Source organism: Malus domestica, chromosome 02 (assembly GCF_042453785.1).
Source record: "Malus domestica chromosome 02, GDT2T_hap1".
NCBI classification, from domain to species: Eukaryota; Viridiplantae; Streptophyta; class Magnoliopsida; order Rosales; family Rosaceae; genus Malus; species Malus domestica.
In genome coordinates this window covers 33,813,797-33,885,885 of record NC_091662.1, presented here as the reverse complement: position 1 = coordinate 33,885,885, position 72,089 = coordinate 33,813,797, and the positions used below count along the sequence as shown (strand labels likewise).

General features: G+C 39.1%; 5 protein-coding genes, 1 long non-coding RNA gene and 1 pseudogene across 6 annotated transcripts in view; 6 read left to right on the top strand and 1 right to left on the bottom strand.

Annotated features, from left to right (window-relative positions):
* LOC103434683 (uncharacterized) overlaps nt 1-1,938 on the top strand; it is a 5,216-nt gene extending 3,278 nt beyond the window's left edge. Inside the window, exon 2 of the mRNA XM_029099155.1 lies at nt 1,264-1,938. Within this exon, the coding sequence (XP_028954988.1) occupies nt 1,264-1,938 (675 nt within the window). The remainder of the gene's footprint in view (nt 1-1,263) is intronic.
* Nucleotides 1,939-2,820: 882 nt separating this feature from the next.
* LOC103435974 (transcription termination factor MTEF1, chloroplastic-like) lies at nt 2,821-4,032 on the bottom strand. The gene has a single exon (XM_008374405.2). It carries the CDS (start codon nt 4,030-4,032, stop codon nt 2,821-2,823), a length of 1,212 nt encoding a protein of 403 aa, XP_008372627.2.
* A 26,271-nt stretch (nt 4,033-30,303) lies between these two features.
* On the top strand, nt 30,304-35,147 carry LOC103435985 (uncharacterized; annotated as a pseudogene).
* A 238-nt stretch (nt 35,148-35,385) lies between these two features.
* On the top strand, nt 35,386-41,022 carry LOC103434762 (uncharacterized). Its single transcript, XM_070817873.1, has 9 exons — nt 35,386-35,835; nt 36,131-37,768; nt 37,950-38,176; nt 38,262-38,594; nt 39,192-39,438; nt 39,554-39,682; nt 39,821-40,036; nt 40,298-40,421; nt 40,580-41,022. The coding sequence occupies exons 2-9, from the start codon at nt 36,224-36,226 to the stop codon at nt 40,816-40,818; spliced, it is 3,060 nt and encodes a 1,019-aa protein (XP_070673974.1). The 5' UTR covers nt 35,386-35,835; nt 36,131-36,223; the 3' UTR covers nt 40,819-41,022.
* A 544-nt stretch (nt 41,023-41,566) lies between these two features.
* On the top strand, nt 41,567-42,628 carry LOC139193951 (uncharacterized). The gene is made up of 3 exons (XR_011578535.1): nt 41,567-41,689; nt 41,914-42,026; nt 42,134-42,628. It is a non-coding gene; the product is annotated as an uncharacterized lncRNA (long non-coding RNA).
* Nucleotides 42,629-48,087: 5,459 nt separating this feature from the next.
* LOC103434750 (WAT1-related protein At2g39510-like) lies at nt 48,088-50,512 on the top strand. Its single transcript, XM_008373110.4, has 7 exons — nt 48,088-48,515; nt 48,623-48,685; nt 48,834-48,950; nt 49,057-49,294; nt 49,539-49,700; nt 49,811-49,962; nt 50,242-50,512. The coding sequence occupies exons 1-7, from the start codon at nt 48,313-48,315 to the stop codon at nt 50,360-50,362; spliced, it is 1,056 nt and encodes a 351-aa protein (XP_008371332.2). The 5' UTR covers nt 48,088-48,312; the 3' UTR covers nt 50,363-50,512.
* An 18,787-nt stretch (nt 50,513-69,299) lies between these two features.
* LOC139187473 (transcription termination factor MTERF8, chloroplastic-like) lies at nt 69,300-71,432 on the top strand. The gene is made up of 2 exons (XM_008349812.4): nt 69,300-70,645; nt 70,997-71,432. The coding sequence occupies exon 1, from the start codon at nt 69,431-69,433 to the stop codon at nt 70,580-70,582; it is 1,152 nt and encodes a 383-aa protein (XP_008348034.2). The 5' UTR covers nt 69,300-69,430; the 3' UTR covers nt 70,583-70,645; nt 70,997-71,432.
* The last annotated feature ends 657 nt before the right edge of the window (nt 71,433-72,089 follow it).

The window sequence follows — 72,089 nt, the reverse complement described above, 5'->3', positions numbered from 1 at the left end:
AAGTTTTAATGACACTCGCCCCGATAAACAGGACTAAGTAGTTCGCTAGGGGGTCTTAGCGAGACCCTCCGAAATCGGCAGGATTGCTAAGCCCAACTCCTCCTGCTTCGTTCCTCCTCTCTTCGCCCTCCCATCAACTTGTTACTCGCAAGATGTGAAACCCAGGTCCCATATACAAACTCTGCCCTACTTCGCCCTTATCATCTACCATTTTCAAACCCAGATCCCACAAAATTGGAAACAAAAGGCAAAAATTTATGCAATATTTCCATTTTCAAAACTAGATCCAAATCCAAAATTCAGAACAAAAAAGAAAAAAAAAAAAAACAAAAGCAAAATCGATGTGCGTCTGAAACGCTTAGCAACTTTGCTCACACTCCACCTAGTCCAGACTCCCTGATCGCAGACCTTTGCTATTGATGCTAGAGAAGCAGACCCATGAATACCCAAATGACCCAGACTCTGAATGGGTTCTAATTTGCCAATTGGGTCCCAAAAAAAATAGGAAGAAAAGAGGGAGATGAGCAGAGAGAAATAGGAAGAAAAAGATGGAGATGAAGAGAGAGGGGTGAAGAAGAAAGAGGAAGAAACAGAGGGAAAGGGACGAAGCAAACTTGGAAAGAAATTGGGAGATTAGCAGAAAAGAATAAGGAATGGGGATGGGTGGTTTCTGAAGAAGAAAAAAAAGATAGTGGTAGTAATAAAATATTATTAAATATGAATTAAATAATATAAAATATTAATAAAATATGAATTAAAAATATATTTGTTATTGTCCAACTTTTTAGTCCGTCCGACACTACACCTAACTTAGTCTAATGTAAGCCTGTGCAATAAAGCTAATCCAGTGCGAGATCCGTGCAACAAACGCATCCTAAAACCCTTTGCACGGAAGAGCCAGCGAGGTTTTGGATTTTCCACCTGAAATTGATCGGTGCCGGCGGCGTCTAACATGGCAGCCCTCTTCAACCTGAAGGCGGGCAGATTGGGTTATTCACTTTTTTCCAAAACTAAAAGATTTGTTGTTAGGGTTGGGGATCTAAAAGCCTCGCATTTTCCTCTTCAAAATCTGCTACGGTGCAGACATTTCACCTCAAAACTCTCAGAAACCCACCACGATTCCACAGTCAATTACCTCATAAATTCATGTGGGTTGTCCCCAGAAGGTGCGATTTTAGCGTCTAAGTGGGTCAAGTTGCGATCCTCCAAAGAGCAGACGCCGTTGTGTCCTTTCTCAGAAACCATGGATTCTCTGAGACCCAGATCTCCAAGCTGGTGAGGACGTACCCACAATTTCTTAACTCCAATCCGGAGAAAACCCTTTTGCCGAAGCTTGAGTTTTCCACTTCGCTTGGAGTTTCAGAGGAGGACCTTGCAACAACTCTGGGTAATGAACCGATTCTTTTGGCAAGAAGCTTGGAGAAACAGATTCTACCCACTTACAATTTCCTCAGGAGTATGATTTCGGGGGGAAAAATTGCTTCAGTTTTCAGGCACTGCACGCGGATTTTCTTGGAAGGCCACTCTAAGAATGTTGAGCCAAATATTGGGATCTTAAGAGAATCAGGTATGCCCCAATCATGTATTTCTCTGATGGTAGCTCATTTTACCCTTGCTTTGATGCAAAACCGTAAAAAGTTTGCTCAAGTTGTGGGTGAGGTTAAGCAAATGGGTTTTGATATGGAAAAATCAATGTCTGTGATGGCTATAAAAGCTTTGAGTAGTGCCAATAGTAAGTCCATATGGACTCGAAATTGCGAAGTTTATAAGAGGTGGGGTTGGTCTGAGGATGATGTTCTCTCTGCTTTCAAGCGGCACCCAGTTTGTATGACCAGGTCGGAGAAGAAGATAATGCAAGTCATGGAATTTGTAGTGAACAAGATGGGATTGTCTTCGCAAATGATTGTCAAAGCCCCGGTGATCATGGGTTACAGTTAGGAGAAGAGGATTATCCCAAGGTTTTCGGTTCTGAAAGTTTTGATGTTGAAAGGATTAATGGATGAAAACAGGAATCTAGGTTGGGTGTTGTGTTTTACGGAGAAGCAATTTTTGGAGAGATTTGTGACCAGATATCGAACTGAAGTCCCTCAACTGTCGAGTGTGTACCAAGGGAAAGCTGGAATTCAAGATGTATGAGTACAGATGAAAATTGGTGAGATTGCAAATTCCAGCCACTTGATGCAGCACTACAACTGGTAGCAGCTTTGGCATTGTATTTTCAAGGGTATGTCTTGTATACTAAAAACTATTCCCTTAAATAATGTTCTAATTACATATGAGTGTGACATGCAATTCATCTTCTCTTATTTCACAACCATCGTTGATTGTGGCGTGGTTCAATTCAATCTATTACCAAGTGCAGTGGATAAAACTAAATTGGTGAGATTCCAAATTACAAATTAAAGAACGAACAGGCGCGCCCACACATATGTTGCACGGAGTTGCAAGTTTTTTCATTCCTTCATCGCCACAATAGATTAGATCGAATGCCAATAGAAGCAACATATGCATACAATCTATCGAAGACAATTCCCAGACGAACAAAGTCAGGAACAATCAATCTTAAGTTGAAAGCACCAAAATCACAGGGAGAGGAGCAGGTCAAATCTCAGATAAGAAAGTAGATATATAACTAAAGTAGCTAGACAATGAAATGCTAAGACAAACAAACAATTAACAACTGAATTCATTTCTAGAGAAAAATAAAACACTAGTTAAAAGTTAGCTGCTACCCATGGAAATGAACAGCACTGCATCTCCGATACTGCATCAAGGATTCTCAAATTAGAACAATATCTAACCTCGTTTGACCTACGTACATCATACATCCTGGACTGCAACTCTTCCTTGATACACACTCAATAACTGAGGTACTTCATCTATGTATCTGGCCACAAACCTCTCCAAGAAGCACTTCTCCACAGGCTTCAACAAAGAACGCAAACCCACGTTTTCAATCCCGTTTATCAGTCCTTTCAGCAACAAAACTTTAACAACTGAACATCTTGGAACCAATCTCTTCTCGAAACTGAAATTGAGGACCAGTGGGGTTTTCACAATCGTTTTTGAAGACCACCCCATCTCTTTCACTAAAAACTCCAGTGTTCGCATTAATTTCTTCTCTGAGATAATCATACACAGCGGCTGCCTCTTGAAAGCAGAGAGAACATCATCCTCAGACCAACCCCACCTCTTATAAACTTCGCGACATCGATTCCATACAGACCTATTGCTACCACCCAATGCGTATATTGCCTTCACCGAAGTGGTGTTTTGCAGATCAAAACCCATTTGCTTAACCTCGTCCACAAGTTCACTAAGCTCTTTAGGTTTCAATGTAAATGTGTTGGGATGATAAAGAAGCAACAGAGAAATGCTGGATTGGGGCATACCTAATTGTTTCAGAACCTCAATATTTGGCGCAACATTCTTGGAGTGGCCTTCTGCGAAAATCCAGGAGCCGCGCCTTAAAACGGAAACGACATTTTTCTGAGAAAGCAGACTCCTAAGGAAATCATAAGTGGGTGCAATCCGGTTCTCCAGGCTCAAAGACAAAAGAATCGGTTCAAATGTCAGAGTTTTTGCAAGGTGCTCCTTTGAAACTCCAATAGAAGCAAAAAACTCGAGCTTTGGCAAAAGGGTTTTCTCCGGACTGGACTTAAGAAGTTTTGGGCGTGACCTGACCATCTTGGAGATCTGGGTCTCAGAGAATCCATGGTTTCTGAGAAAGGACAAAACGGAGTCTGCTGTTTTGGGGGATCGCAACTTGACCCACTTAGATGATAAAATCGCACCTTCTGGGGACAGCCCACATGAGTTTATGAGGTAATTGACTGTGAAATCGTGGTGGGTTTCTGAGATTTCTGAGGTGAAATGTCTGCAGAGTAGCAGATTTTGAAGAGGAAAATGTGAGGGTTTTACATCTCCAACAACAAATCGTTTAAATGTGGAAGCAGCGACGCTGGAAGAAGAAGATTGCGGGTAACCCAATCTGAGGAGGGTGACTGCCTTCAATTTGTAGAGCCCCACCATGTCAATAGCCGACCGATTTCAAATTTGCAATTGGGATGATGGTTTGTGGTTTGATCGGGGAAGATGGGCTTTTGGCTCCGTATTTTACATTTTGCTTCAATACTGCGTCTCGAATTGGATGCTACGCAATTAAAGAGGCTTGAGAGCCGTTGGATTGTCATTCAATCCAATCCACGGCTGTTCTATTTTTCCCTAAGACTTCTCGTAGCAGACGGAACAAATTGGTCACTTCCTCGCTCTCCCTCCTATTATCTCAGCTCCGCTCGTCTTTTAGTCTCATTTATTTTCTGAAGTTGGTTTTGTCTAACTTTGCTATTTTTGTGCCACTTGATACTTCGTCATTTGTAAGTGAAAAGTTTTAATTTCGATTCTCGCCAAAAGCACAACTTTTTACCCACAATCTAAAACAATCCCAATTCTATTTTTGACAACGGTAGTTCAAATCCCCGTCCGTCTTTGTCAAAAATGTAATGCACTTGCTACTTAATTTAACCTCTATTTGACGGAATGGACGAAAATAGTGTGAATCGAGACTGAATAAGACCAAAATGACAGTTTCAAAGAATAAAATAAGACCGAATGACAGTTTCAAGGGAAAATCATGAAACTGGACAAATTACGTCAAAATATGCGTACATTCTATACACTTGGAGTTACTGGACAACTTCAGCTGCACAGCCACTGCTAGTTCCTTACCCCCTTACACACACACACATATTGCACAGAGTTGCAAGTTTTTTCATTCCTTCATCGCCACAACAGATTAAGATTGAACGCCAATAGAAGCAACATATGTGTACATTCTATCGAAGGCAATTCCCATAAGAGCAAAGTAAAAAAAAACAATCAATCTTAAAGTTGAAAGCACCACAATCACAGAGAGGAGCAGGTCAAATCTCAATGAATTCATTTCTAGAGAAATATAGAACACTAGTTAAGAACACAAACTTACAATGCTGAGCCAAAAGTTAGCTGCTACCAATGGAATTGAACAGAACTACATCTACGATACTACATCAAGGCGTCTCAAGTTACAACGAATATCCAACCTCTTTTGACCTTCGAACATCATACATCCTGGACTTCAACTCTTCCTTGATACACACTCAATAACTGAGGAACTTCATCTATATATCTGGCCACAAACCTCTCCAAGAAGCACTTCTCCGGAGGCACCAACACAGAACCCAAACTCACATTTTCAATCCCGTTTATCATCCTTTCAGCAACAAAACTTTAACAACTGAACACTGGGGTATAAATCTCTTCTCCAAACTGTAACACGTGACCACTGGTGATTTCGCAATCATTACCGACGGCCATCCCATCTTTTTCACTAAAAACTCCATTGTGAGAATTAGTTTCTTCTTGGACACCATCATACAATGGGGGTATCGCTTGAAAGCAGAGAGAACATCATCCTCAGACCAACCCCACCTCTTATAAACTTCGTGACTTCGATTCCATGTAGACCTAGTGGCAGCACACTATGCTTTTATTGCCATCACAGAAGTTGATTTTTGCAGGTTAAAACCCATTTGCTTAACCTCATCCACAAGTTGACCAAGATCTTTAGGCTTTAGTATTTGCGGAATGAACGAAAATTGGATGAACTTAAACAAAATAAGACGAAAGCTCGCCAAGAAGCACTGAAGTCTGCACTGGAGCAGTAAGGTACAAAGTTTAAAATACGACCGACGTGTGTTTGTACTAGTAGGACAATGAAAAGGTGGCTTCCAGTGTGATAAAGATCTGCGGATGCTAATCATCTTATAATTTGAAAGATAGTGAGCCAAAAGCGGTGCTGCATCTACATCAAGGGGGACAAAATTGTTATACTACCAACATTTTACATCCTCAACTTCAACTTTTCCTTTATATATACACTATATATTTGGGGTACATCACCTACATATCCCGATACAAACCTCGCCAAGACGTGCTCTACATTTTCAATCTCATTCATCAATCCTTTCAATAACAAAACCAAAACAACAGAACACTTTGGAACCAAACTCTTCTCAAAACTGAAACCGAGGACCTTTGGGTACTTGGCAATAGTTGTTGACGGACATCCAATCTGGTTCACTTAAAACTCCATTGCTAGCATTTGTTTCCTCTCGGACACAAGCATACTGTGTGGTACCGCTTGAAAGCAGAGAGAACATCATCGTCAGACCAACCCCACGTCTTTAAACTTGGCGGCTTCAATCTCATATGGACCAATTAGTTCAACACAATGCATACAATGGATTAAATAAAACCCCAACAGAAGAAGCATAAGTGTAGAGTCTACCGAAGGCAGTTCCCACACGAACAAAGTCAAGAATAATCAACCTTAAGTTGAAAGCACGACGATCACAGAGAGGAGCAGGTCAAATCTCAAGTTAATTTCAAATAAGAAAGTAGATATATAACTAAAGTAGCTAGATAGTGGAACATTAAGACAAGCAAATAATTAACATTTGAATTCATTTCCAAGTGAAATATAAAACACTAGTTAAGGACAGAAACTTACATTGTTGAGCCAAAAGTTAGCTGCTACCAATGAAATGAACAGCACTGCATCTACGATACAACACCAAGGCGGCTCAAATTATAACGAATATCTAACCTCTTTTGACCAACGAACATCATACATCCTGGATTCCAACTTTTCCTTGATACACACTCAATAACTGAGGTACTTCATTTATATATCTGGCTACAAACCTCACCAAGAAACACTTTTCCACGGGCTCCAACAAGGAACTCAAACTCACATTTTCAATCCCCTTTATCAATCCTTTCAACAACAAAACTTTAGCAACCGAACACCTTGGAACCAACCTCTTCTCCAAACTGTAACGGAGGACCAGTGGCCGTTTTGCAATCATTTTTTAAGACCACCCCATCTCGTTCACTAAAAAATCCATTGCTAGTATTAGTTTCTTCTCCGACATAGTCATACAGCGCGGGTGCCGCCTGAAAGCAGAGAGAACATCATCCTTAGACCAACCCCACCTCTTATAAAGTTGGCGACTTCGATTCCATATAGACCTATTGTTACCACACAATGCCTATATTGCGAGTACCGAATTTGATTTTTGCAGATTAAAACCCATTTGCTTAACCTCATCCACAAGTCCACCAAGCTCTTTAGGCTTTCGCATAAAAACCTTGGGGTGATAAGCAAGCAAATGAGAAATGCAGGATTGGGGTATACCTGATTCTTTCAAAACCTCAATATTTGGTGCCACCTTCTTGGAGTGTCCTTCAGCGAAAATCCAGGAGCCGCGCCTTAAAACGGAAACAGCATTTTTCTGAGAAAGCAGACTCCTAAGGAAATCATAAGTGGGTGCAATCCGTTTCTCCAAGCTCGTAGCCAAAAGCTTCAGTTTTTGCAAGATCCCCCTTTGAAACTCCAAAAGAAGTGAAAAACTCAAGCTTTGGCAAAAGGTTTTTCTACGGATGCATTTCGAGCAAGTTTGGGAACGACCTGTTGGGATGCTAGATGTGGTCACCGTTAGAGTTGAGTATTAGTATAAAAATAGTACATTGTAAGAGGAAAACGTGGGACAAAGATTGTCCGCCCTCCACTTCCGATGCCCTTCTCGTACCCTTCTGTTTTGGTTTATGTGATCATATTTAAGTCACGTTAATATTTTATATTATTTTTTTAATAGATATAATAAGACAAAAATGAATAGTAATATAAAATGTTGACGTGGTTTAATCGTGACCACACAAACAGGAGGACACAGAGAGTGCACCGGAAGTGGAGGGCTGACAATCCTTATCGGAAAATGTGAGGGTTTTACATCTCCAACAACAAATCGTATAATATTGGAAGCAACTATATTGGAAAGGAGTGCGTATAACCCAATCTGAGGAGCCGCAATGCCTTCAATTTGTAGAGTGCTACCATGTTATTAGATGACCAGTTTCAAATTTTGCAATTGGGAATTTGGGATTGGTTGTTTGATCGAGGAAGATGGGTTCTTGGCTCCTTATTTTCCGTTTTGCTTCAATATTCAATACAACTTCGTATAGGAAGCCACGCAATGGCCAATGGGTTCTAGGCGAGATTTAGGTTGTAGTCTAGATGGATTTAAATAAATTTCTTTTATCGTAAAATAAGCATTAAACAATATTTACATTATTTTTTAACAATATTTATAGATAATGTGATAGTTTAAGATAAATACGCTGGGGTCAAATTAATGTATAAATTATGCATTAAACAATATTTTCATATCAGTTAATGAAACGAAAGTGTGTCTACATATAAACTAACCAACACATGATCAAATTAATATCAAAACAACTTCAATTACAATCTATGATTATTATAATATATTAGGGATCTAAAATTTTCATAGCATTCTATATTATTAATCTGGATTACGACTAAAAAATTTATTTAAATTTAGAAATTAGGACATTATAAAAAAATAAAAAATAAAAAGAGAAATTAAGAAATTATGTGGTGGTGGAGAGGAGAGAAGCGGAGCAGGTGATGGTGGCTTGTTCAGCGGAATGAAAATGGGTATTGGAATAGGAGATAAAAGCGTATTGGGCTTATTGGGCTTATTGGGCATTGGGCATTAGGGGGTTTGTAAAGAAAATGGGAGTGAATTCTAATTAAAAGAGAGAATCATGTGCTTTTTTAATTGCATTGGATCCAAACGAGTCATTTTGGCCCATTCGCTTAAAAACGAAACAGTTTTTTCTTCATTATCCATCTGATGCAGCTTACACAGCCAGCAGCTGTTGCTAATACCTCTCCTCCACGGATCTACCATTTTCGGGTGGTCCTCAAAGGTCCTTACGACTACTTCTTCGGACCATCGGAGGGTCTTGAGACCACCCAGGTCCCTGAATGGATCCGCCTCTGTCAGCACATCTCGACCAAACCAACACCTAACCCTCAATTTTGACGAGAGCGGAGGGGCTCAACTAGCACTCCTAGGCATGTTGTCCAACAAAGGGAGGGGTGGCCGCCACTTCTCGCCCTCACGTAGTTTGCCACAGCATCCCAGTCTGCATAGTAAGATATTGTCCAGTTTGGGCCATGCCCTCACTGATTTATTCTTAGGCTTACACCCAAAACGCATCTCTTTATAGGGAGGTGGGCATGTACATATAAGGCATATCACCTCCTCTCCCCAGGTGATGTGGGATTTTACAATCCACCCCATTAGGGCCCGACATCCTCGTCGGCACACTTCTGGTCGGGGAGTGACTATGATACCAAATTGTCACATCCTAGTCCGCATAGTAAGATATTATCCGCTTTGGGCCACGCCTTCACGGATTTGTTATTGGGCTTCCACCCAAAACGTGTTTCACTATAGGGAGGTGGGCATGTACATATAAGGCACATCACATCCTCTCCCCCGGACGATGTAGGATCTTACAATCCACCCTCCTTAGGGGCCCGACGTCCTTGTCGGCACACTTTCGGCGGGGGAGTGGCTTTGATACCAAATTGTCACATCCCAATCCGCATAGTAAGATATTGTCCGTTTTAGGCCATGCCCTCATGGATTTGTTCTTGGGTTTCTACCCAAAATGAGTATCTCTATAGGGAATTGGGCATGTACATATAAGGCATATCACTTCCTCTCCCCCCGAGTGATATGGGATCTTACAATCCACCCCCTTAGGGGCCCAACGTCTTAGTCGGCACACTTCCGAGCGGGGAGTGGCTCTGATACCAAATTGTCACATCTCAGTCCGTATAGTAAGATATTGTCTGCTTTAGGCCATGCCCTCACAAATTTGTTATTGGGCTTCCACCTAAAACGCGTCTCTCTACAAAGAGATGGGCATGTACATATAATGCACATCACCTCCTTTCTCTTGGGTGATGTGGGATCTTACAATCCACCCCCTTAGAGGCCCGACGTCCTCATTAGCACACTTCCGCCTGGAGAGTGGCTCTGATACCAAATTGTCACATCTCAGTCCGCATAGTAAGATATTGTATACTTTGGGCCATGCCCTCACGGATTTGTTCTTGGGTTTCCATCCAAAATGCGTCTTTCTATAGGGAGGTGAGCATGTACATATAAGACACATCATTTTCTCTCTCGATGTGGGATCTTACAATCCACCCATTTAGGGGCTCGACGTCCTCGTCCAGCACACTTCTAGTAGGGGATTGACTTTGATACCGAATTGTCACATCCCAGTCCGCATAGTAAGATACTGTCTGCTTTAGGCCACACCTTTACGGATTTGTTCTTAGGCGTTCACCCAAAACGCGTCTCTCTATAAGGAGGTGGACATGTACATATAAGGCACATCACATCCTCTCCCCCGGGTGATGTGGGATCTTACAATATTTGTACATATAAGGCACATCACCTCATCTCCCTCGGGCGATGTGGGATCTTACAATCCACCCCCTTAGGGGCTCGACGTCCTCGTCGGCACACTTCCGGTCGGGGAGTGGCTCTGATACCAAATTGTCACATCCCAGTCCACATAGTAAGATATTGTCCAGTTTGGACCACGCCCTCATAGATTTGTTCATGGACTTCCACCTAAAACGCGTCTCTCTATAGGGAGGTAGGCATGTATATATAAAGTATATCACCTCATTTCCTCCAGGCGATGTGGGATCTTACAGAAAAAATCCTATTTCTTATTGATTTTGGAAAAAAAAATATTGGGATTTTGAGCGATTTTAATTCTTTTACATTGTATTTGAATGAAGAAATTTAAGATTACTAAGGAATTTTAAAATGACAAAAATTGAAATGACAGGATTTTATAAGGAAATGATCCGGAGATGATCCATTTCCCATTCAAACATAGTGTGAATCTAGAGGTATTTAATCAAGATTTTAAGTGATTTTCTAAAATTCAAAGTGTATTTAATCGGGACTTTAAGACAGTTTATTAAAAACTTTAGAAATCTCGGTGTATTTAATCAGGATTTTAAATAAGTTTATAACATTTAATGTGTATTCAATTAGAAATTGATTCTAAATAATTAGAAGAAGTTGAGGAATTCGAGGGAATTAGAGATATTTCGTAGTGTATTTTAAGCATCTACAAATCTCACATCTCCTATGAGATTTTAAGTGAATTAAATCAAAATTTTGTATTCAATTAAGAATTTGAATACAAAACCCTAAAAAGTTTGCTTAAGTTGTGGGTGAGGTTAAGCAAAAGGGTTTTGATATGGAAAAATCAATGTCTGTGATGGCTATAAAAGCTTCGAGTAATGCCAATAATAAGTCCATATGGACTCGAAATTGTGATGTTTATAAGAGGTGGGGTTGGTCTGAGGATGATGTTCTCTCTGCTTTCAAGCGGTACCCACATTGTATGACCAAGTTGGAGAAGAAAATAATGCAAGTCATGGAATTTGTAGTGAACAAGATAGGATTTGTCATCGCAAATGATTGTTAAAGCCCCGGTGATCATGGGTTACAGTTTGGAGAAGAGAATTATCCCAAGGTTTTCGGTTGTGAAAGTTTTGAAGTTGAAAGGATTAATGGATGAAAACAAGAATCTAGGTTCGGTGTTGTGCCTTACGAAAAAGCAATTTTTGGAGAGATTTGTGACCGGATATCGAACTGAAGTCCCTCAACTGTCGCGTGTGTACCAAGGGAAAGCTGCAATTCAAGATGTATGAGTACATATGAGAATTGGTAAGATTGCAAATTCCAGCCACTTGATGCAGCATTACAACTGGTAGCAGCTTTGGCATTATATTTTAAGGGTATGTCTTGTATACTAAAAACTATTCCCTTAAATAATGTTCTAATTACATATAAGTGTGACATGCAATTCATCTTCTCTTATTTGACAACCATCATTGCTTGTGGCGTGGTTCAATTTAACTATTACCGAGTGCAGTGAATAAAACTAAAAATTTCATATAGTTTTTGATCGGTTAATGCCAACGGCAAACAATATCCTTAGGGTAATTAGCATTTTCCAAGACTGATTGGAAGAAAGGCATTGATGTTGTCACGCCTCGATCTTGACATACGTCCAGGATCGACACGTGATGTCACCAATTACATATATATATATATATATATATATATATATATATATATATATCTAACATACCCCGTCTCTGGGATATGTACCCAGTAGAACTCATGCCTCAAATTGCGTAAAGATTTTTCGTATACTTTATGGCTACATCTAACATCCTCGTTAGACTGCTTACGTACCCTAAACAAGGAGCAAGCCATTCGTAGTTCGTCATTCATTATACTCGAACATTCATCACATAAATCACCATTTCTCAACATTACCAAAATGCATATCATGCAATATTTCAAAGAACAAAAGACGAAGTACAATCATATTCTCTAGCCATATTGAACAACAACTCCAATCATAATAATAACAACCATATCCATTGTCATTCCACATTCCCGTCAATTAATCAATTCATGAATCAAAGATGCATGATCTTAGCACTTAACTACGTTAATCAATCAATGTGATAACATATCATTTTACAAATTTAATTAAAGAACGCTATATAATTCCCTACTTGGAAGTAATAACCATAATCACTCCTAAGCATACATGGCCATAAGGATGGCCCAACGCGGATTAACCAAGAGCGATCCATATATAATATGGTCCCCCAATGCGGATTAATCAAACGAGACCACTAATGAACCCCCAACGCGGATTAACCAAGCAGAGTCACCCCTACAGAACTGTTAGGCAGTGATCACCCAACGCAGATTAATCAACCATGATCACCCCTAAGTATAAATGGACATAAGGATCGCCTAACACGGATTAACCAAGCGCGATCCATAAATAGTATGGTCCCCCAACGCAGATTAACCAAGCATGACCATCTATGTACCACTGGCACTGCTACATGGTGCAGACTCGGTGTCACCTAACCCCGTGACACTAGGGTAGCGATCCCCTACTAGCCCTCAGTTTAACAAACATTTCAATATGCACTTCAAATCCCTTTTCACAAATATTTCCGATCCGTGAATCAAATCACATTTAATATAAATAGATCGATGACCAATTATAAAAATTACATTTTAACCGAAAACACATTTATAAAACCAAGTCACATCCACAAAGGATACTAAATACGAAAATAGGGTACTAACCATATCACATATATTAAAGTCACTCGCCAAGACAAGTACGCAAAGCCCCATTGAGTCTTTAGTAATACTAATTTTTGTAAATCAAATGGTTCCAGACATGTTGACCAAAAGTCAACTCTCAATCAACTATGGGGTTCACACCCTAGCAATTTAATCTGGAAGATCCACACACCATAACTTCCTAAGGTCCACATTATACATCTAGAACAACCTACTAAAATCTCATGGCGATCCGATGGTCGGATTTCTGCCAATTGCCATAATTAGGTGGCGATTAACAATTAATTTTACTAATTTAAAAAGCCAGTTCAGGAAGATCCGTACATTGGATTCCCGATTTGTCAGTTCAAGATATCCTCAAATATTACATTCTATAACGCATTAGAGTTTGGTGACAATCCAACAGTCGGATCATCGATTCAAATTTTGATCAAGTGATGTATCGTAATGAAACTAAGTTCAAACAACCAAACCACATCATACGGATATCAATTATGAAATTAGGGCATCTAATTAAATTTAGAAAGACATCGTTAGCCCACTGACCACATGCCGCCATGGGTGGCGGTTGACCGTCTCGACTTGCCGAAAAATTCAACTATTTCCAAAAATTACCAAATTTTACAGACAAGTAGATCTCAGTGAGTGGAGCAAGTTTCATACATGTGGCTAAGTCCAATTTGGCCAGGAAAGACCTCAAATTTCCCACGAACCGACGGAAACCCTTGATTTTGGGTGTTCTTGATTCGATTCCAAAACAGCTCCGACGCCTCAACCAATGCATGAGCTTTGTTCCTGAGGTTTAGGGGAGTATAATGGTTATGGAGATCGAAGGAAATTGTTTCAAAATTTGGAGGATCGATGACAAGAACACCCACACCCACATGTGCGGTTTTTCCAAGTTCAAAGCTAAATTTCTACAATTTTGGGTTGTAATAGGTAGAGGGAAGGTCGTGGAACATTTTTCATGGGGTTAGGTAAAGTGGTTCGCCCGAAAAACCAAAGAAAAACGGCGGGAGAAGATGAAGTGGACTAGGTTAGGTCGGAGAAGGAAACGGGCCGAAGGGATCCCATGCTCCTCTTCCCCCTCATTTTTCCTCCTTTCTTCTTTTTCCCATTGGCTCCCTTTCTCTCCTCCTCCTCCTCCTGATTCGTCAACCCCTCTCATTTTTTCTCCTTTCCCTTCCATCACAGCCACACACATGACACATCCATTGCTCCAGAAAATCTAGAGCCTTCTAGATGAGGCCAAAATTACAACAATGTCCATAACTTTAAACGTTAATAAATATTTCGTTATAACTCCGTTTCACGAACGGTTTGCGCCTACTCGTTCGTGAGATCGTGCTCTATTCGAAAATATAAATTATGACCTCGAAAGGTCTTTGGATTTTAAATAATTAATTTCCAAACTTCAAACTTTCGTAACTAGTTTAATTAAAATCTAAATTCAAATAAATTGATATAAATTCTTGAAAATAATACAAAATCTCAATAATACAAATACGTAGATCATAACAGTGAAATCCAGGAACGAGATTTCACAGATGTCATGAGCCTATAAAGAGAGGACTCATATGGAATTGGTTCACTATCTCCGTAACATACTGATTCTGACACGCCCTGACCCTGATATTCCCCGAATACCAGGATAAACACGTGCTGGCCGACACCCAAGGGTGACGAAAGCCATTAATTGATACAAAAGCTAAGAATAAGAAATAAATAAAGGTTAGAAATTTAAAATACTATGAATTAATAATTTAGGAACGTGCTCAGAGCATACAACTAAACATAATCACTAAAAAGAATTAAGATAAAATTGAATGAATAAAAGAGTGGGTCCTACATCGAGAAGATTCGAAGATGCTGCTGTGAAAGTGTCTTGACGCCGGGATTAGGTGTCTTGATCCTAAGTCCTGAATGGGGGCACAAAACAAAGGTGAGTTGACCAAGTTTATATATATAATAATAAAAAAACAGTTATCAAGGTAATAACCCCCACAGTTATATAATGAAAACTACTAGCATAATAAATTATGGATTTAATAAAAATCCTAGCATGCCAAAAATATCTCAAAAGCCATATATCGCGGAAAAGCATCGTGGAAATCGAAATATCAAACGTCTCATAAATCGTCTCGTAAGCGCAGTGTGCTGCTAGAAAGATCACCGAATAAATATAACTCCCGACCCAATACCTGCACTTAAGTCTCTGTGCCCGTAGCCAGAGATAACTCCCTCTCGGCCCAATGCCTGTCAACATGTCCCTTAGCCTTTCGCTAGGGATTATTTCTCCTGGCCTACTGCCAACACCAGATCCTCGCCCCAGGCGGCATAATGTCTACTAGGTACGCACAAATAGTTACGCCTCTCATAAATAACCACTTCATAGTATAGATATCGATCATCGTCTATACTATAAAGAGGGGTTTCAAAAACATGTTCTAGCATCCTATCATCATCTATCAGATAGTCTACCAGTTCATGGTTTTTATAGAAAATATGATATATTAAAATATAGCTCAATAGGCTAACAATTAATTCTTCACCAAAACATGAGACGATAATCAATATATTAAATCAACAGGCTTCACATAATTCAATTCATAAATTCGTAGGCATGCTAATCATTTATGCAATTAAATTATCAAATCATGTAATTTTAGAAGGGGTCCACTCACAGTACTTAGTTGCCAAAACCTGCGCCACCAGCGAAGACGGAAACGTCACAATAATTGCCCATAAGCACATAAATGGTCCAATTAATAAAACTATATAAGAGCGATTGAATTTTGGAAAAACGGACATTAGAAACGGATTCAGAACGTCGAATTATCATAGGAAGGGTCCCGGACGAAAACCCGAAAAGTCAACCCTAAAGTCAACGTTGACCGGGGGTCAACGATCAAATTAGGTCAAACGGGTTTTAGACTTGAAATCCGGATTAGGGCTTAGGGTTAGGACTCATTGGATTTTGGGTGTAAAGGGGAGGTTTAGGCTTAAGCCCAAACCCATACACATACCTACACGGCACAACCCACACACATATACACACGATCACACGCACACACACTACCCAAACACACACGCATGCACAGCATGCACATGCACCATACACACGCACATACACGTGCACTGCACACACACACACACTTTACACACACGCACGCCTGAGCAAGGCCCGCATGCCTTAAACCAATAAGGGCTGGGTTTAGAACACAGGCCCAAGGCCCTTAGGTGTTGGGTTTTAAAAAAGAACATAACCAAAATTAAAAACTGAACGGGCCAAGGTACTGGGCTGGCTTCAAAACGGGTTAGGCCCGTGGGGAAATTTGGGTGGCCTGAAGGCCTGGGTGTTTCACGGAGGGGAAAGCCGGAGTTGCTACAACTCCGAGCTCCGGCAGGCGGTTTCCTAACAAACTAGGGTCCAAGTTTAGCATTAAAATGAAGAGGAGAGAGAGATGAGTAATTCTATATCCTTGCTTCGTTGTGAAATGGACGTGTGTGATCGGAAAAAGCCCACGAAGGCCACTGTTCGCCGGAAAGTTTGGGGGTTCTTTTCTTCTGTGGTGGCTCCGCCTTAACATTGAGAAAACAACGTGAATCACCACACACAACCACCAACAACAAGAAGTTCTTTGAGGAAAATAGATCGAGGTCTCACCTAACCGAAAAATAAAAAGGAAGTCGCCGGAGATTCGTTTCTCCGTTTGGGCCGACTTTAATGCAACGGGGAGAGGAAAATCAGGGCAATGATGGTGACTGGGCTGTTGGTCTCATGCACAACCTGCAACGCAGGTTGTTTGGGTTGCTCACGGTGCAGCAGAAAAGAGAGATGAGAGGGTGTTGAGCGAGAGAGAGAAGGAGAAAGATGGGAGGTTGGGGACAGAAATCAGGGGTGGGTCCCTTGGCTCACCATTTAAGATTCAAAAACAAATTTTAAAAGAAAATAAATTCCTAAACTTGGTGAAAATACAAAAATACCTTTTATGTACAGTAAATTCCAAAACAGGTTGTTACAGATTCAATGATATATGTTACCTTTAAGTTGTAGTGAACTGACCTATGTAAGTTGCTCTCTTATAAAAAGATGCAATCTTCAAGCATTGGTGACGATTATATAGGAAAACAAATTACAACTCTCGCCTATTAGTATTATAATATAGTGGTATTCCTTTTCACTTGTAAGTGAGAGATTTTTGGTTCGATTCTCGTCAAAGGCGAATTTAAATAGGGATGTCAACAGTTCGGTTTGGGGATGAAAATGCTATATCCATCCCCATAACCACGAAAATTCCATAACCGCCAATTAAACACCATAACCATACCCACCGAGTAACGGATTCCCCATCATTTAACGGTTATACCCATCTTCGTCAATACAAAAAAAATATTCGTTCAATTAACGCATGATAATTTAGTAAATATTAATTTCGTCACTAAATATTTGATGTATAAAATGATTTAATGAATGAATCTTGTAAAGCACAAAAATTAAAGCTAAACATTGATAATGTTGGCTGATATTTGATATCTCCCATAAGTACTATTAGTCTAGATTCTCATAGATTTTGATTCATATAAAAACTTTTTAACTTGCCCACCAAATGTGACTCACACAGTGCATTTTTTGTATTATCAAAGTAATGGATTTAGTAAATAATATATACTAGCCTCTCTGCACTAACATGCGTGCGAGAGGCATTTTTGCATCACAGACGCTACGCACCCCTAAATGTGTATTGTGTTAGTTTTTTTCCATTGTAATTGTCAATGTATATGGTTTAGAAAGTATGATATGGCTGCACATAACAGGAAGCAATAAATTTGAAGTTGTTGACGTGGATACTCTCTCATACACATCAGTACCTATTACAGTGTCCTCACGCGCGTGCGAAAGACACTTTTTTCCTCACGGCGCGCTACGCGTGACTTACACATTTTAGATGTATTCATATGTGAGGATTGGTTCAATGTATAGAAACATAAAATAAAGACAATTATCATCTCTAATAATACAGGTAGTAATTTAAAGTATTTATCTAGAATTTGTAAAAAAAAAAAAAGTAATAAATAACATAGAAGATCCTTATAATTTAGTTGCAACTAAAAGCTAAGTAAAAAGTATAAAAACAATCCAAGAACTTCAACTGGCCTTGATACACTTGACGGTTCTTCATATCATGAACTCATATCGCCGTCCTGTTGAAAGTTTAATGCGTTCGGTTAGAATCAAATATTAGCCTTATTTGTAATTGAATTGCATTAAAATTTAAAAACGGGAATTAAACATATTCAGTAACCTCCCACAACTACCCCGAGCCAAACATATACCACCCTAACCAAAGTTAAGACAGTAGGCATAAAAAGGTGATGCCTTTGACGACATTCAAAGTAAATATTAAACATGCTGTGCAATTGTGTACCATCTAACAAAATTAAGAATGAATAGGGGAATACCTCAGTAATGAAATGAGGGAAATACCTTAGTAATGCAGTATTTCTGTTTGTATTTTTGTTTGAATGCTCCACTAATTCACTGCACCAAACCCTGTTTAACCAAAAAGAAATGAGGAGATTGTAGACATGGAATTGATATTAGTAATGCAAACCACTAAATGAAACGCATATATACCCACTACCGATTAATAGTCCAAGTCTGTAATCCCTATTTCATTTATGGGTGACATAAAAATGCATGGACAAAACAGACAGTGTCATTTGGTGAGGCAGATTAGATAATTGTGTCATAGTGTTGTGCTATAACAAATGACAAATGTTTAATTTTTCAACCTATTTACATTTTGGCAAGAAAATATATAACATCAAATGAAGAGCATTCACAATAAAGAAGTAAGGATGCGTGTCATATTTGAAGAACATATGAGTACTAAATAGAAAACAGAACAATAAAGACATATATAATATGTTTTTTGTGAATGAATTGACTTTAAGGATCACAAAGAGGGGGTTATTTCATTTATGGGCGACATAAAAATGCATGGACAAAACAGAAATGGGGTCGAGACTGAAGTATACTTCAAGTCACTTACCCTTCATGCAGTCACTTTTTGCTATTATTTTTGTTGTACCATTTCTATGCTTTCCCGTCTCTGTTTCTGGTGTTTTGCCTTAGTTCGTAAGTCTTTGGGCATGACCTTCCTTTTCTATTCTACTTACTGTGAAAAAAAACTCCACCTAAAGCTTCCATGACATAATCTAACAAAAAGAAGAAAAATTTGCATCCAAAATGAAACTAAAAATGAAAGAGAATGAGATACCTACCACCGGAGATACTTTTATTTGGAAACACCGTTTGGAAAGCAAAAGCAAGTACATGCTTAATATTGACCACGATGGCGTTGAAATCATTCAAATACTAAAAAGGTGATGCCTTTGACGGCATTCAAAGTAAATATTAAACATGTTGTGCGATTGTCTTAAGAATGAATAGGGAATTACCTCAGTAATGAAATGAGGGAAATACCTTGGTAATGTAGTAATTCTGTTTGTATTTCTGTTTCCTAATTCACTTCACCAAAGCCTATTTAACCAAAAAGAAATGAGGAGAATGTAGACAGGGAAATGATATTAGTAATGCAAACCACTAAATGAAACGCATATGTACCCACTACCGATTAATAGTCCAATAGTCCAAGTCTGTAAACCCTATTTAAGATTGCCAAAATGAAACTAAAAATGAATTATGGTAAGTATACATATATGCACGTCCCTATTTAAGCTTGACAGGACCAAAACAAATGAAGTTGAGAATAAAAGATTAAGATTGAGAGTTGAAAAGTTGTACCGAGGAAGACTCTTTTTCAACCTAACATGATGCTGTTATAACAATATTATGCCAGTAGAATGCAAACAGCAAGAGAAGGAGATGCCTACCACTGGAGATACTTTTATTTGGAAACACCGCTGGGAAGTATTTAACCCGCTCTCACCCGAATGTATTTCTGGCATATCGAAAACAACAGAAAAGAACATTCCTATTAATTTCACATAATTTCTTTTGAAAACAGATAACAAATTTTATAACACATAGCAGATACCTTTGAAGTCATCCGCAAGAATTTGCTTCCAACCCTTCGATTTCCATTTCCTGCTCTTGTATATAGTCTGTAAACATAGTAGTAAAACACACAGTTGAGTAAATTCCATAGCTTGAAACATAATTTAGTAAAATTTCATAGCCTTATGATATAAATCACACATGTCAACAAAATCCCATTTATTATCAACCACAAATTATGCAATTGGAGTTTCTGGGTAACTTTAAATTCCCCAAAAAGCAATCTAAAATACCAAAATCAGTGACAAACTACAAAGCCAACATAAAAAAATCGAAAACTTACGGAAAAGCTTCACTTTGTACTCCCAATCCTTTTCACGAATCTGCAAGGAAAAAAAAATGAAAAGAGTGGAAAATCAAAACTGGACTTGGGGATTTTCCGTGGCTCTGTAGATGCCCAATCTCTTTTAACACACACAATCTCACACATTGAGTAAGATAGTCACCATTCCCAAATTAACTGACAGATAAAAAAAAAAAAAAAAAGCCCTAGTTTTTAAAATTGGGAAGTTGGGTACCTGGAGATGGCCGGGGCGTAGGTGGAGGAGAGTTCATTGGTAGGAAGAAAATTGATTCTTTTCCTCCGGGTGTGGTTTTTGAGATGAGTCAAAGAGTTCCTCCGGATGTGGTTGGAGGAGAGAGAATTGGTAGGAAGAAAATTGATTCTTTTCCTCCGGGTGTGGTTCTTGAGATGAGTGAAAGAGTTCCTCCGGATGTGGTTTTTGTGCGGGACGACGACGGTTTCTTTTGCTTCCATCACGTGGATTATTCTCGCAAGATAGCGGGAAGAAAATTGATTTTGTAATTTTGTTTTGTTTTGTAATTTTTTTTTGTTTTTATGACAAAATAATCCCTGGTATTTTGTTTCTATTATTTTTAGCTAGTTGTGGATTTTTTTGTTTGAGGGGCTTTATAGTCCAATTTTTTTTGGTGAAGCCTTGAGACACCAAATTGGATTTCTGACTTTCTAATATTAAAGTTTTGTTTCTATTATTTTTAGCTAGTTGTGGATTTTTTTGTTTGAGGGGCTTTATAGTCCAATTTTTTTTGGTGAAGCCTTGAGACACCAAATTGGATTTCTGACTTTCTAATATTAAAGATATATATATGAAGCCTTTAAGGGAAGAGATATCCATTTTTCAAAAAAAATGAAGACACTCTCTTGATCGTTAGATTTGGCTTTAATGAAATTCTGTGGTTGAGATTATGTGGCCTGTGATTTAATCTTAACCACAAAATTTCATTAAAGCCAGATCTAATGGTCAAGAGGGTGTCCCCATTTTTGTTTAAAAATGGGGACCCTTTCCTTAAAGGGCCTATATATATATATATATATATATATATATATATATATATATATATATATTATAATACAATTATATTATATATGATTATATATAAATACTATTATATTATATATAATTCGGTTCGGATTTGGTGACGGATATAGATTGGAAACCCTTATAACCATATCCAAAGTCATAATCGAATATTATTCACGGTTTTTCCCCATATCCAAAATATACCCGAATTTTCATACTCAAATCCAATCCATTCGAGCGGTTATCAACGGTTATCAGTTTCAGCAACTATCCCTAAATTTAAACCAAATTATTGCCAGCCTATTATGGAGCTAAGCTCAACCTCCTTTCCTTAGGCTCCACTATCTTTTGTTCAAAAGAAAAAAAAAAATACAACTCTCATTTTCCGTGCACTTCACAATCCTTGTAGACTCCTAAATGAGCTTTTTATTAAAATTAAAAATTATTATTAACACCCTAAAATTCGAATTTCAATCTGCCTCTTCTAAATTTAAAGTAACTAAGAATGTTACATCGTTTATATATAAAAAAAAAACCGTAAATAACAAAATAAGATTGGGCCTTTGGTCTGGATTTGGCCTCTCTCCCGGACCCCCACCCACAATAAAAAAAGGATGTGATATCCACACATCTCATTTTACTTCTCACACACTTTTTTAATTTTCGGTCATCTGATCGGATGAATTGAAAAATATCAACAGACAGAAATTATCAAGAGGTGTGTGAGAAGTAAAATGAAATGTGTGGATAACACATCCTAATAAAAAAAAACCCAAAACGCACGTTCCATAGATCCCAAATTAAGCTTCAATTTTCAGGCTCGTCACTTGCCCGTTAGCTATCTTTTAGCTCTGTAGCTTTGGCGCCATGGCAGTTATAGCAAAAAATGAACTCCAACTCACTGACGTCATCACACTCGCTCTTCGAATTCGAACCTACTCCGATTCGATCCATGCATTTCATCCTCCCAGCTTTTCTTTTTTCCACCCAATCAGATTCTAGCAGCAGCAGATTTTGGCGATGCACGTCTTCCTCGAGACCCCGAGCTTCCTCGTTCATCCTCACCGCCATGGATTCGATTCGGGGACGCAAATTCCCCTTCTGAATCTGAAGGCGTCGAGGCAGAGAGCAATCGGAGGACCTTCCAGAATCGGAGAGAATTCTAATGGATATAGAACTCGTGAACAGTTAGCTGGCAAACTCTTTCTCTTTTTCTTCTCTCTAATTTTACAGTTTACTGATATATGTATGTATGTATATGTGTGCCTTAGAGATAACATTAATGTGTTTGCATTTTTTTATTTAATTATAAATTTACGGTTTACTACCATTTCAACCGTTGAGAGGAAAAATAGGAAGAGGAAATAGCGGGGGAAAAAAGATAGGAATTTTAGTTATGTTTTTGTTATAAAAACATGTGTTGAAATCCTACACGGACTCTTATTAACTGAACCAAGAGTTTGGAAAGGGGGAAGAAGACACCTTCAACCTGGGTATTTCATTTCTTCTGATTTCTTCTATTTTTTGGTGAAAATTTTGAATTGTTTTCGATTTAACGGTTATATATCTGTTTGATCACTTTCTTTAATCAAGTTTATGCATTCATAATCTGGTGTGTACTATGAATGGATTAAGGTATTATAATATGTATAATTATTTGATTGTTATTTATTTTTTTATTTTTTTTTATAGATTTGAAAAGGGTTTTGATTCATAGGACTGAAGGGTGAAGACACACAGGATTATGATTGAGGTTTAACATTCCGGCTGGGGGAGGTAAATTTATGTTAAATTTAGATAAAAGTTGTGTGATTGGTAGATTGGGTTGGTAGATATGGCGTGGTTTAGAGTAGTGTCTAGTGTGGGAAAGCTTGCCATTAGGAGAAATCTATCAAATTGTGGATCATATATGGCTAGGAGGTGGGTTCTTTCATCTCAAAATCGGGACTTTCACACCAACAACAACAACAACAACAAAGCCTTTTCCCACTAAATGGGGTCGGCTATATGAATCCTAGAACGCCATTGCGCTCGGTTTTGTGTCATGTCCTCCGTTAGATCCAAGTACTCAAGTCTTTTCTTAGGGTCTCTTCCAAAGTTTTCCTAGGTCTTCCTCTATCCCTTCGGCCCTGAACCTCTGTCCCGTAGTCACATTTTCGAACCGGAGCGTCAGTAGGCCTTCTTTGCACATGTCCAAACCACCGGAACCGATTTTCTCTCATATTTCCTTCAATTTTGGCTACTCCTACTTTACCTCGGATATCCTCATTCCCAATCTTATCCTTTCTCGTGTGCCCATACATCCCACGAAGCATCCTCATCTCCGCTACACCCATTTTGTGTACGTGTTGATGCTTCACCGCCCAACATTCTGTGCCATACAACATCGCTGGCCTTATTGCCGTCCTATAAAATTTTCCCTTGAGCTTCAGTGGCCTACGACGGTCACACAACACGCCGGATGCACTCTTACACTTCATCCATCCAGCTTGTATTCTATGGTTGAGATCTCCATCTAATTCTCCGTTCTCTTGCAAGATAGATCCTAGGTAGCGAAAACGGTCACTTTTTGTGATCTTCGCTAGATTGCTCCGGTCATTAGTGTTGATAAGTAAATAAATGGATAGAGATAGGAAAGCAAACACAAGATGTACGTGGTTCACCCAGATTGGCTACGTCCACGGAATAGAGGAGTTCTCATTAATTGTGAAGGGTTTACACAGGTACATAGGTTCAAGCTCTCCTTTAGTGAGTACAAGTGAATGATTTAGTACAAATGACATTAGGAAATATTGTGGGAGAATGATCTCATAACCACGAAACTTCTAAGTACCGGAGTGTGGTATCGTCTTGACTTTCCTTATCTGTCTCATAGGTAGATGTGGCATCTTCTCTGGAAGTACTCTTCCTCCATCCAGGGGTGGTATCTGTAACTGGTGGAGATGCACAAGGTAATGTATCAATGTCACTTGAAGCTTACTTGTAGTTTCAGGCTTGGTCAAGCGCGATACAAACCATGTAGTAGGAGTCCCCCAAGTCGCCGAGCTAGGGGATCTGCTGAAAGAGGTGAGAGACAAGGTAAGCAATCAGAGCTCCGGCTGATTGTTCACATTCTCCCTATCTTGCAGGCAGCATGAAGGATAAAGAGAAGAAAAATGAGAAGAGATGATATGGGATACTTTTGCTTTTGAAGAAGTAACTTTCCACAGGCTTATTCTTGAACTGGGCTGGAGGGTTTTCTGGTTTCCTCCAGAGTATAAGGCCGACTGAAGAATTTGAGGGTCAAAACAAGTCCATTAAATCTAGAGTACGTTCGACCCTGCTGATATGGGATACTTTTGCTTTTGACAGAGTAGTGGATGTATCGGCACGTGTGCTGTTACGCTTGTCTCCACATGCTTCCTTGTATCCTTCTTACTTGCCCTATCTGTTCCTCAGGCAGATGCGGTATCTTCCCTGGAAGCATAAGATGTTGAAGATGAGTACTCGAGAGCAATGTCAGGTAAGTAATCAGGTAAGGGGTTCCAGGCAGTCCGTTCCTGGCTGGAAGCTTGATTCCAAGTGCTGACTGATTGCTCTCTTTCTCCTTGTCTTGCAGGTAAGAACAAGGCCAAAGGAAAAGACAGGGAAAAAGCATGATATGGGATACTCTTGCTTTTAACCCTGATGATATGAGATATTCTTGCTCTAGTATAGCTTGTTTACAGAGGTATTATCGGGGGGAAAGAAAGCTGAATATTTCGAAAGGCTTCATTGGGAGTGCCCTCTCAGATAAGAGGAAGGGTTGAGCATTTTTGCAGGTCTGCCTGTCCGTTGGGGATGGAGGTCGACATATATAGGAGTCTCCCTAACATCAAGTAATAATGCTATTCCTTTACCCTGCTTGGTCATAGCACGGTAGTGGGAGCTGCCAGCTTAACTCTGTCAGAGCACTTTGAAAAAGTGGTATGTGGTATCTGGAAAGCTGATGTTGCGTGTGAAGATTACAGACAAGCTTTATCCAAGGAGATCCAGCTCTTGAAGTTGGGAAAGTGGTGCCTCTTCGGTTTTCGAACAAGCAATCCTGTCGGGGATCTGGCTCTCGAGATTCGGAGAACGATGCCTCTTCGATTTTTGAGAAAGCAATCCTGCTGGGGGTCTGGCTCTCGAGATTTGGAGAGCGGTGTCTTCGATTTTTGAGAAAGTAATCATGTTGGGAGTCTGGCTCTTGAGATTTGGAGGGCGGTGCCTCTTCGATTTTGGAGCCAGCAATCTTGTTGGGAGTGTTTTCTCGAATGTGAGTAAAGGTTGGGCATGTTTGCTAGTCTACCTTGCCACGAAGCACAGAGGTTGACACACAGGGACTTTCCAATTATCCAGCAGTGGTACTGTTCCTTTACCCTCTCTTCGATTTTTGAGAAAGTAATCATGTTAGGAGTCTGGCTCTCGAGATTCGGAGGCCGGTGCCTCTTCGATTTTGGAGCAAGCAATCTTGTTGGGGGTGTTTTCTCGAATGTGAGTAAAGGTTGGGCATGTTTGCTAGTCTACCTTGCCACGAAGCACAGAGGTTGACACACAGGGACTTTCCAATTATCCAGCAGTGGTACTGTTCCTTTACCCTCTCTTCGATTTTTGAAAAAGTAATCATGTTGGGAGTCTGGCTCTCGAGATTCGGAGGGCGGTGCCTCTTCGATTTTGGAGCAAGCAATCTTGTTGGGAATGTTTTCTCGAATGTGAGTAAAGGTTGGGCATGTTTGCTAGTCTACCTTGCCACAAAGCACAGAGGTTGACACACCGGGACTTTCCAATTATCCAGCAGTGGTACTGTTCCTTTACCCTTGTGGGTAATAATATGGTAACTAGACCTTCAAAATTTATGTGTCTAAACTTTGTTAGTGTTGTTTCTTTGCTATTCTTTTACCCTTCTTGGTCAGAGCGATGTAGTGAGAGCTGCAAGCTTCACGTGTCTCAACTTTGTCAGAGAACTTTGGCAAAGTTATATGTGGTACCCATGAGCTACTGTTGCGTGTGGGAAGTGGGTGATTGAACAGTACTATTCATGTGCTTTCTACTTCGCCAGAAATCTTCGACAGAATGCCCATAATTTCCGCAAAGCTGAGTGTGCGTGTGACAGGTGCTGACAAGGCTGGAAAAGTAGGTGCCTTTTCGATTTCTGAGATCGGCCCTCGTGGTCTCTGAGCAGCCCAGCTTTTGAGAAAGCAAGCCTCTTCGATTTCTGAGATCGGCCTTCGTGGTCTTTGAGCAGCCTAGCTTTTGAGAAAGCAAACGCCTCTTCGATTTCTGAGATCGACCCTCGTGGTCTCTGAGCAGCCCAGCTTTTGAGAAAGCAAACGCCTCTTCGATTTCTGAGCAGGCGCCTCTTCGATTTCTGAAGCTTCGTCGAGTGCAGATTTTTATAGGGGCTGACATTAAGTTCCAAAGCACACTTGAATATCCACCAGTAGAAGCTCCATTATTGCACTTCTAAGATCTTGATTTGTCCGACCTCTTCTCTCTTCAACACCTTTGAAAATGTCTGGCCCCTCCGACCGTCGTTTTGACTTGAACCTTGTTGAAGAGGCAGCCCCGCCTTCTCCAGACAACATATGGCGCCCATCCTTCGTCTCCCCTACTGGTCCTCTTACCGTTGGGGATTCCGTGATGAAGAATGATATGACCGCTGCGGTAGTGGCCAGGAACCTTTTCACTCCCAAAGATAACAGACTACTTTCCAAACGGTCTGATGAGTTGGCTGTTAAGGATTCTCTGGCTCTTAGTGTTCAGTGTGCAGGTTCTGTGTCTAATATGGCCCAACGCCTATTTGCTCGAACCCGCCAAGTTGAATCATTGGCGGCTGAAGTGATGAATCTCCAACAGGAGATTAGAGGGCTCAAGCATGAGAATAAACAGTTGCACCGGCTCGCACATGACTATGCTACAAACATGAAGAGGAAGCTTGACCAGATGAAGGAATCTGATGGTCAGGTTTTACTTGATCATCAGAGATTTGTGGGTTTGTTCCAAAGGCATTTATTGCCTTCGTCTTCTGCGGCTGTACCGCGTAATGAAGCTCCAAATGATCAACCTCTGATGCCTCCTCCTTCTAGGGTTCTGTCCAGTACCGAGGCTCCGAATGATCCCCCTCCGGTGCCTTCTCTTTCTGGGGCTCTACCGACTGCTGAGACTTCTCCTAAGCAACCTTTGTGAAGGCTCCCTCTTGTTTGTTTATTTTGACTCAAGTATATGTACATATTTGTAACTTATCGGGGATATCAATAAATAAGCTTTCCTTCATTTCAACGTATTGTGTTAAATACACCAAAGCCTTTTTCGCTAAGTTCTTTGAATTTTCTTTTGTTGAAGCTTTGTGAGTGGAGCATGTAGGTTGAGGTAGTGTTCCCTTAATTTCCCGAGTAAGAAAAACTTCTCGGTTGGAGACTTGGAAAATCCAAGTCACTGAGTGGGATCGGCTATATGAATCTTAGAACGCCATTGTGTTCTGTCCTGTGTCATGTCCTCCGTTAGATCCAAGTACTCTAAGTCTTTTCTTAGGGTCTCTTCCAAAGTTTTCCTAGGTCTTCCTCTACCCCTTCGGCCCTGAACCTCTGTCCCATAGTCGCATCTTCTAATCGGAGCGTCAGTAGGCCTTCTTTGCACATGTCCAAACCACCGTAACCGATTTTCTCTCATCTTTCCTTCAATTTCGGCTACTCCTACTTTACCCCGGATATCCTCATTCCTAATCTTATCCTTTCTCGTGTGCCCACACATCCAACGAAGCATCCTCATCTCCGCTACACCCATTTTGTGTACGTGTTGATGCTTCACCGCCCAACATTCTGTGCCATACAGCATCGCCGGCCTTATTGCCGTCCTATAAAATTTTCCCTTGAGCTTCAGTGGCATACGGCGGTCACACAACACGCCGGATGCACTCTTCCACTTCATCCATCCAGCTTGTATTCTATGGTTGAGATCTCCATCTAATTCTCCGTTCTTTTGCAAGATAGATCCTAGGTAACGAAAACGGTCGCTCTTTGGTATTTCTTGATCTCCGATCCTCACCCCAAACTCGTTTTGGCCTCCATTTGCACTGAACTTGCACTCCATATATTCTGTCTTTGATCGGCTTAGGCGAAGACCTTTAGATTCCAACACTTCTCTCCAAAGGTTAAGCTTTGCATTTACCCCTTCCTGAGTTTCATCTATCAACACTATATCGTCTGCGAAAAGCATACACCAAGGAATATCATCTTGAATATGTCCTGTTAACTCATCCATTACCAACGCAAAAAGGTAAGGACTTAAGGATGAGCCTTGATGTAATCCTACAGTTATGGGAAAGCTTTCGGTTTGTCCTTCATGAGTTCTTACGGCAGTCTTTGCTCCTTCATACATATCCTGTATAGCTTGGATATATGCTACTCGTACTCCTTTCTTCTCTAAAATCCTCCAAAGAATGTCTCTTGGGACCCTATCATACGCTTTTTCCAAATCTATAAAGACCATATGTAAATCCTTTTTCCCATCTCTATATCTTTCCATCAATCTTCGAAAGAGATAGATTGCCTACATGGTTGAGCGTCCTGGCATGAACCCGAATTGGTTGTCCGAAACCCGTGTCTCTTGCCTCAATCTATGCTCAATGACTCTCTCCCAGAGCTTCATTGTATGACTCATTAGCTTAATACCCCTATAGTTCATGCAATTTTGTACATCGCCCTTATTCTTGTAGATAGGCACCAAAGTGCTCGTTCGCCATTCATTTGGCATCTTCTTCGTTTTCAAAATCCTATTGAAAAGGTCAGTGAGCCATGTTATACCTGTCTCTCCCAAAACTTTCCACACTTCGATTGGTATATCGTCTGGGCCTACTGCTTTTCTATGCTTCATCTTCTTCAAAGCTACAACCACTTCTTCCTTCCGGATTCTACGATAAAAAGAGTAGTTTCTACACTCTTCTGAGTTACTCAACTCCCCTAAAGAAGCACTCCTTTCATGTCCTTCATTGAAAAGATTATGAAAATAACCTTTCCATCTGTCTTTAACCGCGTTCTCTGTAGCAAGAACCTTTCCATCCTCATCCTTGATGCACCTCACTTGGTTTAGGTCCCTTGTCTTCTTTTCCCTTGCTCTAGCTAGTTTATAGATATCCAACTCTCCTTCTTTGGTATCTAGTCGCTTATACATATCGTCATAAGCCGCTAACTTAGCTTTTCTCACAGCTTTCTTCGCCTCTTGCTTCGCTTTTCTATACCTTTCACCATTTTCATCGGTCCTATCCTTGTATAAGGCTTTACAACATTCCTTCTTAGCCTTCACCTTTGTTTGTACCTCTTCATTCCACCACCAAGATTCCTTTTGGTGTGGGGCAAAGCCCTTGGACTCTCCTAATACCTCTTTTGCTACTTTTCGGATACAACTAGCCATGGAATCCCACATTTGGTTAGCTTCCCCCTCTCTATCCCACACACACTGGGTGATTACTTTCTCTTTGAAAATGGCTTGTTTTTCTTCTTTTAGATTCCACCATCTAGTCCTTGGGCACTTCCAAGTCTTGTTCTTTTTTCTCACTCTTTTGATATGTACATCCATCACCAACAAGCGATGTTGATTAGCCACGCTCTCTCCTGGTATAACTTTGCAATCCTTACAAGTTATACGATCCCCTTTCCTCATTAGAAGAAAATCTATTTGTGTTTTTGACGACCCACTCTTGTAGGTGATCACATGTTCTTCTCTCTTCTTAAAGAAGTCGGGACTTTCACACCACATTATGTAATTCGAATGCTCAATCTGCCCGATTCCACGTCCTGTACCCCTCTCTAGACTAAATGATAATTTCTTGGATGGAACCAGTAGTGTTTATTTGGAGAGGCTTCAGAGGGATTGGGAAGCCGTCCCAAATAGTGTTGATGAGTCCTGGGACAATTTCTTTAGGAATTTTGTAAGTCAGGTCTCTACCTTGCCTGGAGTTTCGGGCCAAACCATTCAAGAGAGTATGCGCTTGTTGTTGCTTGTGAGGGCATAACAGGTTAGCAGTCACATGAAAGCTAAGTTGTACCCTTTGGGTTTGGAAGAGAGAGATATCCCAGATGATTTAGACCCTGCTCTATATGGGTTCACAGAGGCTGATCTTGATAGGGAGTTCTTTTTAGGGGTCTGGAGGATGTCTGGGTTTTTGGCTGAGAACCGTCTCGTGCAGACCCTTAGGTTCATATTGACCCGGCTTGAGCAGGCTTATTGTGGGACCATTGGGTATGAGTATATGCACATTGCCGATCGTAATAGATGTAACTGGTTGAGAGACAAGATTGAGACTTTGATGCCAATGCAGTACAATAGGCAGAGTCGTGAGGTTATTCTTGATAGACTTATGTGGAGTACACAGTTTGAGAACTTCTTGGCCACTAAGTGGAAAGCAGCTAAGAGGTTTGGGCTTGAAGGTGGAAAAACTCTTATTCCCGGCATGAAGGAGATGTTTGACTGGGCTGCTGATCTCAGGGTTGAGAGCATAGTTAGTGGAATGCCTCACAGAGGGAGACTGAATGTATTGGGTAATGTGGTGCGGAAGCCTTTGCGTCAGATATTTAATGAATTCAGTGGTGGTACAAAGCCTGTGGATGAAGATGGGCTATACACTGGGACTGGTGATGTCAAGTATCATTTGGGAACCTCTTATGATAGACCCACTAGAGGTGGCAAGAGACTTCATTTATCTTTGGTTGCAAATCCAAGTCACTTGAAAGCTGTGGACCCTGTTGTCGGAAAAACTAGAGCAAAGCAGTTTTATTCAAATGACGCGGACAGGACCAAGAACATGGGTGTCTTGATTCATGGAGATGGCAGCTTTGCTGGACAAGGTGTGGTGTAAGAGACTCTTCATCTAAGCGTTCTTCCTAACTACACCACTGGTGGGACTATACACATTGTTGTGAGTAACCAAGTTGCCTTCACAACTGACCCAATGTCTGGAAGATCTTCAGAGTACTGTACTGATGTTGCCAAAGCATTGAATGCTCCTATTTTCCATGTAAATGCTGATGACATGGAGGCAGTCGTTCATGTCTGCGACCTTGCTGCTGAATGGTGCCAGACATTCCATTCTGATGTGTGATTGATATAGTGTGCTATTGTCGATTTGGGCATAATGAGATGGATGAGCTATCTTTCACGCAGCCGAAAATGTACAAGGTTAGACCCTTACATATCCATTAAAAATTCATATCCTTAATTGATCGAAAATAAATATATATATTTTTCTTGTGATAAATCTCAAAGTTGTTCGCAGTTGACTTCCCTTGTGTTGTAAATATTGAATTATAGTGCAGCTATTGAGATGTGCAAAGCTGATTACTGAATTTTTACTTAATTAGGGGTTACAGGTTATTCGAAATCATCCACCAGCTCTGACAGTCTACCAGAACAAACTTCTAGAATCTGCACAAGTGACTAAAGAAGACATTGAAAGGATACAAAACAAGGTTAATTCAATTCTTAATGAAGAATTGTTGGCTAGCAAGGATTATGTTCCTCAAAAAAGAGACTAGCTTGCATCCCATTGGTCTGGATTTAAGTCACCTGAACAAATTTCTCATATCCAGAATACTGGGTTAGCGTTTTTTTCTACCAGTTTCACCAGTTCTTTGCAATATCTGATTTTATTCAACTTAATGAATTTTATATGCTCCTGTACAGGGTAAAACCAGAGATTTTGAAGAGTGTTGGCAAATCAGTCACAGCCCTTCCAGAAACTTTTAAGGCTCACAAAGGAGTAAAGAAGGTCTATGAACAACGCCACAAATGATTGAGACTGGTGAAGGAATTGATTGGGCAGTTGTGGAAGCACTTGCCTTTGCTACATTAGTTGTAGAAGGTAATCATGTTCGACTGAGTGGTCAGGATGTTGAAAGAGGTACATTTAGTCATCGTCATTCTGTAGTTCATGACCAGGAGACTGGAGAAAAGTATTGCCCTCTTGGCAATATTATGGCGGACCAAGATGATGAACTGTTTACAGTTAGCAACAGGTAATGAGTGATTAAAGTTTTCCCTTTCATTATTATTTGGTTTGATTTTGTCATATTTCTCGAGTTCCGCCCCCCCCCCCCTCCCCCCCTCTTTAACGTAGTGACACAGAACTTTTTGTAAGATTTATTAGATTTCCCTTGTATACTCTAATTAAGGTGGTGTTTAGCCACGAGTCTGACAGACCCTCTTCAATAGCTATTTCGTGCACGACATTCTATTTAATATCCATTTTGAATTCATTACACCATAGGATACTTCTCTCATCTATGAATGCATTCCACGTCTTTTGATTCTTTGAAACTTGGTTTTCCATGGTGTACCAAATCAGCTTTCCCATTTTGTTCCTGATCCTAGAATATATACCTCCCAATAAAGAACATTTGTAAAGACTGTAGGACTGCCAGATACCACCATACGACTCATGGGACGATGAATAGTACTCTGTTAAATTGCAATTTTCATACTTAGTTTGTCTGTACCACAAGTTAATTGTGCTTTTATGTGCAGCTCACTCTCGGAGTTTGGTGTTCTTGGATTTGAATTGGGTTATTTGATGGAAAGTCCAAACTCATTAGTAATCTGGGAAGCACGGTTTGACAACTTTTCCAATGGAGCTCAAGTTATATTTGATCAGTTTTTGAGTGGTGGGGAGTCCAAGTGGCTTCGTCAAACTGGGCTTGTTGTGTTGCTTCCTCATGGTTACATGGGCCAGGGCCCTGAACATTCTAGTGTACGACTGGAACGATTTCTACAGGTATTCCTTTGTCAAATACGGTTAATCCATTCCTTCCCCTCCCTGTTCTCCCCCTTTTCCCATTAGACAGCAGTAGCATATGGCATGGATCCACATATAATGCAAAGTTCTAATTTTATGACAGATGAGTGATGACAATTCTTTTGTCATACCTGAGATGGATTCCACACATCGGAAGCAAATTCAGGAATGCAATTAGCAGGTTGTGAATTTGACAACTCCTGCAAACTACTTCCATGTTCTACGTCGTCAGGTGAATGAAACTATTTTTTCTTCAATATTTTATAGTATTGTGAAAGTTTCTATATGTTCTAACCTTGTCTCATTTTTCAGATACACAGGGAATTCCGCAGGCCTCTTATTGTGATGGCTCCTAAAAACCTTCTACGGCACAAGGACTGGAAATCAAATTTATCCGAGTTCGATGATGTGCAAGGCCACCCAGGCTTTGACAAGCAGGGGACCAGATTTAAGCACCTCATCAAGGACCAGAATCACCACTCTGATCTTGAGGAGGGTATTAGACGGGTGGTTCTGTGCTCCGGCAAGGTATAGTTTTACCAGTAAAGTAATCTTTTCTTCCATTCAGTAGAGCTTGGAGTATGAAAAGCGAAATCTGGCTGAAATAGATCATATAATTCTGTGTTGACTTGTAGATAAATTATGACTTATTACATGAACCAAGGGACAAAAGTTAATTCTATCTTCTGCCCTGTATTCTCTTGCAGCTTTATTATGAACTTGATGGAGAGCGAAGAAAGGTTGGAGCAAAGGATGTTGCAATTCGTAGGGTGGAACAGCTTTGCCCCTTCCCTTACGACCTCATCCAGCAAGAGCTGAAGCGATATCCAAGTATGTACCTTGAACTTTCCATTGAAAAGCAAGTACTATACAATATGATTAATGGAGAAGCCCAAGCTTGCTCTCTTCCCCTTTGTCAAGATACTAGCCTGTTTCCCAAGATATATTATTTTATAGTGTTTATGAAAATTGGATTCCTTTATTGTGTCCTAATACTTAGATCATTAATGTTAGAAGGCAAAAAAAAAAAAAATTTCAATGATTCTAAACTAACTACGCTGTAGAATATGAAGTGTGGTCATATTGTCGTGTGAGTCCAACTGTTACTTGTGAAAGGGGTTTAGTTTTTCAGGTCATCTTGTGATTGAACAATGTTTTTGGAGATATATGAAACATCAACACGTATTAGTGGGAAATGTTGAAAAAGATCATATAGTACTAGCTGTGGCTTTGTGAAATCCGGTGATACGGTTTTTGTTGTTCACTGTTATGGGGGATAAATTTTGCTGACATCGTGAGGTTGACACACTTGTTATTTGGTTCTTTCAGATGCTGAGATAGTTTGGTGTCAGGAAGAGCCGATGAACATGGGTGCGTGCAGCTATGTTGCACCCCGCCTTAGTGTTGCCATGAAGTCCCTGGGCAGAGGAACTATGGACGGTGTCAAATACATTGGCCGTGATCCATCAGCTGCCACAGCCACTGGTTTTTCTCAGGTTCATGATATGGAACAAAACGAGATTTTGCAGAAAGCGATGCAGTAGGAGCCAAATGAGTCTCACAACTGAATCCCGTCGCGCTTATTGATCCTCTTATAACACTGTCTGAATCTCCTTTCCTGATTTTTTTTTGTTGATCCAAATTTTAATAAAAGATCGATCATATATCAAATATGCCTCCTTTTATGTGAGGGCTGATGCACACCACAGGTTATGCTTCACAAATTTCTCTTCTTTTGGCAAACAGAGATAAAGAAATATGAACCTTTCCTTGGCACATATGTTTCAAAGTATCGAATGGAATGTACTTGCCTCGTTACATGTGAGTTGTCTTTCCTCCTTACCGGCAAACTACATATATCATATATGTGTCAACTTCTAATTTGCAGTTAAGGAAAAATGACTTGCCTAATTGTAAGGAGCTAAGCAATTTTGCATTAAATTATGCAACTACTTCGAGACCACCATGGCTTTTTGAAATACAACCAAACAAGAATATAGCTTGTTGGCCAAAACAATTGTTAGCCTATATTTATTGCAAAATTGATTTTCGTACTCTTACTGTTCTATTGCACCTCTTCATTTGTTTTTACATCTTGATTATTTATTTATCGTTTCATCAAAATTTACATACAACGAGTTTACTTGTACCACGCCCTCTCAATTTAATAATTAAATGTTATACGTAAGATTTTCCTCGCCCTCTCAATCACCCGTAAACCCTAAATCCTAAACCTCGTCCAGTTGCTCTTAGGATTGGGCCAGATTTGGATCTCTACCCGACCCACCCACAATAATTGTTTTTTTTCAAAAAATCAGGAAGTAAGATTTGTCTTGGTTTTATTTATGACAAATCGACCGAAAAAAGAAAGAAAATAAATGGAAATGGAAAATAAAAGGTAGCGTTCCAGAAAAGCTAAAAAAAGTCACCGTGGCTTTCCCTGCAATTAGGGTTCTTTTCCGTTCTCTTCCTCCTTCCACCTCTCGCTTTCAGTTCCCCTCCCACTTCCAGGTAAATTCCTAATCTCCATCGATTCCAAGCTCGCATCTTTCGGTAGTTTAATCTCGTTTCTGTAGAGACAAACGAAACGAACCGCAACGTTTCGTTCACCAACATTGAGTTCAAGGAACAGTTTCGTTTCTCTGTAGATCAAACTGGTTATATGTTCTTGATTGGTTTCTGTTAATTAATTTATTTATTTTTATCTTCCAAGTTCATGAACTCGTACACGTATTATGAGTGGATTAAGGTACAATAATTGGTATGATTATTTAATTTATTATTTGTCTTTTATTGGATTGGACAGGGTTTTGTATGATTGAGGGGTTTGAGCAGTGGAAGAAAAATTTGTGTAGAATTGGGATAAAGTTTGTGTGATTGATAGATTGGGTTGGTAGCTATGTCGTGGTTTCGAGCTGGGTCTAGTGTGGCAAAGCTTGCCATTAGGAGAAGTTTGTCGAATAGTGGATCCTATGCGGCTAGAAGGCGGGTCCTTCCGTCCCAAAGCCGAGATTTTCACACCACAATATCTAAATCGAGGGCTGCCCCGGTTCCACGCCCTGTACCCCTCTCCAGGCTAACTGATAGTTTCTTGGATGGAACCAGTAGTGTTTATCTGGAGGGGCTTCAGAGGGCTTGGGAAGCTGATCCCAATAGCGTCGATGAGTCGTGGGACAATTTCTTTAGGAATTTTGTGGGGCAGGCCTCTACCTCTCCCGGAATTTCGGGGCAGACCATTCAAGAGAGTATGCGCTTGTTGTTGCTTGTGAGGGCATACCAGGTTAATGGCCACATGAAGGCTAAATTGGACCCTTTGGGTTTGGAGGAGAGAGATATCCCAGATGATTTGGACCCTGCTCTATATGGGTTCACTGAGTCTGATCTCGACAGGGAGTTCTTTTTGGGGGTCTGGAGGATGGCTGGGTTTTTGTCTGAGAACCGTCCTGTGCAGACCCTTAGGTCCATTTTGACCCGGCTTGAGCAGGCTTACTGTGGGACCATTGGGTATGAGTATATGCACATTGCAGATCGTGAGAGATGTAACTGGTTGAGAGACAAGATTGAGACTCCTACGCCCATGCAATACAATAGGCAGCGCCGTGAGGTTATTCTTGATAGGCTTATTTGGAGTACACAGTTTGAGAACTTCTTGGCTACTAAGTGGACAACAGCAAAGAGGTTCGGACTTGAAGGTGGAGAAACTCTTATTCCGGGCATGAAGGAGATGTTTGATAGGGCTGCTGATCTCGGGGTTGAGAGCATAGTAATTGGAATGCCTCACAGAGGCAGACTGAATGTATTGGGTAATGTGGTGCGGAAGCCTTTGCGTCAGATATTTAGTGAATTTAGTGGTGGTACAAAGCCTGTGGATGAAGTTGGGCTTTACACTGGGACTGGTGATGTCAAGTATCACTTGGGAACCTCTTATGATCGACCCACAAGAGGTGGGAAGAGAATTCATTTATCTTTGGTTGCAAATCCAAGTCACTTGGAAGCTGTGGACCCTGTCGTTGTCGGAAAAACTAGAGCAAAGCAGTATTATTCAAATGATGCGGACAGGACCAAGAATATGGGCATTTTGATTCATGGAGACGGTAGCTTTGCTGGACAAGGTGTGGTCTATGAGACTCTGCATTTGAGTGCTCTTCCTAACTACACCACTGGTGGGACTATACACATTGTGGTGAACAACCAAGTTGCCTTCACAACTGACCCAATGTCGGGAAGATCTTCTCAGTATTGTACTGATGTTGCCAAAGCATTGAATGCCCCGATTTTCCATGTAAATGGTGATGACATGGAGGCAGTCGTTCATGTCTGTGAGCTTGCCGCTGAATGGCGCCAGACTTTCCATTCTGATGTTGTGGTGGATTTAGTGTGCTATCGTCGATTTGGGCATAATGAGATTGACGAGCCATCTTTCACACAGCCCAATATGTACAAGGTTAGACCTTGTTTCCAGTTAATTAATATTTTTATTTTGTTCATTTATTGAAGAAATTTGTATCTTATGCTCATGATAAGTCTCAAAGTTCTTTCTTTATTGTGTCTTGCATTGTTATAAAGTGCAGCTATTGAGATGTGCAAAGCACTCCTGATTTTTCTACCTAATTCTGGGTACACAGGTTATTCGGAATCATCCCTCAGCTCTAACAATCTACCAGAACAAACTTCTAGAGTCTGGACAAGTGACCAAAGAAGACATTGAAAGGATACAAAACAAGGTTAATTCAATTCTCAATGAAGAGTTCTTGTCTAGCAAGGATTATGTTCCTCAAAGAAGGGACTGGCTTTCATCTCATTGGTCTGGATTTAAGTCACCTGAGCAGATTTCTCGTATCCGGAATACTGGGTATAACACTGTCTTATATCAGTTTCATCTGTTCTTTGCAATATCTGATTGTATTTTTTAATGAATTCTTTATGCTCCTGTGCAGGGTAAAACCAGAGATTTTGAAGAGTGTTGGCAAAGCTGTCACTGCCCTTCCAGAAACTTTTAAACCTCACAGAGCAGTAAAGAAGGTGTATGAACAACGTGGACAAATGATTGAGACTGGTGAAGGGATTGATTGGGCAGTTGCTGAAGCACTTGCCTTTGCCACACTACTAGTAGAAGGTAACCATGTTCGACTGAGTGGTCAGGATGTTGAAAGAGGTACCTTTAGTCATCGGCATTCTGTTCTTCACGACCAGGAAACTGGGGAAAAGTATTGTCCTCTTGACCATATTACGGCTGGCCAAGATGAGGAAATGTTTACAGTTAGCAACAGGTAATGCTTGATTAGGTTTGGTACAGAGTTTTGTTAAAATCTCCATAAGTGCATAGAAGGTTTTGACCATTTTTTTTTTTGTTTTCTGTTAGGTTTAGTCCAGTGTTTTTTTGTGCTGTAACGTAGTGACCCAGAATTTTAGGATTCAGCTGCATTCCCTTTTAGTATATAATCTAAAGAAGAAATGGTGGCATTTGGCCATAATTTTGTTGTATTTCGATGTCTACATTTGTGACAGACCCTCTTTAGGGGCTATTTGTGTTCCCAGCAATCTATTTGATATACATGCTTTATTCATTACGCCATGGTTTACTTCTCTTGTTCATGAGCATTTCTCACATCTCTATGGTTTATTTTTCTTCCTCATATTATGCTAATGAGAGATTAATGTTGACAAATAGTTTTTACCTTTTTGTTCCTGCTAGAATATATACTTGCTGTACTCCATCTTAAAGATTTTAAGATTGCTGGACTACCATGACTTGTGATACCCTGAATAATGTAGACAAATGGTTTTACCCTTTTGTCATACCATGACTTGTGATACACTGAATAATACGTTTTTAATTTGTCATCTAATTGTCTTTGTGTGTACAGCTCACTCTCAGAGTTTGGTGTTCTTGGATTTGAATTGGGTTACTCGATGGAGAGTCCAAATGCATTAGTGATTTGGGAAGCTCAATTTGGTGATTTTGCCAATGGAGCTCATGTTATCTTTGATCAGTTTTTGAGTAGTGGGGAGTCCAAGTGGCTTCGTCAAACTGGGCTTGTTGTGCTGCTTCCTCATGGTTACGATGGCCAGGGCCCTGAACATTCTAGTGCCCGCCTAGAGCGATTTCTTCAGGTATTCCTTTGTCAAATATGGTTCACTCCTTCCCCCTTATTTCTCTTTTCCTTTAGACAATAGTAGTGTCAGGCATGCATCCTGATCTAATACGTGTTCACGAATGTTTGTGCAGATGAGTGATGACAATCCTTTTGTCATACCTGAGATGGATCCCACACTTCGAAAGCAAATTCAGGAATGCAATTGGCAGGTTGTGAATGTGACAACTCCTGCCAACTACTTCCATGTACTGCGTCGTCAGGTGAGTGGAAATATTTTGTTTCAGTATTTTCCAGCATTGTGACTAGTTTCTGCCTGTTCTAACGTTTTGATGAAAAGAAAATATATTATCCAGTATTGTGAAAGTTTCTGGATGTTCTAACCTTGTCTCATTTCTCAGATACACAGGGAATTCCGCAAGCCTCTTATTGTTATGGCTCCTAAAAACCTTCTACGGCACAAGGACTGCAAATCAAATTTATCTGAGTTTGATGATGTGCAAGGCCACCCAGGTTTTGACAAGCAGGGGACTAGATTTAAGCGACTCATCAAGGACCAGAATCACCACTCTGATCTTGAGGAGGGTATTAGACGGCTGGTTCTGTGCTCTGGCAAGGTATATTATTCCTAATTTTCCTCTGTTTATAAACATTTAAACACACAGATGCATACGTGTACATGTTGTTTGACTTCTAATTGCATTATAGTTTTACCATTATATAAATCAATTCGGCAGACCTTGGAGTATGAAATGCAAAACCTGACAGAAGTATATCATATGTTGACTTGTAGATAATTATGATTTGTAATTTTGTATCATTAACCTGGTCCAAGGGACAAATTTTAATTCCATCTTCTATCCTGTATTCCCTTGCAGGTTTATTATGAGCTTGATGAACAGCGAAGAAAGGTTGAAGCAAAGGATGTTGCAATTTGTAGAGTGGAACAGCTTTGCCCCTTCCCGTATGACCTTATCCAGCGAGAGCTGAAGCGATATCCAAGTATGTAGTCTGTAAATAAGGATTAATGGAATGTCGAAACATTCTGGTGATATATATAATGTTTACGAGGCTCAGGGTGAATAGTATTGTTTTCTTTTCTGGGAGCTCAATTTAGCTGACATCATGAGGTTGACACATTCGTTATTTGGTTCCTGCAGATGCTGAGATAGTTTGGGTCCAGGAAGAGCCAATGAACATGGGTGCCTACAGCTATATTGCACCCCGCCTTAGCACTGCCATGAAGTCCCTGGGTAGAGGAACTATCGACGACATCAAATATATTGGCCGTGCTCCATCAGCTGCATCAGCCACTGGTTTCTATTCGGTTCATTTGAAGGAACAAAGTGAGATTGTACAGAAAGCGGTACAGAAGGAGCCAATTGAATCTCACAGCTGAAGCAGCGCCTCTCAGACATTAAGATTTTTTGCTTCTTTGTTTAATGCTCGTGTTTTTGAGAACAAGGTCAATCTGCTTTATCATCAACGACACAAGGTTGGTTAGACTTTGGCCATTCCGGATGATTATCTTTCGGATATTCATTGTTATTTCCCGTTATGTATTTGGTTAAGCATGATTATACTACTTGGAAGGTTTTTGTCTCGTCCTTTCCACTCCTTGAATTTCGTTAAACTGATATCTCCGGCGGCATGTATCTCAACACCACAACAAGAATTTGATTGCAAATGACTCTTGAGTATATTGCTCAAAATTAAGCATGGTTAAGGAAAAAAAATAACTAAGGGGAAGGTTAACGAGAGAATTTATAGGGCATATTTGTATTCAATTCGTTAAACTTTTAGTCTTCATTGTTTGTCGCACATTTTGTATGGCCTACTTTGTAATTTTTTCAACTATCTGAACTGTATAAATTTTAATTCATCAGTCATGTCTACCAAAAATATATGACGAAAGTTGTAAGTTGTGTTCGGGGTTGGGGTTTGGGGAGTTATTGTCTATCGTTGGCCGTCAAAGAGGTGGTAGTTTACCCTGTGGCGGATGTCAACGGTTCGAGTCCGCTTATCTCCAACTCGCGAATTTAGCGATACAAAGCTATATGATAGCACCAAATTTTTCCGATTCGGCAAAAATCAAAAGTATAGCCTAAAAACAAACTAACCTAAGTTATCTTGTTTCGTCTCCTTTTTCTCCATTTCTGTTATTACGTGACAGTTCTCTCTTAATCTCTCTTGTCATGTATTTGCCATGTGATGAAAGAGATAGGAAGTGACACAACAAAAGATCGTACGTGAAAGCTTTCATGAGTAAGGTATTTCTCCTGCAGTGCAGGCAACTACTAGTGGAGTTGGCAACAGCATGAGCCTTTCTTATCAACCTCCACTTGTCTACACTTGATTTCCTCTTCCTGTAATGCTTTTCGCAATTATTCTGTTGTTAATGCCGGCTGTCCCTTCTGCTACATCTACACTTCTGTCACCTTGTAGTTTTAAAACTTGCATCATTGCAAAAGCGCCTAAAAATTTTCATTTGCAGGTGTCTCCGCGGTCCATTTCAAAGCTGCCTCTGATTTGCAATGCAAGCAAATATCACCTTTTCTGGACACGCGTTGTGGTCGCTACCCATCCATAAATTTCCTGACAGTAAAGGTGCTGAGTGCTGTTTATCATATACTAGTTTGATTGAAGTTTGCATGCGACTGTGATTCCTACTAAAGTACAACAATTTTTTTATACTTATTGTACCAACATTCAAGATTTACAAAAATGGTAGCCGAGTGAAGGAAATGGTGCACCCCAGTCACGATATGTTGGAACACTCGGTCAGGCATTATGGCTTTTAGAACTCAATTTTTTGTTCAGGTGGAGAAGAGAGAGTTGCAGTTGTTGTATGGATGGTATTGTCAATCCAACAAGGAGGCGAATTTCGGTGGGCAAAGTTTATTTGACATATCCTGAGGAATCACTCCCCGTCTGGTCTCTAAGAACATATGGGATTGGCATCACCCGTGTTTAGTTTTCAGTGAGATTGCCAGGATCATGGCCTGGTAAGCAAGCAACCAGTTATGTAGGCGCCAATAGTGTAATATCCGTGTTCAGCTTTTAGAAATAGTGTGATATCCGTGTTTAGTTTTAGAAATAATCAGTTTCAGGAATAGTTAGTGTTTATTTCATAAAATAGTTTAGTACTTGTGTTTAGTTTCAGAAATAATTAATGTTCAATTTTTATAAATAGTGTTCAGTTTCATAAATATGGTTGGTGCTCGTTAATTTTTCTATTAATTTTTATTTTATTTTATTTTTTATTATATTGAACTTTTGTTATTTTTATTAAAATTTAAATCATTTACTAAAGTTTAAAATCATTTTCATTAAATAAAGTTATAAAATAATTTTTAGTTAAAATAAACTTAGTCTAAATCTTTTTTTATTAAAGCTCCAAAAGGCTGATGCTGCATGACGTGGGTTTTTAAAGTGAAAAGCACTTTTATATAATAGCCCAACTTAAACTAAGGGCTTTTATATAATATTCTAACTTAGGGTTGGTTTAGTATTGCTGTGCTTTGAAAAAAAGCTGCTGTGAGAATAAGCAGCTGTGCTGTGAGAATAAGCGGCTGTGAAATAAATCAGCAGAGTGTTTGGTAAACTTTTTTGTAAAAGTGCTTTTCGAAAAAAAAAAAGCAGTCTAATAGTGGGTCTTTTCATTAAAGAAGCATTGTAGCTCTGTGTGCTTTGAAAAAAAGCCAGTTTTCCAAAGCTGCAAATAGCAGCTTCAGCTTTTTCCTTTGATTTCAGCTTATTCTCATAGCAGCTTCCAAAATAAGCCCTTTTTTTTCAGTTTACCAAACACCTAAAACCCTCACAGCTTTTTTTCATAGGTGCTTTTTTTTTAAGCACCTCACTCCCAAACTAGGTCTTAAACTAAGGGCAAAGAGACATATAGCTCATTTGGATGTGCTTTTAAAATGACTGAAAGCGTTTTTAGTGAAAATATTTTTAGAACCAAGCTTTAGTAAATATGCAAGTAAATTCTAGAAATGCACTTAAAGTGCTTCCTGGAAGATCCCGACCACTTGCCCAAAAATACCGGTCAGGAGGATCCCGACCAATTGCAGGATCCAAATCCTATATAATGGACCTGGTGGTTTCTAAAATTATTAGTTAAAATGTAGGGTTTGTTTAAACTTTTGATCATCAAATTGCACACGGAAAAAAATGTGGAAGTCTGAGATGGATAGCATTTTTAGCTAAATAATGAAGCCTAGAAAGTAAAATATTATTAGTCCAATTACTGTAATCCAGAGCCACTAATTTCTTGCACTAATGAGCTCCCAAAAGCCTAGAAAGTATAATATTATTACTCCAGTTACTTGATCCAGAGCCACTAATTTCTTGCACTAATGAGCTCCATAATTGGCTTTTGGCCATGTTTCAATTATTTTCTTGCACTAAAATCAAAAGACCCCTAAATCATATTTAACTAAACTATTATATATAAACTTTGTACCATTGTGCCGTAAAATTGTAGCTGAACCTTAATTAAGACGCTTTTTTTTTTGAAGTAAAAAAAGCATATGCTAATTAATTAAAAATAAGGAAAATTAATGAAGAGTCCTAAAAAACTTTTAGTTTTAATGAAAAATGACAAATAAAAGTGTAAGTGAATAGTAGCAGGAAAGGTAAAATGTCATTTTTCGTTAAAAGTAAACAATATCGAGAGTGTTTCGTTAAAACTTTCTTAAAATAAGTTTCTAAGCTGATGAATAATTAAGGAGAATCAGAACATGTCACTAAAAGCCGCAATTGTCATTTGAGAATTCGGTAGTCTGGCAGTGATGAGATTCACCCCTGTTTTCCATCTCTCTGCAGTTTTGATTTACACATTGTGCTCGATTTTGGAGAAGAATTATTCTCCAATTACATATGCCTGCACAAGACCACTCACAACTTCTATATTTTCCACTATATTTACAAGTTTGTGGATTCAAAGTTTATAACCAGTCATCAAAAGATAGAGAAAAAAAATGAGATTAACATGATCGAATAAATTATCCACAAAAAAATATATCCAAAGGACTACTAAAATCAAAATAACAAAGTGAGAATTTGCTACCATATGCATATTTTACTGTGCTAACATTATAATTTAATCTTATTATTAATTTTGACCTGACTAATTGTAATTTGATTCTCTTATCTTACCCCATGGGGTAAGGTCCCATCATTCAAGTCACTTCAGCAAATGTGGGTGCTACTAATCAAGAAAGATCAAGCTGATAAAAGAAGAAGAAGAGGATCCTCTCCGGATCTAATTTGTGGGGATCTTAGGGATCCTTACATTCTAACCGTTTATCGTACATCGTACGGTCAATTTTTTTCAGATACTATTTGTGTTTAATTTAAAGTCAAATGATTTTTTACCGTACGATACATGATGAATGGTTAAGATGTGAGAATTCTTAGAACCCCACAAAGTGGATCCGGATGGGATCCAATTCCATAAAAAAAAAGAAAAAAAAAAGAAAGATTAAGAATATAACTTGATTTTTACAACAACGTGGTGCATAATATATTTTTACAACGTGAGAGCGTTCTTATAATAAAACTATGCTACTGATGTGACAACCCGTCCTTAATTTTATTATTTTATAAATTTTAAAATGTGAATTTACGAGAATACCCTAGAGGCGAGGGTATTGATTTTCGTTGATCACTAGTTCATGACGCGTATGAATTATTATTGTTATTATTGTAATGGTTGTGGTTAAAAAAAAAAAAAAGAGGAAGAAAAGAAAAGGGGGTTTACGGGGAAGAAGGAAAAGAGGGAGAACCGGAGAGAGAGAGAGGGAAAGAAGATGGGCACTACCCAATCGGAAAGGAGAGAGGGAGGTGAGGAACGAATCAGGGAGAGATCATGAAAGGAAAGGAGAAATGTGAGTGACACCCAACCATGACCTCCTTCCCCTTGACCCGTTTTCGACCCACAACCCCCGACCCGTTTCCACCATAATTTCCAATGATTTTCCATCGGATTTTTTCACGAAATGGACCCAGCCACCACTCCCAAACACCATCTAGCCCTTCCCTCTTCCTATTACACCTCAAAAATCAAGGGTTTTGGCTTTAAAATTTGGAGAACCCGCACGGTGGAGTGCGGCGGATTTGGGTTTAGTTTACCTAAATCTGAAACTAATCACACCCATTTCTACCACCATTAGACTTCCCTTGAGGTATGGAACAAAGCCCGATCAGTTGTAGGGGCGGCAGATCATCGAGGAGGAAGAATCGAAGCACACCCACACTTAGGGTTCCGATGGATTTTAGCTAAATTGGGGCATTTCTAGGCCAAATTGGACTTGGTCGCAGGTATAAAATTTTCTCTACTCACTAAAATCTTCATGTCTGTGAAATTTGGTAATTTTTGGTAATAGTTGGATTTTCCGACGAGTTGGGGCGGCCGACTACCACCCACGGCGGCGCGTGGCCAGTGGACCGCCAATGATATTTTAAGGCTATGTTAAATATATTGAATTCAGTTTTGATATTTGAATGACGTAGTTTGATCGTTGGAACCTAAATTCTCTACGTACGTTATTAGGTATTTATGTGAATCGACAATCCGACCATTGGATCGTCACCAAACTTTGTTACATTGTAGTACATAATATTTGACGAATGTAGGAACTTACAGATTGGGAATCTGACGTACGGATCTTTCTAAATTGGATTTGTAAGTTCATAAAAGAAAACGTTAACCGCTAATCAGTTTTGGAAATTAGCGGAAATCCAACCGTTGGATCGGAATGAAACTTAAGTATGTTGTTCTAGAAGCATATTGTGTATCATGAGAAGTTACGGATTGGAAACCTGAGATGCGGATATTCCGGATCAAGTTTTGCAGGGTTGTGGACCCGACCGTCGATGACTTTTGGTCAATGGGTCTCAAATTATTCTAGAAGGTCCTTGAGAATATGTTTTATGTAAATTATTTAATCTATCGGTAAGAACTTTGAGACGTGATTTGATTATTGGTCACAATCGACGATAGTTCGTGATGTCTCGATATTCGTGCAAGGGACTCGTAGTGCGGACCTAAAGTGAGTAGGTCTTTTCCCTTTTATCGTGTATATATATATATAAGATTGACATCTCCGCAAACATTTATCAATTGAATATTCATATAATTTCTGTGAATGCTTTAGAGGATTACTGCGAACTACAAATGGCTTGATCCCTGTTTAGGGTACGTAGGCAGTCTAACGAGACGTTAGATGCAGCCATATAATAAATGAGATTAAATAATCGAGGCAAAGCCTTGTTTGGGGAATTGAACAATGTGAAGGATATTAGTGGAAAATGTGAGATCTAACCTTATGAGTTGGTGGTTAAATGTTGGTCATAAATCAATACGTGAGGAATCAAGGAATTGAAGTAAGGAAACGTAAGTAATGCTGGTTAACTAAATTAGGGTCTAGTTGGGCTTATCACCGATTATTATTCCCGAAAGTAAATAATTCAGGAGTAGAGCGTTATAGATTGTGCATTTTACGCCATATTATATATATTTATATATAATTGAAAATACTATGGTATGAGTGAGTTTTAGATTGCATCATGGCATATCCATATGTATATTATCAGCACATAATTACTGTGAATGCTATGAAGTGCGAAGAGGAACGCATGACGCATAGGTAAGTTCAAGTGAGTTTATGGTATTAGTTAAAATGATAGAGTTATGGCATGGCTACATTTATGTTTTAGGCAACTTCGACATTGTCGTACAGGCTGCAATAATAGGCAACTCCGACCTTGTCGTGCATGTTGCCCATGAGTCGTACATGTTATGTTAGATGCAGTTAGAGTTCACCTTCCGCACCTTACACTCGCCTTGGATCCAAGGTAGGTGCACAGTCGTGTTGTACATACCACTTAAGGTGGTTCTGACTCGTAGGTGACCCTCGATTATTCGCACAGTCTTCACGTAATCGTAGCACTTGAGCGTACTTATGTACACTCAGTCCTGTCGTACAGACCACTAGAGGTAGTTCCGACTCGTGTGCAGGAGTATATGATGAGCTAGTGATTCAGCCGTACAGTTCACGTGAGGTGACTCCGGCTAGTATATGATGAGCTATTGATTCAGCCGTACAGGTCACGTGAGGTGACTCCAGCTAGTATATGATGAGCTATTGATTCAGCTGTACGTGAGGTGACTCCAGCTAGTATGTTTATATATTAATATTTTTAATCCCACAAATTATGATTTTTTTTAATTTAAAATCTCATTTATATAAACAACTAAAATTTCTAATTTTTAAATTAAAAAATATAGTAACATACATAGAAATAAATTATCACATTGATTTCAGGGAACTCAATAAAAAATTAAAAACCAGCAAGGTTTCAATCAAAGAATATTCATAGTTAAGGACCGCATTCAAAGTCTTTTTTTTTTTTAACAAGTGGAGACAACTACCACCAAGACCTAACCCTAGTTGGCAATTAAACTAAACTCCATTTTCAGCACCTCTTCCTCTCAATACACTTTTGTGATATGACAGTGACGTCCTTTTAAGCCAACATTTGTCTTGATCACTTGAAACAGTGATCTATTTACTGCTTGCTTAATCAGATATGAATCATATGGTAATGCAGGATAATACTCGATATGTGGAAAAGAGGCACTACTGGTTTTGATGCTTAATTTGGTGAAATTGGTTCTCTTCACAAATGTTACTCTTTCAGATCACCTTAGTGGACTCCATAGAATATTCAAGATTGAGACGCACATAATTTACTATGCCTATAAGTAACTGCAGCTTCTCCATTTTCTCTCATCACTGATCATCCCTCCATTTTTTCTCATCACTGATCATCGATCACTTGCTAACTTTTCACGTCAGACGCTTATTAGTTTTAGAACAAGATCAACATGTCTAAGCGCTCCAATATGGCTCAGATGCTCAATCGGGCGGTGCCGTTCATGGCTGTCACCTTCATGCAAATTGGGTTCGCAGGGATGTCCTTAATTTCAAAGTTTGCTCTAAACCATGGGATGAGCCCGCATGTCTTGGTAGTCTATCGGCATGCTGTGGCCACTGTTTTTATAGCTCCTTTTGCCATTATCTTTGATAGGTGCATCTCTCTGTCACCTTCCTGTATGTCGTAATTTTTTTTTTTTGCATCTGGCGTAGTGTTGAGAGATGAAGAAAATTAATCCAATGAACTTGATTCTATTGCAGGAATGTAAGGCCAAAGATGACCTTATCTATTTTCACCAAGATTGTGTTGCTTGGCCTATTAGAGTTAAGTACCGTGACAACTAATTAAGTCACACATTTTTCAGCTTACTATAACTTTGAAAAAAAGTTTTAGTTAAGTAGTACTGTTTTTCTTATGAACATATGGGAGAACCGAACTAATCAAGTGATCTCTACTCTTAATTATTATTAGGCCTGTAATTGACCAGAACCTGTTCTATACCGGGATGAAGCTTACAACAGCAACTTTTACATCTGCCATGTGCAATGTTCTTCCTGCTTTTGCTTTCATAATGGCTTGGATTTTCAGGTATATATATATATCATGAAAATGTGCTAGTTAATTTTTTTGCATGGTTCTTAATTTTTTTGCATGGTTCATGAAAATGTGGATTTAAATTATTTACTTTGACTAGGTTTGAGAAGATTAATTTGAGAAGCCTGCATAGCCTGGCAATGATATTGGGGACGATAGTGACTGTGGGAGGAGCCATGCTTATGACTCTAATTAATGGACCCATGTTGAATTTTCCGTGGACAAGAAGAAATATCCATCAAGAATCTACAGTTTCCACAGTTCATCAGGATCCCATAAAGGGAGGTATCATGCTTGCAGCTGGATGTTTCTGCTGGTCTTGTTTCATGATTCTCCAAGTAAATCCCTAATGTCTCGTGCAACTTTTTTTAATTTTTTTTAATTTTTAAATTAACGGAGAGAGAATATTCAAACTTGAAACCTCTTCCGGAATTAGAAAAAGGTATTAGTTGGTGGAGAGTTGGTATCTTTACTTGGGGTAACATGCAAGTAACAACCCTGATCTACGTACCCAAGTCACGAGCTGGATTAATACATAATTATCACCCTCATTGTCATACTAATTATGGATTTCATATATAGGCGATTACTCTAAAATCATACCCTGCTGAGCTGTCCCTAACAACTTGGATATGCTTGGTGGGCACGGTTCAAGGAACTGCGGCGGCCCTAGCTTTCGAATGGAATAACCCTATAGCTTGGTCCATACACTTTGATTATAAGCTGTTAGCTGCTGTTTACAGTGTAAGAACTTCTTAACTAACCCCAATTTTTCTGGTTAAAAATCTTGTTGTATATACATACGTATACTTTACTAGTTATATATTTACAGCTGAAGAGATGTCATGATGCAGGGAATAATGTGTTCAGGGATCGCTTATTACATTCAGGGAATGGTAATGAAGGAAAGAGGACCTGTTTTTGTGACTGCTTTTAGTCCTCTAAGCATGATTATTACAGCCGTTATGAGCTCCTTCATATTAGCTGAGATCATGTACTTGGGAAGGTAAATTTACATCAACCTCTCTTATCTATTAAATGCAGGAACATGGACCTTGGATTTATTTAGCTTCTAACAAAAATACAGAAAAAGAAAATAGTATCAAGGAACACTAAAATACAATAATTAAGCAGTATATAAATCACATTTTAATGCTTATTGTCTGGTTCTTGTCCATCCCGTTCTATATTTTGACTTAAAGTTCGTAATTTTATTTGCGCATATTTGCCAAGAAAAAAAACAACGGGACAACGGCTAACAAGGGATTATTTATTTATTTTGCAGAGTAATTGGAGCAATGGTCATTGTGATTGGCCTCTATATGGTTCTATGGGGGAAAAGCAAGGATCAACTTCCATCCGAATTAGAAAAAGATGATAAAAGGGAATTGGCTACAAATGTTTAACAAAATCTACATTATTCATAGAGAAGGCACTGATTTCAGATATTTGTGGCTATTGATGTCACTAATTAGAAGTTGATATATTTATCTGGAGGAGGAAGAGCAAAATACTATAATAACTACTTGCAATTTGAATTTTCAATCTGGAACAAATTCCATGCAAAGCCAAAATTTAATTAAGTATATCGTGATGGAGAGCATTCCTGTTAAATCTTCCAGGCCAAGATCAATATCAAGGTCAAGGTCAGAATCACCCAGTCCGGCGCGGTCGGGTAGTGCCTGATTCTCTGGCAAGTCATCTTCACGGCTTCCTTGGTGTTAGATGCAAGGATTTATTATGTCCGACTTGTTGAAAATATCACTTTTAAGAACCTTAGTTGTCCTTATTGTGGCCGGTGTGTGGTTTTTATATATAAGGCCTAGTGATTTTACATTTAAGGTTGCGTAATGTTGTCGAGAATACTTGGGGGGTGCTTTTTGTGCTTGGTCTGTTTCAGGACATCTTCCCTAAGGTTATATCGTCGGATTTTCTGTTGCTTGGTTGTTTTGGTTGTGTGTGCCCAAAACAAAACAAAAATCCATTGGTTTTGGAGGTTGTGATGCTATATGTAAAAAAATATATATATATCTTGATGGAGTGCATTGAAAAGACTCTCGACTCGCTCAAAAGCGAGTCCAGCAAGATTTTATTTTATTTAATTTTTTTTGAACAGAAACTGGGATTAGCCAAGACACAACGGCCAGCAAGAACAATGAAAGCCAACGGAGGCTGACAAAGAGATAGTACAAGCATCGACAACACGTGATTACACACAGACGTAGCCACAAATGGCAAACGTCATCCCATAAAACAAGACAAAAGCTACACAACAGGGGGGGGGGTAAGGAAGACCATCCTTGTTCAGAATTCTCACAAAAGAAGATGGGGGTCTTTCAACCCAAGCCAAGTCACGCATCTCCGGTGTGAAGTTTGAAGCAACGAAGTCCGCCGCAGCATTTGCTGATCTTGGAACCTAAGACCAGGAGCAGGATTGGAAAGTCTTCCCCACCACACGAATTCGACTGAGGATTGGGAAGATTTCCCAAGCACAACTCATCGAGCAATTTTTCAAACAAGTGATGACATTCTTCGAATCCGACTCAATCACCACTTGAGCAAGATTCAATTCTTGTGCCAAGCGGCACCCCTCCAAAATTGCCAAGGATTCGGCAACAGTTGCATCAGAAGCCAAAACATGCGCCATTTTAACCGCTATACACCTGGAACCAAAGTCCTGCACAACTAAACCCAGCCAAGCCATAGACGAACCAATCTTCCAGCTCGCATCTACATTGATCTTTGTCACGGGATTGGGAGGGGGAAACCACAGGGTCAACTGATCAGGAATGGAAGGGCTCGGAAGGCTGCCCATTCTATCCATAAATGTAGCAACAGAAAATGCATCCCACGCATAAGTCAAAGCATGTATGGTTTGAGAAGGGGATGGATCCCTACATTTAAACACAACATTACATCTAGTGTCATATCCCGGCCAGGGGCGGACCACTTCCCAAGCCCGCTCCACCATTGTAGCACGATATTGTCCATTTTGGGCCCCGACCACGCCCTCACGATTTTGTTTCTGGGAACTCACGAGCAACTTCCTAGTGGGTCACCCATCATGGGAGTGCTCTAGCCACCCTCTCGCTTAACTTCGGAGTTCCTACGGAACCTGAAGTTAGTGAGCTCCAAAAAGGCCTCGTGCTAGGTAGCGATAGGAATATACATTTAAGGATCACTTCCCTGGGCGATGTGGGATCTTACAATCCACCCCCCTTAAGGGGCCCGACGACCTCGTCGGCACACCACGGCCATGGTTAGACTCTGATACCAATTTGTCATATCCTGACCCGGGGCGGACCACTTCCCGAGCCCGCTCCACCACCGTAGCACTATATTGTCCGCTTTGGGCCCCGACCACGCCCTCACTGTTTTGTTTCTGGGAACTCACGAGCAACTTCCTAGTGGGTCACCCATCATGGGAGTGCTCTAGCCACCCTCTCGCTTAACTTCAGAGTTCCTACGGAACCCGAAGCCAGTGAGCTCCCAGAATGCCTCGTGCTAGGTAGGGATGAGAATATACATTTAAGGATCACTCCCCTGGGCGATGTGGGATCTTACATCTAGCCTTCCAAATAAACCCAGAAGAGAAGGCCACCAATCATAGAAACCGGGATTTACTCTCCTTTGTACCCAAGTTCAGCTTGAAGAGGGAAGACAACCACATATCCAGCAAGATTTCCACCACTGAAAGATATCAGAAGAGTGGACCAGCCACTGAAATTGGTAATGGAAAAAGAATACATGGCAAACATCCCATAAGTGAAAATTACTTGGTATTACTTTAGGGTAATGTTAGGGAAATTAAATTTGTAAACTAAATTTTGTAAACTAAATGACATGGAAGTTGATGATTGAATTATTACTTAAGTGTTGATAAATGTGTTTATTTCAGTTTGCAAATTTTATCTACAAATTTAATATATCTATCTCTAGCATTACCCTTACTGTATATATCAAACCCAATATGTGCATGATTGAGTCCATGATTCTTTCATGTAAAACTGGGACGTTAATGCCAATGAAATTGATGAATCAAAAATATCAGTTTTTATGTAGTGAAAAGATAAACACGTAAGAGAAATGTTAAGGAGATATCTCTTAAAATGAGACTCTTCATGGACTATCTGCTACCCTATGTTTTTGGTACAATATTTTATAATGTTAGCACAAAATTAATGTTAAACTGTGAGGTGACAGAGAGTTCACGAAGAATCTCACTTTTAGAAGAGTCTCATTAGCATTTCTCAACACATAATTGTGACAGGGTTTTGAGATGAGTAGGTCAACTTATGTTGAAATGAATTGTTAGCAATGCTGGAACCGAGAGGGCTCCTGATATGGATTGGTCTCAGCTCCTTATAAATAGGCTGCAAATGGACTAAAATACAACAATAAATGTTACATTATGTTTGGATGAGTGAAATAAACTTAGAATTTGTTAGAATTTATAAAGTGACATGTACTAATTCTTTTGTTTGGATCCATAAACATAGAAATTTAGAATTTATATGTGGAAAAAAAATTGGAATTTGAGACCTCCAATTCCCAAATTTAATTTTCATGTAAATAAGTGTTATTTTCAAATTTCTATGAGAGAGTTTAAAATAACAAATTCCGTATTGAATTTTCCTCGTTTGAACTCTTCAACAATTCAAAGCACCTATTTTAGTTACCAAAACTGTGAGGGGTTTCTTCAATCCAAGCCCCTAGGATTCGATGGATTCTACGTAAACACTTAAGCGAAAGAGAGTGATTTCCCCTAATCTGGACTTTTCATCCTCCCATTTGTTGCCGATTTGTGGTCATCTCTTCATCATCTGGTGCTTGATTCTGACATTTTGATGACTGATATGGAGGTTTATCTTTCTTCTTCCCCATCCTATGGCTCCAAGAATACTGCAAAAGATAACAGTAAGAAATTATTTCCAAATTCTCACTAGGCAAATGAAGCTGAATTTTTTTTTGTTACTGCATATACCTTCCATACATGTGCGTAGCTAAAGCAAGGGAACCCATAATTGCAACAGTTACTGTCCCTAAGGGGTTAAAAGAAGAATTGTAAAGAGGTCCCTTTTCTTTGTTTACCACTCCCATGATATAATAATAACCCCAGAGAGTATTGCCTGCGGCAAAGCCACTTCTGTGAGTATAAATTATAATCTATTGATAAAAAAAATGTTGAATAAAAGATTTCCTACCACATAAAAAGTTAGCCAAAAGTTTGACGTAAAATTGTATAAACCAGATTGGATTAGGGTTTCCCCATTCCATGAAAAGGGCAAATAATATTGCGGCTTCAACCAGACCCCAAAAGCATGTTAAAGTTGTGAGGGAGAGCTCACAAGGGTATGGTCTTAGTGTAAAAGCATACATTGATTAGAATTCACCATCAAATTTTAGTTACTTTTTACTTAGGCAACCAAGAAATGTACAGATTTGTTATTGATAATTAAAAAAAAAATATCATCTTTGCACTCTTATATATCTACAAAAAAACATGAGAAGTGTTTTTAAGTGCTGATAACAATTTTTAGAAAGAAAAAAAGAATTGTGATCTATATATGGTGTAGATTTGAGACTTTCTTACTTGCAGAATGATGAAACAAGACCAGAAGAAACAAGATCCAGCAGTAACGAGTGCAATCTTAATGAGGTCATTAGGGTTTGAATCACATTGCAATTGATCATGATCATAGTTTAGACCTTTGCCCTTTATCCGTGGAAAAATTAATTGCCGGTCCTTTGACCAGAGTCAATATAATAGCTCTCCCAACCGTGACTATAGGCCCCACTACCTTTGCTTGGCTATGAAGTTTCCTAATGTTCACTTTCTCAATCCTGCAAAACCCTCATAAATTCATCTGCTTAAACTGTGCATGGTTTATGATATTTCCTGATTACCGAAAAAAAAAAAAAACTGTGCATTTTGTATCTGTATGACCAGGGCAAAGAGTAATAAATCATACCTAAAGATCACGGCCATGAAAAATGCAATTGCGGGAAGATTATTGAACATGGAAGATGTGAAATTCGCTGTAGAATATGACATTGCCGTGTCGAAAAGGTTCATGTCAAGCACAGGGATGTAAATGAACAAAAAGCACTTCAACTAAGATCGTTTAGAGTCGCTTAGCTAAACATTCATAGATGCTTTAAAACTTGAAAAATCACATTCTTAAAGAAGTAATTCTCGTGTGAGATATATATATATATATATATATATATATATATGTTCATATGCTCACTGAAGATATTTGAGTAATTTATCGAGAGGAGTTTAACGTCTTTATCATATTTAGCGATAGGCTAATATGACATTTGATGAGTTAGCCAAACTAGGACATCTTAAAACGAATGTCTATTTCATTTTTAAATTTTCATCTCCCTAGGAATTCAATATGAAACTAATTTATATTTAAAAAAAGAAAAAAATTATACTTGAGTACTCACTACTGAAGGATAATCTTATGTATTCACTAGTGAGTACTAACCATTTGATTTTGTCCAATGATTTTTAACACATGTTTAATTGTTTAAAAAAATAATGGAAATGTCAATAATTTTTGTTTTTATTTTTTCAAACAAAAGATATTCACTACTACAATATTGGCTTTAGGTGGCGGATGAAGGTGGCGGATATTAGAAAAATTCTATCAGATAAATTATATCTGACGCATCATTTAATTAGTGGTGGATATTAGAAAAATCATGTCGGTTATATCCGACATAAATTACTGGCGGATATTTAATGGCGGATATCAAAAAAATCATGTCGGTTATAACCGACAGTGTCACAGCCCATCCCGGAGATGTGTATTATTTTATTCCTAATGATGTGAAATGACGGAAATACCCATGGACGTTAAATTGTGTGATGTGGTCTAAGTGTTGTGTATGGATCACTATTATCAAATTCTAATTGTTTTGGACCAATTAGGATTAGGTATATTGTGTATTTTGGGTTGTTGACCAATTCTAGACCACACACACATCCACATCACATTCTCTCTCTCACTCCCGTACTCTCCCTCTCGGTTCACTCTCTCTCTCTCCCCCTTCTCGTACGGACAACTCCCAAACACCAGCTACCATTTACAGATCGAGGGATTTAAAGTCACCATCGTCTTCCTGGTAACTCCACGAGTCGAATGGTACCCTTAGTTCGAGGAGAAGTTCACAGGAACTCGAGGAACTAGAAGCTCCGGTCTGAGGTACAGTACCTTGACTTTGATCGTGGTTTGTCTAACGTGTTTTAAGAGCAATTCCACCCATGGAGCCCTTCCCCTGGCAATCCACTATTCAATCCACCTTATTAAACAATAACTGCCTTAAATGAATAGTAACTACCATTAATGAACAGTAATTGCCATTTACATCTCCACCCTTGGAACCCTCCCCCTGGCAATAAGCAATTAAAATAATAGTTTTTTTTGTTTGTTTAAATAATAAAAAACTCTCTCTCTCTCTCTCTCTCTCTCTGACACAAAAAAAAAATTAAAAAATTACAAAGCCCTTAGGCCACAGGCCCGTCGACTTCCCACCCCCCCTTCGCTCGGCCTCCTACCCTCACTCGGGCCCTTCCCCGCTGGAGCTGCTCCCACCGGCCCTCAGGGCCTTTCTCCTCCCCTGTCGCCCGAGCAACCAGCATCCGCTGGAGTTGCTCTAATGGTTAAGAAAGGTTCTAAACAACTTTATTTAAGTTTTTGAGAAGTTTTGAGGTGTTTTGGACGTTGAAAACCCAAGAAACCATAACCCCGATCTTGAGTATTGTGCATGCACTAATTAATGCATGGTTTTTAGGAGTTTTTAAGCTCATAGGGGGCTTTAGGAGATCCTAAGGAGGCTCATAGTGGATTGTTGGTGAAAATTGGACGTCATAAAGCCCAGGTTCGAGGACTTGCAAAGGTCACTGGATTTTCGAGCTTGCTCCGACGTGATTTCGTGAGATTTGAGGCTTCAAATAGGTATAACGTGATTCTATGAACTCTAAGCTTCATTTTGGTAGTAATTTCGTAGGAAATGGTTAAGAAACGAGCGAGATTAGTGAGTTTAAAGATTTTCCCAGTTTCCAGCGACGGCGACGGTCGCCAGAGTCTGAGGTTGAAGACGACGGAATATTCCGTCAATTCTGGCAGAATATTCTGACGCCGTCAGTTAAAGGTAACGGAATCTGTTAGGTTTTAATGGAATATTCCCTAACGGTGGTTAGGGAATTCGTCAGGTTTGGCCGTGCGTGGGGGCGCGTTTTGCCGTACCCTTACCGGCGCGTGGTGGCGCGTGAACCATTGAAAAATTATTGTAAAAATTTCCCGATGTTCGTGAGGTTGTGTAGGTCACTGTGGTATATTCATATACCCATTTTGAGCAATGTATGAGAAGTTATTAGCTAGTTTTGCCTATGTTCTTTAAAATAATGTTTTTATAGTTAATTCGCATATAGGTGAGACTTATCCCGAGGACGAGCGTATCCACGGGCGACTCAGGGGTTATGACCAGTCAACATATTAGTGAGTGGGCTTTTGTTTTCAGTATATATTTATATACTTGATATATTTCCTAGAAATGCATTTTTGAGGAAAGTATGCTTTGAAATAATATGCCAAATGCTTCTATATTTTGAATATGCATTGCATGGTTGCATATATATATATATATATATATATATAAATGTAGTGTTGTGGAGGCACATGTGAGTTCAGGTAAGTTATGTTTGGTTATGTGAATCATTGATGATATGTGAAATGTGATATGTGATTAAGTAATGTTGAGCTCATAAAGCTGCACCTAGGGTGATTGTGAATTAGCTAGAAATATGAAGTACATGCATGTTTATTTACATCACCTCCCGCACTATATGCTCATATTGGATCCAACTTAAGTGCACAGTCTTGTCGTACAGACCTTATTTATGATTTCAACTCGTAGGTGACTAGCAATTTATCACCCGGCTCTTATGACATAATAGAATTGAGCACAACTGTATTTCACCCAACCTTGTCGTACATACCCTTTTCAGTGATTCCGACTTATGTGCAGTAAATTGTCGTATAGGTCATAGTAGTGACTCCAGCTAGATTGAGTTTGAGCTATGAATTCAGCCGTACAGACTACCATAGGGGTTCCGGCTAGCATATCATATTTCTTTGAATTTATTCTTAACTGAATTGTTTACTCTATTATATCTTGGCATGGCATATATGCATATGAATATGATTATGGGAAGCATGAATTGAATTGATATGATTTCAGATATATATATATATATATATATATATATGTATATGCTTATATCTTGATTCTGGGAAAATTATACATGTTTTACAGCGAGGGGTTAGTTATGTTGATAAATGAAATGGTTTTATAAAACATTTGTTTTTGCCCACTCACGTTTTCTGTTTTGTGCTCCTCCAGGTTCTAAGTAAGCTTGTTGTTGGTGACTCGGGATTGTCAGCAGTTCTAACCTATTTGAATAATAGTAGGACATTTCTGGTACTGTGTAACTAGTACGTGTCCTACTGGACTGCACCTAGACTTTATGCTCTGAATTATGAGTGTTTACTGTTGTAACTAACTCATATCACTTTCTGTTTAGTAGTGCACTCTAATAATGTGGTTTTTAATTATTTGTATATTTGCTATCTTTATCGCTTCCGCACTGTGCACATGGCTACGTCACTCTCACGTAACGGCCAGCATGCCTTGACCTCGGTCGGGGTGTGTCAGACAATATTTTTGAATCTTTTTTTTTTAAAATATTTTTGACATATTCTGGTGGTTTTTAAGTTAATGGTGGCGGTTATAACCGACTGAAATTGACTATTTTATTATATTATTTTAGTATTCTGGAGGTTATAACTGACATAAAAGAAAATTTTATTATTTTAAAATGTTATATTGATTAAAAATAAATAAATAAATGAACACATATTTTAAATATATTTTTTTTCACTCATGACCCTAAAGTCTAATGAACCTAATTCCCATGAGCCCTAAATTTTCAAAGAGAAATAATAACAACAGACTACAATCTGAAGCTCAATTATTTTTGCAATAAGGATTATGCTCCCTCACAGGCAAGCAATAAGATACAAAGAAATTCAAACAATTTTTTTTCAATGAGTCACAAAGAACATTGTCTGACACATAAACACACATGAACATCTGGTGTACTAATTTCTAAATGTTTTTTTTTTGACGATTTTTTACACATGCTATCTCAGAGCATATACAAACATATTTGACGGTTGGATCGTTGAAACTAGTTTCGTAGAATGCATATCCTATCAAATTGATAGATATAACAAACACTTAAAGAGTTAATGTTATACTTCCATTAAATATAAAATAAGATTTATCCACTAGTGTAAATATTTTAAATTGAAGATCGAATTCATTCATTGCATTTTTATAGGGTCAAGGAGTGTAGCTAAAAAAAAATCATCAAAATCGGAGCTAAAATAATCGTTAAATTGTGATTTTTCGTTTATAAACATCGTAAATGTTTTTTTTTGCGATTTTTTACGTATGCGATCTTGGAGTGTGTACAAACAAGTTTAACGGTTGGATCATTGAAAAACGTTTCGTAGAATGCGTATCGCATCAAAATGGTAGATTAAACAAACACTTAGAGTTAATGTTATACTTCCACATCAAGTATAAAATAAGATTTTGTGGTATCCACTAGTGTAAATATTTTAAATTGAAGATCAAATTCGTTCAATGTATTCTTATAGGGTCGAGGAGTGTAGTTGTAAAAAAATCATCAAAATCAGAGCTAAAATAACCGTTAAATTGTGATTTTTCGTTTATAACCATCGAAAACTTTTGTTTCATTACGTAATCTCTGAATGTTTGTTTTTTTACGTATGCGATCTCGGAGTGTGTACAAACAAGTTTAACGGATGGATCATTGAAAAACGTTTTGTAGAATGTGTATCGCATCAAAATGGTAGATTAAACAAACACTTAGAGTTAATGTTATACTTCCCCATCAAGTATAAAATAAGATTTTGTGGTATCTACTAGTGTAAATATTTTAAATAGAAGATCAAATTCGTTCAATGTATTCTTATAGGGTCAAGGAGTGTAGCTGTAAAAAATCATTAAAATCGGAGCTAAAATAACCGTTAAATTGTGATTTTTCATTTATAACCGTTGAAACTTTTTTTCCGTTAAGTAATCTCTGAATGTTTGTTTTTTAAGATTTTTTAGGTATGCAACCTCAAAGTGTGTACAAATAAGTTTGACGGATGGATCGTTGAAAAAAGTTTCGTAAAATGCATATTGCGTCAAAACGGTAGATTAAACAAACACTTAGAGTTAATATTATACTTCCATTAAGTATAAAATAAGATTTTGTGGTATCTACTACTAGTGTAAATATTTTAAATTGAAGATCGAATTCATTCATTGCATTCTTATAGGATCGAGGAGTGTAGATGTAAAAAATCATCAAAACCAGAGCTAAAATAATCGTTAAATTGTGATTTTTCGGTTATAACCGTTGGAAACTTTTGTTCCGTTACCTAATCTCTGAATGTTTTTTTTTGTGATTTTTTATGTATGCGATCTTGTAGTATCCACAAACAAGTTTGACGGTTGGATCATGGAAACTAGTTTCGTAGAATACATATCTCCGTTAAATTTGCCTAAATTTTGAAGTGGGAAAAAGAATTTGTGCTAAATTTTTATTTATGTTTTTCAAGTATTGATTAGACAATATTTAGTTTGTGTGACGACATTTTCATTGTACAATTATTTTTTTGTTTCGTTATCGCATATTTTACATGGGTTTTTATCTATTAAGCAAAACAATTATTTATTTAATTTTTAAAAAGTATTCTATTTAAATAAATATTATTTATTTATTTATTAAACCAAACAATTATTATTTTATTTTTTAAAATCGTAACAAAATTTTGGGGACGAATTTAAAATTTTGGGAGGGATTTTTGGCAGGATTTTTGCCGCCATTTTTTTTTCTGTCGGTTTTTATTTTTAAAAATGTTTCTGTAGGTTTTAACAGACAATAATAAAAAATTTCCAAAATAAAACCCCTCCATCTCACATCACATGGCCTCTGTGGGTTTTAACCAATGGTAACAGTAAAAGAGAGTAAGAAAGTGAAGAGAGAGAAGGGGTGTGTGTGAGAGAAACTCACAATCTCACATCACATGACCTATGTGGGTTTGGGGTCGAAGCATCAACAAGCAGAGGCACAGCCACAACGACAGCCAGACCACAATGAGCCATTAAACCATGTGACTCGCCGAGCCCCCCAAATGGACTCCGACAAGGTACTCTCTCTCCTCACTCCTCTTTAAGCTTTGCTCCTCTTATAGGTTTGCTTCATCCGCGTAAAGGTAGGTTTTTGGTGCTTAGATCGCCCTTGATCCACCTCAACTCTTCACTTTCGTCACTAATTCTAGTCGATCCGCAACTTTCTGTGTCTTTTGAGGTCTTACCCACCTCACCAGAGCTTCTCTCTGGCTAGATTTTGTGCTTTTTTTTTCAAATTTTTTGTTTAATTTTGGTATTTCTTCTATTATTTCTGTAATTATAATAAATTTTTGTAAATTATGTTTTCTTGAATGAGGTGGAGCTGCTTTAGGACAATTAAGAGAAAAAGTTATAATTGGGTTAAATTATAATTGCGTTTATAAGTTGTTAAGTTACTTAATATGGAAATTAAAGCTTAGTTGAGCTGAGTTTAGAAGTTCTTATTGCTTTGAACTTTCCTACTCAGCAGCCAATTTGAGCAATTGGGGTTTGTTGTTTTTGAATTGTTTACTTTTGTGCAAATTCATATTTTGGGGTATCACTCGTAAGGGACCTACTGGTTTCAGTTGCATTTAGGCAAGGTGAATCCTTAGCAAGCACCAGCCTACCGGTCATATTTTTTCAAATCAAGCCTGGATTTTGTGCTTGTGTTTGAACTTTTGTGTTTATGTAAATTGTAGGAAATGTCAGCTCTTGTTATGGAGGGAAATGATGCAGTCACCGGTCATATTATTTCAACAACAATAGGTGGTAAAAATGGCGAACCCAAGCAGGTTAGTACTGGTTCTTTCTTCCATCCTTTACCCCTTTTGATCCATTTGATGGCTAAAACTATGATCAAACTTTCTTCATCCCATTTAATTCCTTTTATAGCACAAAAAGTTGTGCAGTTTTCTCATTCATAATCAAGGATTACATGACATGAGAGAGGATAAATTCTATGTGAACATTGTTTTCGGTCAATTTTTTATTTCATGTTCATCAAAAAGAAGTTCTAACAGTTGAGGCTCTTTGTGAACACTAATTTTTGAAGAATTATTCAGTTTCCATTTATTTTTGTATTCTTAAGTGTTCATTTTGTTCTTAATTACAGACTATCAGTTATATGGCAGAATGTGTTGTAGGTATTGGATCATTTGGAATAGTTTTTCAGGTATATATTTACTCTAATGACAGCTATGCACTCTCACATTCTAATCATTATTTCGAGCAGAAGGGGAGAAGAATGCTCAACAAGAAGAAGGGAGAATGGTCTCATGTCCTTTTTATTTTTTTTATTATTAATATATTTTCTATCGGTTTTATCCGACAAAGAATGCTTTACTTATTCATTATTAATATTTTCTGTCGGTTATAGCCGACACAAGTTATGTAGGTTATATGTATTTTTTGTCGGTTTTATCCGACAGAAAATGCTCTTATTTATTCATTATTAATATATTCTCTGTCGGTTATATCCAACACAAGTTCTGTTGGTTTTAGAGTATTTTCTGTCGAAAAATTCATTTCATGACGTTGGCAAATCTGTTGCTTATTATATCTGCCACTGCATCCATTTTCTGTTGGATTTTGTGTAATATCCAACAGTAATGTATGTTTCTTGTCGGTTTTTGGATCGATAGCAATAGATAATTTTGTAGTAGTGATTATCTACACTAAGGGTAGGATAGTGGGCTAAGCTTCACAATGGGCTAGTAATAATGTGGTTCAATTAGCCTTTTGGCAAAATCGAACCTAAGACTTCTTACTTACAAGTGAGAGAGGAATACTACTTGATCGTAGTACTAATCTTAGTGTCCTTATGTTATAACATAATTAGATGACAAGTTTATACTTTAAGGATGCGTTTGTTTCCACTCTCTAGCATTCATTGGACTTGACTAGACTAAGAGGTGATTTGGGAGTAAGGTGCTTAAAAAAAAAGCACCCATGAAAAAAAACTGTGAAGGTTTTAGATGTTTGGTAAACTGAAAAAAAAAAAGTTTATTTTGGAAGCTGCTGTGAGAATAAGCTGAAATCAAAAGAAAAAGCTAAAGCTGCTATTTGTTGCTTTGGAAAACTGGTTTTTTTTTCAAAGCACACGGAGCTACAGTGCTCCTTTAATGAAAAGACCCACTATCAGACTGTTTTTTTTTCAAAAGCACTTTTACAAAAAAGTTTACCAAACACTTTACTGATTTTTTTCACAGCCGCTTATTCTCACAGCAGCTTTTTTTCAAAGCACAATAATACCAAACCAGCCCTAAGAGGCAGTAATCCCGTATTTGTTACACACCGGGGCAAGCTTTAATGAAACTCGTCCCGACTAAGTGCTTCACTAAAGGGTCTTAGCGAGACCCTTGAAATCGAGCGGACCGCTAAGGCCAACTCTTCCCCGCTTCGCCCCTCCTCGCTTCGCCCTTCCCATCTCCTCATTCCTCAAAAAATTCGAAACCTAGATTCTATGTACCAACTCTACGCTACTTCACCCTTCCTACTACCAACTATGCCCTGCTTCACCCCTCCCATATGCCATTTTCAAATCTAGATCCCACAAAATTTGAAACAAAAAAGAAAAAAATTTGGTGGTCTTTCCATTTTCATAACCAAATCTAGCCCCCAAAATTCGAAACAAAAAAAAAATTACAAAATCGCTGTGCATATGAAACGCACAGTAGTCATCCAATCACACATGCACAACAGTCGTTCTAATCACACATGTAGCCAATCCAGACTCCCTAATCGCAGACCTTCCCCATTGTTGCCGGAGAAGCCGACCTATGAATACCCAGATGACCCATACTTTGATTCAGGTTCTAATTCGCCAATTGGGTCCTAGAACAATTAAGAAGAAAAACAAGGAGATGAACGAAGAAAAATAGGAAGAAAATGAGGGAGATGAAGAGGGAGAGGGACGAAGAAAAAGAGGGTGAGGGAAAAAAAGAGGGAGAGGGGTAAAAAAGTGGGAGATGAACAAAGAAAATAGGAAGAAATTCTAGAATGGAAATAGATAGAAGTATAATAAAATATTAATAAATATGAATTTGTTGCAGTCCTATTAGATTAGGAATGTGATTGTGTAAATCCTAGTATATCTAGGGATATCTCTTATATTCCTATTAGAAGTTGATTACCTATTAAGAGTTGTAATCCTAAAGGAAAAGGAATTAACCTTCTCTACTACCATAAATAAAGGCACAATAGGGTGAAATATAACACACCTCACAATTACACATCTCTATCTTTCTCTCTACTCTTGCCGCACCCCTCTCTCTAAGGCATTCATAATTATTTAGTAAATTATGCCTACAACACGTTATCAACACGCTCTTGATGTTGCGCTAACAAGAGAATTTGTTCTTCAATCAGGAGAGTATTATGTTTTAATCAATTTTTATGATTAATTTATTATTTTATTGAATTGATATACATGTTATTGATTCAATTTAATTTTTTCTGTGTTGAACGTGATACAACGCACTGGAGATGCAATTCCAGCTTTTCGAGAAAGATCTTCTACAAATTAAAAGGCTTTTGTTGTTTTATGTCAATCAGGTAAGCTTAAAATAAAGTAAGATATTTGAAACGACCATAAAACGTGAAAACATTCCCATGATGCATGAACCCCCTTATGTTTGTATTTATTATGGGATTTTTTTTTACTAAGGCCACGACCTGTAAGGGTCCTTGACTGTTGCTGGACCCGCATGCATGGGTTCCACATATTGGGCATGTAGCCTCAATCCACCTTGCTAAGCTTCTTGGCCCAATACTCGAAGGCAGCATTGCTAGGCTTCATCCACATCGAGCTGCACCAAGCCAGCAACTTGTGCCAGCGTCATAGACTGGGTTTGTGAAAAGTTGTTGGGCCTGTAACCCTTCAAGCAACATACCAGCAAGTGCTGGGCTCTTCCCATCCCCGTGGCCCTATCTACAGCAAGCCTACAGCTTGCACTGCAACAAACTGGGCTGCTTTGCAGCCTTTTCCTTGAGGCTCAATAAGCCTGCAACCTTGTCCCATGTACTACAGCCAGCCTAAGTATGTTGGGTTGTGTCCTTTTTTCGACCCAATGCTAATTTTTTTGGCATTCTAAATAAATTTTGCTTCTACAATCGACCCCGAATGGTCCCGATCTATTGAATTAATTAAAAGTGATCAGAAGTCCATTAATCTGATAATTAATCCAAAATTATTGATCTGAAGATCACTTTTGGGCATTAACGATTCAATAATTTATTTTTATACTTTGAACCCTTGACTTAGAACCCTAAAGGCATGCAAGCCCACAAACCCATGACTCCAATTTTGTTTCACAACCCCACGACACTCCTCTACTATGTTACATCGTGGATCATAGATAAACCGTCACTTCCTAATCAACGTCGAAAGTTTCGTAGCCAAAATAAGCATGGCATGATCAGACCCTCTAAGACTTCATGCATAATTTTTGCCTCGGGATACACATCAACCCAACCATTTGTCGCCAACCCACGGTTTAAGCGTTGTTGTATAGGGCCTTCATAGCTACGATTCCTCCAAGTAAATGGGTACCGCGTAAAGCCCAAGTCAAGGAGCATGTTACTTACAATAAAGTCACATAAATTCCTCCTACTTGCCACAAACTTGTAATTTCCCCGTTCCTTCTCCGAATCATCAATGATATCATTGAAATCCCCAATAAGCAAACATTTGTCCCTTGCAGCCTCAATTCAATTAAATAGCATTCGCCATTGGTCTTTCCTCTTATTATCATCCGTACTCGCGTAAATCGCGAACAACCTCCAATGCTCATTTATTTCCCCATCACATATGCCAACCTCAATGAAAAACTTAGCATATTTAACCAATAAAACATGATCATAGTTCTTCCAAAAAAATGCAATTCCCCTTGGTTCAACAGCATGCATAAAATCCATCCCAAGCATTCTCTTCAAATAAACATAGCGATTAGTTCTATTTTTAGTCTTTAATAGAATCACTATGTCGGGGGTATGAAGCCTATTCTGCTCCAACAGGTCGTCAACTGTCAGGTTACCCCCGATACCCTGACAGTTCCAATATATTAGCTTCATAGGGACTTGGGAGACCCTTTAAAGCTGGTTTCCTCCGCCTCAAACAACAATGATTGTTTTAGTCGGTTCCTTTGAAGTCATAACACTCAACATGTTCCACATATTCCACCTCATGAATAGGCCTTTTCCTTCCTTTTTGGTTCTTTATCACTGCCTCAATAATACGAACCAGATCAAAAAGATCATCCTTCAAAATCTCAGAACCACTTGTCACTCTTACACGCTTGGCATGCACTACCGAGTCCATTCCCGTGCCTTCAAAGTCACATTTCCCACCCTCCCCAGTTTGTGTCGCAATATCTAAGTCACTCTCCTTCTCGTTTTCCTACGATACACATACAAAGTTAATCCGTGCATCTTCCTCCAACATTTTGTGAATGACCACATCCACTACTTCATCCGCAATCACACCCCCCAGACCGATTAATCTTGCATCATAAGCCTTCTCTCGAGCTCTCATTGCTTCCTCCTCATCCACTCGTTGACGACGAATTTGTGTAGCAAGGTTAATACCCTTTGGCGCATGATGATGCACATCACCTCCAGCTTTGCTCAAGGATCGCCCCGTGTCAACCACTCCATCATCCATCCGCCTACTACTCGCAACTCCAGGTTGGACCCCACTTGTAACATCCCACATCGCCCAAAAGAGTGATCCTTAAATGTATATTCTCATCCCTACCTAGCACGAGGCCTTTTGGGAGCTCATTGGCTTCGGGTTCCATCGGAACTCCGAAGTTAAGCGAGTAACGCGCAAGAGCAATCCCATGATGGGTGACCCACTGGGAAGTTCTCGTGTGAGTTCCCAGAAACAAAACCGTGAGGGCATAATCGGGGCCCAAAGCGAAAAATATCGTGCTATAGTGGTGGAGCGGGTCCGGGAAGTAATCCGTCCTGGGCGGGGATGTGACAAATTGGTATCAGAGCCTAACCCTGGCCGTGGTGTGCCGACGAGGTCGTCGGGCCCCCTTAAGGGGGGTGGATTGTAACATCCCACATCGGCCAGGGGAGTGATCCTTAAATGTATATTCTCATCCCTACCTAGCACGAGGCTTTTTGGGAACTCACTGGCTTCGGGTTCCATCGGAACTCCGAAGTTAAGCGAGTAGCGCGCGAGAGCAATCCCATAATGGGTGATCCACTGGGAAGTTCTCGTGTGAGTTCCCAGAAACAAAACCGCGAGGGCGTAGTCGGGGCCCAAAGCGGACAATATCGTGCTACAGTGGTGGAGCGAGCCCGGGAAGTGATCCGCCTTGGGTCGGGATGTGACACCACTGTCCCCAGAAGCAGCTGGAGTCCCTGATATTGTGGAAGATCCGCCATTCCTTTTCGATCCACCCCAATGAGTACTTCGTACTATCCTCTTTCGTCCCGAACTAACTAACCCCCCATTTGAAACACTTGATCCACCACCTCGAAGACTGGATCTTAATGAGTTACCATGAAGGTCTACCTCTGCATCCAAGCCATGATATGCGAAAGTCTCCTCCAGAACCACCGAATCCATCCCAGCCTCTCTATCATTATCCAGATTATCCCGACAAGCTCTCGTTGCATGCCCCATAAGGCCACAAATTAGGCAATACCGCGATAGTGGTTCATACTTAAAATCCACCCAAATACTTCCATCATCTGAAAATGCACAAACATCCCACGCATGAGAGGTTCACGTACATTAAATCAAATTTTCACATGAAGGAATTGACTAATGCAATCACGACTGACTGACGTATCCACCTTACAGACAATACCCACCTTCCGTTGCCGTCACAGTCATACTCAACGGGGGAACATTATGAATTTGCACCCAAAAGACCCCAAGAGAACGCAGTCCAACGATTAAGACCATTCCTCGTTCTATCAGCCACCATCACTAGGTCATTCTTAAAGGTCGAGGGTTGATCCGCATCCACCACTCTTTCTAAATCTTGTTGCCCAACAAACCTCATAAAAAATCTACGATCACCAATATCACGGATAGAGACACCCTCTCTTCCACGCCAAAGCGACGTGAAACAATCTATGAAGGCTTCACCATGCACATTCTTAGACGTCAGAACCTCTGCAACCATGGTATACTGAAACCCTAACAACACTCCATCAGTAGCCTTCTTATCAATTGCAATTCCATTTCGTTCCTTATCAGTCAAATGAAGGTTAGCCCCAAACCGGGATCCCAACTCCTCCACCTCCTGCCTTCCATGATCCAACGCCATGCCAGCAACAGGACCACGACGTTGCACAACGTCTTTCCCTCCCAAACTCGTCCCCTACGCACATAATTACCACCAGGGAATCTCCCTTGCAGCAAACCCCAGCTATTTTGTGCACTATCAGAACCCTTTACAAACGCCCCTGATCGTGAACCTATGGAAACTCCCGTGCACCTTGCCGTCGTCACACCTCTAGGGTTCTAAACGTGAATCGCCAAACCAAACCTTCGACTTTCTCAGAACAACTCCACGAGGCTTGAAAGAAAAAAAACTTTAAAAAAGTTGCTTAAAATACAATTCAAAATCTCTCCAATTCTCTCGAATTCTTGGACTTTTTTCAATTTCTTTAAAATCAATTTCTAATTGAATACACCTTGAATGTTATAAATTATTTTAAAATTCTAATTGAATACATCTGAATTTCTAAGTATGTTAATTAACTATCTTTAAATTCTGATTGGATACATTTTGAATTTTAGAGAATCGTTTAAAATCCTAATTGAATACCCTTAGATTCATTAAAAGAATTAAAATCCCTCAAAGTCTCATTTGAATACACCCCCTTATATGAAATCTCAAAAGATTAATTGAACTCCCAAGAAATCCATGAATTTATAAATCCATAAAATTCTCTTAAACTCTGAATTAAATACATCTTCCATAAACAAAGACCTCATAGTGCTCAAAAGAGGAATAATGTAGTTTAAATTCATTTTTGATGAAAATTAAACTTAAAACCTCTCGTATATAAACGAATAGAAAATTATTAAACCGTAGTAATACTAATAAGTGACAACTCCTAATATACTCTGATTGTTGAAAAAAAAAAAAACAGGGAAGTAATAGCCGGTAGGGTTTTGGGGATTTCCCAATTGAATTTGATCGTCATCGGCTCAGTTGCTTACACTCTACTAACACGCTAGTATGCTGCGAACACTCAGATTATGCTATTCGCAATCTTCCAGCATAGTTGCTGCTTCCAGAATCACATTCTTTGTTCAAAATCCGATACTCCGCAAACACTTGAGCTTGGAAATCTCAGAAATCCAACCCAATTTCACAATCAATTACCTCGTAAACTCATGTGGGTTGTCCCCAAAAGGTGCGATTTCAGCATCCAAGTGGTTCGAGTTGCAATCCCGAGAAAGAGCAGACTCCGTCTTGTCCTTCCTCAGAACCCATGGATTCTCCGAAATCCAGATCTCGAAGATCCTCAGGTCATGCACACAACTTCTCAACTCCAATCCGGAGAAAACCCTTTTGCCAAAGCTTGAGTTTTTCAGGTCGAATGGAGTTTCAAGGGAGGGCCTTGGAAAACTTCTGGCAAATTATCCGCGGATTTTGAGTGTGAGCTTGGAGAAACAGATTGTACCCACTTATAACTTCCTTAGGAGTATGATTTCTGAGAAAAATGCCGTTTCGGTTTTGAGCCGGGGCTCATGGTTTATCTATTCGAAGAATTTGGTGCCAAATCTTGAGTTGTTGAGAGAATCAGCTATGCCCCCATCCTGCATTTCTCTGTTGCTTGCTCGTCAACCCACTGCTTTTGCGCTGAAGCCTAAACTGCTTGGTGAGGTTGTGGATAGGGTTGTGCAAATGGGTTTTAATATGCAAACATCAACTTCTGTGCATGCAATGTGTGTATTATTATTGCGCTTTAACGATAGTAACTCGGTATGGAATCGAAGTTGCGAAGTTTATAAGAGGTGGGGTTGGTCCGAGGATGATGTTCTCTCTGCTTTCAGACGGTACCCCTACTGTATGAATAAGTCGGAGACAAAAATAGCGTCAGTAATGGATTTTTTAGTGAACAAGATGGGATGGCCGCAGAGATCAATTGTCAAATACCCGACTGTCATGGGTCTCAGTATGGAGAGTAGAATTATACCAAGGTGTTCGGTCGTGAAAGTTTTGGTGTTGAAAGGATTGATAAAGGAAATTGAAAATGTGAGTTTGAGTTCGTTGTTGGCACCTGCGGAGAAGTGCTTCTTGGATAAGTTTGTGTTCAGATATATAGATGAAGCACCTCAATTGTTAAGCGTGTATGAAGGAAAAGTGGAAATCCAGGATGTATGATGTTGGTAGGAGATGCAGTACTGGTCATTGTCATTGGTAGCAGCTAGCTTTTGGCCCAGTGTTGTAAGTTCGTTCGTTAACTACTGTTTTACTTATGCCAACACACTCTTCATATTTCTGTAGAAATAAATTCAGATGTTAGTCTTGGCCAAAGAAAAACGAGTACTTGTTTGTTTTGTGTTTGCATTCTGCTGCATAGCTGCTTTAGCTGTTTAGCTCTGCTAACCTAGTAATTTTCTTCCACGAACAGCTAGCCAGCCTTGGTTTCAGCGGCAATGGCTGCGTAAACTATCACTATCATTGTCTTTGTGTTAGCCTTGTTAGCGTTCAGTTTATGTAATGCTTGCTTATTGAAAAACGAAAATGAAGCTTTGACAAGATGTGTTATACTGATTCGTTAGAGTTGTAATGCAGAGTGGAGGAGTTTGGATTTGGGATAATGATTCAAATTATGAATAAGACTACAAATAATGTCGTGGAAAATGACCTCAAGCCACAATACTTGTGAACGGCTTCACTAGTTGACTTTGAAGTGTTTCCCCATCTGTCTGGTGCTGTCACAATCTACGTATAGGCTGGCCAAGGTGCTGCAGGAAAGTGAACGAGGAAGAGAGCAAGAAATTTTGCCTTACAAACACCATTAGAACCAAGTGGAAGAAAGTAGATGGTGGGCAGTTCCGTTAAAAGTTCATGCTTATTTTCTGGATTACTGGTTGAATAGGACTTGTAAAGCTAGAGATAGTTCATCAAACTAAACATTGAGTCGTCTATAGTTTAGTTTGAATTGCGAAATTGTGTTTCCATCCCTGAATTAAAATTGCTGGAGGAAGGAAAAACAGGTTTTGGGCCACACTGTTTTGACAACTTGTGTTAAATTTGATGCATATTCAAATTATATATTTCCTTGGAATTCCATAGGAAGATAAGGACTGCTATGCAAGAGTAGTTTAGTTTAGCAGAGAAATGAAGTAGCCTCAGGCATGCCGCTTGTATGACCCGGAGTCCAGACTCCAAGTGCATTGCTTCTTATAACCATTTTGACTTCTAAATCTGTTGTTTTTTGTGATCGCGTAATTTAATTGATCAACCAAAAATTCAAGAATGTACTTTTCACTCATTTTAACAGATTACAAGATTTGAATCCTTTTGGATTTGCTTATTTGAATTGGTTGTTGTACACAAGTTGTAAAATATTGAACCCAAAATAATTGATAACCAAATTAATGGGTAGTTTGGTAAAAGAAAAAATGAAGAGCAAATTGAAGAAAATGATTGGGAAAACAAATGATTTGCCCGATCATTTGTCGCGAATAGACTTAAATACCCTCACAACAAAATAGAGTGCAAATGTATATTCAAACGCCGAAGTTACGAGGATTCAAATTTACATTTCTTTCCTTCATCATTTGTTTTCCCCATCATTTTTCTTCAATTTGCTCTTCATTTTTTCTTGTACCAAACTACCCATTAATTTGGTTATCAATTAATGGGTAGATTGAATCAAGAC

Excerpts from the sequence above, each read along its gene's own strand:
- LOC103435974 (XM_008374405.2), bottom strand. The coding sequence starts at position 4,032 with ATGGTGGGGCTCTACAAATTGAAGGCAGTCACCCTCCTCAGATTGGGT.
- LOC103434762 (XM_070817873.1), top strand. The coding sequence starts at position 36,224 with ATGTCGTGGTTTCGAGCTGGGTCTAGTGTGGCAAAGCTTGCCATTAGG. Across the intron at positions 39,683-39,820 it reads TCCATGTACTGCGTCGTCAG|ATACACAGGGAATTCCGCAA; the intron begins GTGAGTGGAAAT and ends CTCATTTCTCAG. Across the intron at positions 40,422-40,579 it reads AGAGCTGAAGCGATATCCAA|ATGCTGAGATAGTTTGGGTC; the intron begins GTATGTAGTCTG and ends TGGTTCCTGCAG.
- LOC103434750 (XM_008373110.4), top strand. The coding sequence starts at position 48,313 with ATGTCTAAGCGCTCCAATATGGCTCAGATGCTCAATCGGGCGGTGCCG. Across the intron at positions 48,516-48,622 it reads TTTGCCATTATCTTTGATAG|GAATGTAAGGCCAAAGATGA; the intron begins GTGCATCTCTCT and ends ATTCTATTGCAG. Across the intron at positions 48,686-48,833 it reads GTGTTGCTTGGCCTATTAGA|GCCTGTAATTGACCAGAACC; the intron begins GTTAAGTACCGT and ends AATTATTATTAG.
- LOC139187473 (XM_008349812.4), top strand. The coding sequence starts at position 69,431 with ATGCTGCGAACACTCAGATTATGCTATTCGCAATCTTCCAGCATAGTT.